Below are 72,089 nucleotides of genomic sequence, written 5' to 3'. Positions count from 1 at the left end.
CACACTGCCCTAAAAATGTTTCCTGAGCAGGTGGCGAGGGCTTGGCCTCTATCAAGGTGAACATATACCACAACTCACACATAGGGTTATAAATGTAAGTGTTCTATCTGTTTCACAGAGAGATGAACAAAGGCACCACTGCCATCACCCAGTGTTCGTCTAATTGGCCACGTAGCCGGAGGGGAGGGGCTGTGAGGTCACGCTTCTCTCTCTGGGTGCCCATTACTCGCTCAGTTAAGCCCGGAGCCGCGTGGCGTGGCCCGGGAAGGCTGCAGATACACTTGTCACTGAGACAGTCTAATTAGAAGCAGCCGTCCAGCGCCTGACCCCCCCCCGACACCACCTGAGAGGCAGAACAGACCCACCTGTTCCCCGAAGACGCCTCGTCGAGAAATAACTGTTCTTACAAGGATTCTCTGTCTCTCACTCCGCCTCATTGATATTCAGTCTGGTGTGAGTCAGGTTGATGTATTCTTACTGATTACTGTCATAGTCGGTGCCACTTGTCAAAAGTCGTCCTTTGTGAAGGCCTTATAAGATATATTTAACTTTATGCTTCACTTTATGGATAAGTTGCATACTTTTTATGAGCTGTTTCATTCATTGTAGTTACTTATCAGGGGATGTGACACCCATGGTCCTTTTGACTTACATATATATATAACTGCACATGCTGATAAAGTGAGTGGGATAAATAAAAGTATTGTTGAAATGGTTAAATAGTTGTATGGAGAATCCATTAGCAACCATTTAGGTGATGGACTTAATCATTTTTCAGCACAAACAACAAGAATTGAGTGAGTTCCAGCTTTTATAAGGTACACATTTGCTGAATTTCTCTGTTTTACATCATTATAAGCTGAATATATTAAGTTTTGGACTGTTGACATCTGAACATGCCTTCTGGATTTTTTTTTTTGACACATTAGATTAATGATCTCTGGCTAAGTCAAGAAAATTGTATTTGCATGCCTTAAAAGGCAATTAGCTTCATAAGTTTCGTCATAAGCTGGTACAGCGTAAATGTTGGTAAAGCTTCAATAATGCATCCTTCCAGTGCCCTAATGAAGAGATCTGCAGTTTAATAGTCTCTCATCAAATAGAAATACTAACAGTATTATTATTAATGCTGGTGCTGAAGTTATAACGTTAATTTAATTTGACATTGAAAGTTTATTCTCTTTAATTTTTGATTTCTTTTTTTTTTTATTTTAACTTTTAGGTCAATTTGAGCATCTATTAGAAGAAAGCAGGCTTCACCTGCTCGACTAGATCATGTGGGATGATTGAAAGCACCAGAAGAACCACTAATAGACCCGATGATGAGATTCTTTTGTCAGTAAAAGATGAAGACAAGAAAAGATTGCTGCTTACTACTAATATATAAAGCAAAATAAATGTTTTAATCATCATTAAAAACAGTAAAATCTTGTTTTCTTATGAAGAGCCTTAGTCAAAGTAGTAGTCTCAGTGTAGAGTAAAATCTTCAGTCTCTCCTGTGAATTTAAGAGCAAAAGACAGTGGAAATAAAATCATCCTGAACATGAAGTCAGACATGATGGTGAGGCAGCAGACTCCGTTCTGCACCCTGGCATTGTTTTCTAGAGAGCCAAGCTGCAGCTAGCTTTGATTCCCTGATGGCAGACGTTACATTATATGGAGCACGGATGGTCAAAGCCGCGCTCTAAGGACGGCCAATTACTGATGCACGAGTAATTTCTAAAGGAGCACTTTGAAATAATGCGAAACACGAAAACTTTCCCCTGCTCAGTGGAGCGCACTCGATACAGAGCCAGCGATGCATGTGGGGGTAAACTCGTCTCTGTTTTTGGATTTGCTGCGTGACACACAGGAAGTTTCGAGGCTGCTGGCTCTGGCACACAGTCGGCTTTGTGTAAACGCTGCAACATGTGCTTACATGTCAGCAGTCAAACATACATTCTCGGTCTAGAAGGAATGCAAACATGAAAACACACTTATTATGCTGATGCGTATGAAGCACTCAAGTGTGAACCTGATGTATAAAAACATGCACTCCCTAAAGACCTGCATGTATTGTTCTGTTACTCCACTTTTCTTACTCCGCCTCCATTCATCACGCTTTTACAATCACAGTCATGGAAAAAAAAATTTAAAAATCGACTCCTCGACTTCATGGGGACATTCAAGGTCTCACCTCCTCCACAGTTCTGTGCATCATCTCCAGCCTCTTTAAAAGAGACGGAGCACAGAAGGCAGACACAAGAGCGGTTTATTTGTGTTTCACCCATGAACAAAGTTCTTCTGAATAGGAGGTCAAAAGGTCGCCTGCACTACACAGAGATATTACAGACAGAACGAGGTAAACACTGGGACAAGCCAAAGACGAAGGGAACTTAATTGCACTGTCATCCTGCCTCTTCCCCTGTGATGCTGCTTTATGTCGAGGTTTACGGGTGAGGGACACGACGCTGGGAGGAGCAGGGGACACTGTCTGCCCCCTTCTGCTCTTTCTCGCTTTCCTTTTACGTCTACTTTCTCCACAGATGCCGCTCTGCTTGATGTGATGTGACATTTATTAAAGTCCAGCCTTCAGGACTTGTGGATGATGGAGGGAAAACTGGTAAGAGGAAGCGGGGGAAGGAGGAAGAGGCAGGGAGAAACGAAGGAAGGCATTTCTGGAAGGGTGAGGTAAAGGAGGAGGAGGAAGAGATGACGAAGGGAAAAGGAGCAGCACTCGGGGTGAATCTGGCACTAAGGAGGAGGACAGAAGCAAAGGAGACGGAAGTAGTGTGGAGGGAGGAGGGGGGAAAAAGACATCAGCATCTAATTCTTAAATATAAAAAGCTCCCGGCTGGAACGGGAGGTGTGTTTAAGCCTCTTTGAGTTATTGATGAGCCTGTCAAGGCCGCTCTTCATCAGGTTGTGGGAAGCAGGAGTGTGTGTGTGGGGAGGGGGACGGAGATGGAGAGATGAAGGGGTGGGATGAGAGGACGGGTTCGACTGGAGGTCTGCTGAGCCTAAAAGCGGTTCCCCTGACAGCGTTGAATAATGAACAGAAAAGAAGAAGAAAAGGGACAGAAGAGTGGAAGCTTGACAGGAAACCAGACTAAAAGACGGAAGGAGAAGATGAGGATTAAAATGAGAAAATAATAATGGAGTTGAGGGATTTGAAAATAACTGAGACACAAACTGATGTGGCAGCTACTGGTCATGCTCTTTAATGTGGTTCGGTATTTTAATGCCCCGAACATCTCAACCGTGTAATGTGTTACAGAATATTCTTCTCTACATGCCGTTTATTTTTATGTCTGTGCTCATATTTGGACCAACCCACAACTCCACAAGCTGAAGCTGAGGAACACGGGCTTCATCCCTTTGATTTTCTGCCGTCTGGGGTTACGTTCTGAGCCAAGATGGAGTGTGCGACGCTTGCCACAGAAAACTGAGTCATCCCTTCAGCCAGTTGGCTCGTCCTCCATAACCGAGGGGGGAACGACAGTCCGGCAATCCGCCTGTCAGATTCAAACATGACCGTGATTATTCCTCCTCAGTGCAATCCAATTTTGTGGCGTGGAACTGGGAAATATGTGACCTATTTTTTTTTTTGTTGTTCTGCTTTACCCCCCCACCCCTCTTCTTTAGCTCGATATTTAGGTCACGAGGGGACAGCGTTCGTTTTCCAGGCAGAGGCCGAGAGCTTACTGTCCACTTGCTCCCCAGCCCCCAATATGTAAATGAAAACATACAAATAGATTAGCTGGAGAGAGTTCAATGCTCGTGGGTCTGCTGCAGCGGCCGGTGGATTCGGACCCTCTAATACCGCAGACGGGGGAGGGAGGGGGAGGCAGAGGGATTTAGGTTCTTGATCAGCTGGAACATGGCAGGAGCAGTATTAAAATTAACATGCGCTCAGAGGAAAACATGCAAACACACAGAGACTGATATACTGCACCTGTTTGCTTGCAGAAAACCATACATTGTCACAAATATAAAATTAGACACAAGCCACTGCCTTACTATTAAAGAGATTTTAAGCTATTTTTATGTTCACACTTGGCCTATCAGTTAGAAAACACTGGGCCACTAAAATCTTTATGGATAGGAAAGTGAAACTGGACAGTCCAAAGGTTATCTAAATTGTCCATCGTAGCCGTCTATTACAGTTTCCAGGACAACTTCCTGGGCCAGTTTACATCTGGCTGTAATGTGGGCTTTAACTGCAAATGGTCCAGTTAATCTAGTCAACAATCTGATGGTCTGACTGCTTTCTTTTGCCCTACAGAAAGCTGCTTTTTCCTTTTCTTGTCAAGATTTCTTGGGATGTCTCCTTGGACATTTTTTCACCATGAAACAAAACTTGACTATCTAAATTCCTTGGACCTTCAGTAGCTGCACTTCTCTTTTAGGTTCCTAAAGACATTTCATTTTTCATCCAATGGGCTTCTTCAACTGTGAACTGTTGAAGAGATGGAGTGTGCGACGCTCGCCACAGAAAACTGATACATCCCTTCAGCCAGTTGGGTCGTCCTCAATGACCGAGGGGGGAACGACAGTCCGGACAGTTCATGACCTGAACAACTGTGAATCTACTAAGACATACTACTCATATTGTCTAGTGATGAAGATGAAAATGCAATCTTTCAGGCTTGATTGATACTCCTTGATTGAATTTACTTTGTAGGTACACTGTTGTTATGCTGTAAATGTAACTACACTTGGAAGTGACACAGATCACAACTGCTTGGTCCACCAGGCAGTAATAGAACATGTTTCTAAAAACAAAATAGGACATGTAATTGGCTGTAATTGTGTTTGTTTCATCATAATGTAAATGCAAGAGCCAGTTTTCTGCTGACATAGCTCCTGCTGGTTTGTTTTTGTTCATCTATTTTTATATCTCTACCAGGTTAAGTGCACATTCACACAGGACAGTCTTTCTTTACCCTCTATTGGAGTTTATATCAGGATTTTCACAAACCACCAAATGATTGTTTTCTTCTTTATCTGTGACATCAACCAACACTCCTCTGATATCGCCAACCTTTTAGCTGTAATCTCTGCTGTCCAACAACACCTACATCTTTCAGCCTCCTTTCTTCTACTATTATTACATTCCTGTCTGAATTAGCTGCAGCCGCTCAGCTCATATAACGAGTCTCAGTACACCATTAAAGATAAATAAAGCTGTAATTAAAGGCTACAGAGTTATACTGTCGATGTCCTCATATGACACAGAGTCACTCCTCAGTCTTCTGTCCTGAGTCATCTGAGGATAAATGCTGAAAGCCCTCAAATCATAAACATCTTCATGAGGAATCTTTCTAAAGCATTAACCTGCAGTGATACATGGTTTATGTAAAATGGTTCATTGAGCATATTTTAAGCATTAATATTAAATGAACAATAATGCTACTTTATTTTTAAACAAACTGTCACCACTGTCAGTGCTAATTTTGCATGACATACTACTGAGCAAATTATGTCCCACGGTTGGATTTATTTGTCTTGCAAATGACATATTGTTTTTTGCCTCTGCATGAACGCAGCCTGAGAGTTTCCCTTCAGCTCTCTATCGACCGACAGCGCTGTTTTCTTAAATTTCAGCAGTTGCTTCTGCAATTGCATTATTAAAACAGAAAGACCCAAACTGCAACGGAACAGAATTATCCTTTAAGAAAAAGGCTGCCAGAAAGGCGGCTGTCGTCTCCTTTTGGCATCTCTCTCTCCCTGATGTTTCTCCAGCGGCGTCTGTCTCGTCCTCGCTGACACTGTGGACACACTCGCAAGGTCAGCCTCGGCTAATGTGTTGCTCAGTGCGCCACAGTTGGCTTGGAGATGGTTGTAAAAGCACTGACAACGTGACCTTCTCCTTGACTGATGATGGTCAAGAGGGCCATTACTATGAGCTACTGGCTAAGCTGTGCGCGGGCGTTCCACTGTGGTTATACGTGGATGCACATGCCTTTTTGGATGTCCTAATTTTGATGGGAGCAATCTATAAAAATGTTCAAAATCAATTGTGCTTCAAGTTGTGTGGCACAAAAAAGAGACAGTTATAGGAATGAAAAATGAGATAAGGTATAGAAGAGGGCGGAAGAAGCAGAGCTGTGGAGAGATGAGAAAGCAGAAGATGAGAGGAAAAAGGGAGTAGAAGAATACAAATGAGAGAAGAGGAGGGGGGAGAAGAGAGAGGAGATGAGGAGAGTGAGATGAGAGACGGAGAAGAGAGGAGAGGAGGAAAGAGGGAAAGGAGAGTTAGCTGAGGAGACAAAGAAGAGAGGAGAGAGAGATTTAGAAAGAGAGACTCAGCGAAGCAGCCGTCTCAGAGACTTGCCAGCGCATCCATGACCTAGATTCTCTGCCTCTCCCTAGATCCCTCTCCCTCATGAATGTTTGATTACGCCTCCAACAATAGCAGTATTTACACCAAACGCTTTTTAAATTACAATTCGGCTGCAGCAGAGGAGAGAAAAAAAATCCAATCCATTTGAGGTGGAGGGAGAACGGCAGAGAAATTGATTTGAGAATTCTCACCTCAGTGGAGAGGCAAGATTTGAGTCTCTTAAGACCAGACAGTGCTGATTGGTGCACTGTGGAACTGTCTCTCACACACACACACACACACACACACACACACACACACACACACACACACACACACACACACAAACACACACACACAAACACAGAGACAGGGATGAGCTCGTCTGACACTTATCCAGTGAAAGACAAAAAAATCTCCCTCCCCTCATGCATGCGTGTCCTCACCACAGTTTTGCAGCAGCCCGGCCACAGACCGGCAGGCTGCTCAATTTGTGGTAAATGAAGAAACGGGGCTTTTGAATTTACAACTTGGATCTCAGATCACGGATTGTCCAACTGTCTTCTTCAACAAGGTGTGGCTGCCCCCGCCGGTCCTTGCTCCCCCAACGCCGCTGCATCCCCAAACCACAGCAAGTCACATCTCAGTGCATTAGCCGTCGCCATGGCCACTGATAAACCTCTGTCAGTGTTGCTATGGTAACCATTCTGGGAAGTTAAGCCTGCCGCTACATGTATGACTGCCATGAGAGAGATAGAGACGAGCCATAGACACCAGCAGACAACAAAATGGCGGCAAGATTAAACAGACGATTCTGGGCTAAGCCACATTTATCAGACCAGACAACAAAGGATGCTGGGAAAGCACAAATACACACACAACTTGTTTCTGTGTCTCCGTTCCACTTGCTCTCCCACTTTTTCACACATGGACATATGTGCATGCATGCACAAACATACACACTTAAGGCACACAAATGCACACACACATACACACACAGCAGCAGTAGCAGCAGCAGTTAATCCCATTCCAGTAACCAGAGAGAACTGGTTCAGAGTCGGTAATCTCCAAAAAGCCCGGTTTTTGGAAGCTGCGTGACATCCGGCTCCAAGTAGAACAAGCCAGACAGCCAGCTCGTCAGCCATTACAGCCCTGTTCTTTTAAAATTGCCTCTTTAAAATGAGAAGAAGAAACAGCGTACCTTCTCCTAACATATAAAACAGTGAGAGTTGATGCTGAAAAATCCATTTTGATTAAGTGAGTTGAAAACTTTTGCAGAAACAATAGACTGTTAATAAAATTTACATTGAAATCCCCATTTTAAAGCTGGTGAGCTTAAAGATATGTATTTAGTAGATGTTGTGAATGTATTCTTACATTTATACCAGTCACAAATCAGTTTTTATTAAGTCTCTCCCCTTGCTGTCTGTTGCCTCCCCCCTCCTCACTCCCTGCTGGAGGCCTCGTCCCCTCATCACCATAGTCTGGCTCGCTCCATAGACCGAATCATTCTGTCTACCCCCTGCACCACAGTTGCCACGGAAACCCTGTATGTGTGTATATGAGTGTGTGCGGTGCTGCTGGGGGATTGGTTGCCGGGGGCTAGATGCTTTCCAATCAAACCTGTTACTGGGGTGTGGGGGGGCCCCCCACCATGAAAAACAGGGAGAGGGAGAAAGAGAGAGTGGAGGGGAGAGGGTGCCGCCTGTTGGGGCAGACAGTGTTATCATGTTATGGTGATGTTTGGACAGCGTGGTGCACAGTGTGAGGCCCGACACAGCCACGTCACATTAACTGGCCTTATATTTAACATTGACATTTTTACTCTGAGATAGCGCCCTTGTGTTTCTGATATCAAAGAAATTTTACATCGAACGTTTTTAGTTTTGTGCAGCACAGCGTGCCGTATCAATCCAGTTCAGACACTGTCTCAATGTGACTCAGTAAAAGACAGATTTCCTGCATTTTCTTAAAGGTGCATCTTATTTTATCAGAGAAGATCAAATGTAAATATATAAACCATGGTGCGTTAACTAAATCTTTCTGTATGCACCACCGGGGCTCAGACACCACAGCATTCCTCATGTTTGATGTCATCATGGCCGCAGCAGACAGGCCACTGGTGTTAATGGTGCTGTGTGGTTCAACAGCCTAACATCATCTTGTCTTCAACTCAGGATGAGGACAATGATGTCGGAGCCAAGCAGTGCTGCAGTGAGCTGGGACGTGGCCAGATGACCAGTTCTCCTGCATGTCCTGGCTGTCAGAGGCACACAGAGCAAACGACAGAGTGATGGGCGCTCCGCAGGATGCCATGCTTCACGGGCCAGCAGGAGAGGAACCGAAGCGAGCTGCTCCAAGCTGTGCAGGTTGAAGTATTGTGGTTGTCTAGCAAGGGTGCAGGTGGAAGAGTGGGGTCCTGCTGCAAAACTAATGCACCTGAACAAACCCAATTACTGCTTTGTGCAGGTTAAATAGTAATGTCATTCCAGACCGCAACCTGATAATTTCACGGCATTTCCATTTTGTTTCACTTCATTACTCAGTCTGACATGCATACCTCCATAACCAACCAGCAGCAACTCATAATAGACACATTTAATATGAGTTTTCATTTCTGTAGACTAAACTGTCAGCTGATTTATGTACTGTGCTGGCAGAGTTCCTAACACATCTACCTATCAAACCTATCAAAATAAAAGAATGCTGTTAGTCAAGATTATCAATGACTAATGAATAAATCCATCATCCCAAATATGCTGGATGTAAATGAAATACAGTAGATTATTATAGCCTGATAACAGCTTGTTAGCCTGAATTTGTTAAGCCATAGTCTCACATAGTCAGACGTATATCCACAACCCTGTGTCTGTGCTGGAGAATAGTTTGGCTGCACACATTACCATTCTGGTATAAGGGAAATATGTTCCGGTTTGTTTTTATTTTGGTAAACCAGTCACAATTGTCTTGGGTGGTAGAATGCAGTGATAGTGTCCCTCATCAAATGAGAATTAGCACTGGAAATGGCAGGCTTTAGCTTTGATTATATCTCCCTTGTGGACACTCACATAGACAATTGCAGACATTCACAGACACATAGTTGTTGTTGTACTATTTTTCTAGTCTGCAGGACTCCATTGCATACATGTGCAGTAGGTCTTACACAGACTCTGGTCCAAAGTGGGGTCCACGTAAACTCTTACAGACTTGTGGAGATTTTAAAATTTATCATGTAGACCCTTGCAAACCTTCACGTACCTGAAGACATGGAAAGTACATCAGCACTATACCAACAGTCTGTATCTGGTGAGTCAGACTAGTTAGCTACATGTCAGTAAGGTGACCCTGGATATGTTTGTCAGTCAACCAACAACATCCTGTACTGCTGTGTTGATCAATCTGTGGTTTGTGCCATATTTGGTTTCAGTATTTTTGTACAAATCATCTTTAACAGAGCTTTTTGCCTGGCTGGATGACTTGCCTGCTCTGATTAGTTGGACAGCTGTCTAAGAGCACAGTACCAGACAAATTAGAGTCACTGAAAAAAAAAACACTGGCCTCCAACCGGACTAAAATAGCTGATCTAATATTAAAGACCTGGTAGGAGCTTAGTGTCTTGTCCTCTCAATATAGCCTCTTGATCCTCGTCACCCTGCTGCCATCAGAGTTTGTTAAATATAGCTGCCTTCCAGTTTATTTTAAGACGTGCACATTTTTAAAGGCAGGCTGATACTGATGATACATGTTATCATCATATGATGTTTGTTTCTCATGGTCGTAATCTTTGATTCCTGTGTGACAATGTGGAGCTTGTGATGTGCTCACCCTGGGCCTAACATCTGGAAGGCCCTCCAAGAGAAACTGTATGATGTTGTCTGATTAACAGAGAGTCTTTAAGACTAAAAGGAATTGAGTGTCTGTGGTCTAACTTTGTCCCTGTGGACCAATAACAAAGACTGTCTGTCTGAATCTATCGATGTCTCTGCCTGTCTCTTTTCGCTCGGTGTCCCTCTTTCTTCTTAATCTGATCCACTTTTGCTTACTATACCAGGAGTTCTGCAGCCATCAATCTCTGCCACTCTCTGTTTCTGTCTTTGTCTTTCAGTCTCTTCTTTTTCTTTGTCTCTCAAGTGCTGTCTCTCTCAGGCCTGCTGCCTTCAGATACCGTATCTTCTCTTAATCTACTCCTGAATTACAGCAAAGCCAGCATCCCAGAGGAGTGCTTCAGATTGCTTGCTGAGGAGAATGGGATAAAGAGAGAGAAATTGAGAGAATGAGTATCAGATAGAGGGAGGAGATGCCATTTGCAACAAAAGATGTCGTAATGAGATGACTTATGTGGTACAGCAGAACACAAAGAACTTTACTGATCCTCAAAGCAGTGAGCAAGGAAAGAGTGCCAAATTATTAAATGGCCCAAGAGAAAAAGAAAAAGAAAGAGAGGTTGTTAAACGCAATGGCAGAACGTGTCGTGTTTCAACTTTCCATTCAAGTGCCTCTTGAGAAAAGCAGCCATTACCAAAGTGATGGATGCATGACACAGAACATACGACTCCGTTTCCCATCCTCGTGGCTGCTCGCTTGTGTGAGATGACGCAGGAGATAATTGCATTGTTTCTAGTCATGTAGTCTGTTCGCTCCGTCATAGTCAGACACCCGGCACCATCTCTCACTCTCCTGACATTCAGGAAAATTCTGTTGCTAGGAGCAACCACAGGAGGACGATGGGAGGGTCGTGTCGTAGTGATGCTCTGACGTCTCTCTGTAGCACCTCAACTTGCTATCCCAAAATGAAACGTGTCTATATTTATAATACTTGCTCTGGCAGGAGTACCCTTCAGTGCATTAGAGAGTGATGATTAAATCAACAAGCACTCAGTGAGTCTTTATAATAAAAAACAGTGGATTGATAGAATCTGAAACAGCAGTCTTAGCTGCAAAGTGAAGCCCACTAGTGCCAGTATTAATGCTCTGACAGCTGAGTTTTCTGCAGGATAAGGAATACAGCATAATGCCCAGAGTGGAGCAGCAAAGACACCACCATGTCACCAGCATTTCCCTCCAGCCCCAGGGTCAGGTGTCAAATGTCTATTCAGTACGTGTGAGTCACAGTGTGTTAAACAGAAACAGGACATGTCATAGCAGGGCGCCTACTCAAACAACTGCAGCTTTGGATAGCCTCAGATTGCTGTGATTTTGTGACATGAGACCAGTGACAAGTACAACAAGTTTGACACAGTGGATGTGGCAGCATTGATAAGTGTCAATCAGAAGTGTCACAGTGTGGCAGGAGAAGTGGCCCAGACGTTCCTCAGAGACATGCAAAGTGTCACTCCTGCTTTTCAAGCTGATATTTTTGAGTCTTTCACTGTTACAGTGTTACTAAACTGATCTGATCCAGTGTTTTAACTGTAGTCATCATTCACTGCTTCACCTCTGGCTCAAAGCTATGTCTTCCAGTGGCCCACAGTGACCAAGCCATGCCATATGGCCCTACACTGTGGGCCAGGGAGTCAAGGAACACCAAATTAATTCCATGCACTGAAGGATTAAATGGCCCGGCTTCTATTACATTAAAGCCAGCAAAAAGTGTGTCGCTTTCTTACAGTTTCCCAGGCACAGACAGCTGTCTCTGCAGATGGGCCCTTCAAAAGCTGTACATATATACAGTAGATATCTGCACATACCATCAAAATGCATAAATGGCTCTCTTAACACAAGGTATTTTTATATAAACACTGAACACATTTTAGGAACAGGAAATATGCAAATTCGATTTCATAATTTGGAACTGCCACTGGAAATAAGTGTAATTGCATTTTTTCGTACTTTGTGCAACTCTTGATTCACATAGAATATAACTCAAACCAAACTGCAAGCTAACAAGGTTAAAATTATTGTCACGTCTAGCTGATTGATGGACCCAACATTGATGTTTTGATCAAGCGCTGGTGAAAGAAAGGGTCTCCAGGCATTCACATGCAAAACCAATGGGGCTGCATGTTTGACAGTTTTTGGTTACAGGTCATGGAGGAGACAAGACAAAAACCTGTTTGTGCACCCTGCAGGTGGCATGACTCACATCACCTAAACAACTTCATCCTCAGGCAGTGAACACACTGACACTGAAACCAAAGGTGTCTGTAAAAAAAAAAGAAGCACTGTATGGACAAGAGGAACTGATCAGTAACGTGCCTGTAGATGTATCATTCCCTCTTCTAAAGGCCTTAAAGGATATATTATAATGACTTATGTACATGATAGCATAGCAGGCTCCTGTCTGTCTGGTCACAGTTTGTCAAAGATACAAATAACAAAATCAGTTCAATTCAGTGTATGTGTATTTTGCACATTCAGCACATGTTGTCTGGCTAACAAATGGTGTTGCACCCCACAAAGAAGCAGAGAAGGCTGGAAACAAAAGGTCATAGAATAAAATTCTAATATCGTTTGATGCTTAAGAAGACTTTATTGTGTTTTTTTCATGTAATTTCAGCAATGCAATTCAAAGCTATACATATTCTACAGATTTAACTAACTTTACTGATCAACCCTGTCTTCTACATTTGACCATAGTTCTCGTCCAACTCACAAATTATGCCCTTACTGGCAATAAAATTGGAAAAACATCATTTTGCATCCTGATCCATCCCTGGCACTCTTCTACAGATACCTCCAGACATCCAGCACTGACTACTCTTAGATATACATCGGTTTGTATAAAAATGTCTGCTAAATGAAAATGTAGAATTGTAGACTGTGTCATAAAGACGTCTGGGACCATGTGGCTGGTGGTCATAAAGGCTCCCCTTCAAGGACTAAACAAATTCCTTAATGGGACTGAGGAACAGAAAGTAAAGTGAACAGAAAAGTGACACTATCCTGGGATGAGCTGCTAACCTCCCTGACATGACTGTTTCATAACCACCTCACAGTTATTGTGTGCAAATATTGGAGAAAATGAGAATTAAAAAGTCAGCACTAGACTCTGACATTTACTTTCTGCCTTATTTTATAGGCTGCACTACTTTCTGTGTATTAAAGATTGCTGTTGGGCACAAATCCAGAGGCGTAAGATCATCCAATATGGATGTAGTTCCTTGGAATAGTGCACTGTCTCATTTGTATCGCAGCCCCATTGATACCAAAGTCAAAGGATGCCAACTTTTTACAATCAAATCAGGTCCAAACAGTTCCAGATTGTATAATTTGATTGGCATAAAAAGGGTGGCTCTGAATGTCTACCATGTGGCTGCTTGGGGCTTTAAAAACAACACGGCTCACGTGAGTCCATCGTTTCACGCTTAGACAGTGATTTGCAGCTTGCGCCCTACATCAGAGCCAGATCACAGGGGAAGCTGTGCAAGGTGCAGATGGTATTTCTTCTCCTCTGGCAGGCAGAACTGGCCAGAAATTTAATAACAAACTCTGAAAGAGTTGGCCCCGGAGCACGCCCACCAGCCAATCAGCGTAATCCAACCCAGCGGACTGCTATAACCAAGTGTTATTTGTTTTTCATTGCATCGCCTAATTACTCCCCGCCTCTCCAAAGAGAGCTGGGCCAAGGCAGCTGTGGATGGGAGGAGAATTCAGATAGATAGATAGATAGATAGATAGATAGATAGATAGATGGGTGTAACAGCTGGTCCAGATGTGCTCTTCATCACTGATATGAGATCTTCTGGGGTTTTGAGGAACAGTCAGTCAGTGTTAAGAGATCAGGGACTAAGGGAGCTGGAGAGAAGGATGAAGGATGGAGGCACTGAAGGTGGGGTTGATCTGCTGCAAGGGAGCCTTCTGGCACACACAGGAGAGGATTTATTATTCACAGCTGATGTAGCTATCCAAGTCACCCTCTGCACTCTCTATCAGCTGCCCCACCTTCATCTCAATCACATTCATCAGTCCACAAGCCCAGAAAGGACCGGGGTGTGGTGGGCCTTTTGAGAATACACTAACACTAACAGTATGAGACAGTTTGGCTCAAGTCTCTCTGATACATTATTTTTCTTTCTGTCTCATCAAAACAGCCAAGAGTAATATCATGTTAAACAAGCGTACTACGTCGGATGTGGGTGGACGTGCGGGGTCATTCTGATCAACTGGTCTGCCAAGCAAAATCATGGATCCATGGTGCTTCAGAGTTTTGAAGATAACTCGAGGACATCACATACACACTCCATCCCGTGTTGCTCTCCAGCGCAGGAAAACAAACTGAAGGTCATCTGAGCTAATCAGTCGCGCCATTCCAGCCACCTCAGTTCAGTAATGAAATCATGGAGATCCCCAGTGAAGAATTCCAGTGGAGGCTCAGATGAGACCGGCTGAATGCTCTCTGTGGGCGAACAATCACTGGTTCAACAAGAAACATGTGGACAGCTGGCTAATGTAACTACAGCTGATGTGACTGGTTGCTTCAGCCAACATGAGGAATTCACTCTTGCTGGGGGGAATCCAGACAGCAGAGATAAGTCCTGGGACGCTCCCCACACCACATAAAACACAGTGAGGACAGTTCATTTCATTCAGCGACAGGGAGCAGGACTGGAGATAAGCGTCCTCTTTTCATCATCCATTTCTCCAAATAGTGTGAAGGGTGAATGATGGAGAGACAAAGACTGAGTAGGGACAGACAGAGGAAGAATAACTCTGCAAAAAAGCCATGAAGAAGGCAAATGCAGACAAATTTCTCAAGTTTGTCATCACAGTGGTCACGGATGAGCACATACCAGGTGGTGAGCAATGAAAGTGGAAACAGGGGAAGACAGAAATTAAGTGGGGGGTTGTAATGCAGAACACATGCGAATCGAGGGATGTGGTCAGAGGGGAACTTTGTCTTTACGATCATTCCATCATTTTTGGTGTGAGTGTGAAAAAAATGCAGCTTTTTTTCCACCGTCCCACATTCGATCCTGTGGCCTCGAGTGGCTCAGATCCCAAAACATTATATATATTTTTTTTGCTGGATGTAAACACTTCCATATGTCTGTAGAGCATGTTAAGGAGTGGACTTTACACACAACCGCAATTCTCCAAAGTGTGGATGTCCAACAAAACATCTGTGATGATTCATAATCCAAGTCTTCATTACGCATTCAGCGCTGTACACATGGGGATGGATAGTTTGTAAGTGAGGAGATAGAGAAAGAGAGGGGTGCAGTAGAGGGGGGAAGTGCTGGAATGAAAAGTGTCTTGTCGACAAAAGTGAAATATCTGAGGCTTGGCGAGGAACCAGAGTTCGGAGTGGGGAAGTTTATTGTGATATTCTGCTTTGGAGCTCTTTACTCTGGACTGTCGAGTGGTCAGGGGTTGTGAGGCCCTGGCAGTGAAAGGGCTGCGAGGCCCGAGGTTTTCACAAAAGACGACTTTGATTTGACTGGGAGTGGTGTGGATGTAGTGTAAAACATGGAATGTGCTGTGACAGTGGGCACAGACGCTTTGATGTTTTGCCTTGCATATTTTGCCTGTGAATTGAAACAGTACTGTGGACCTGAAGATGTGGGATGCAGTTTGATGTGGTGAAGGCGGTTCATGAGGGAGCCGGCAGGTGTAGGCGGTGGCTTTGAGTGACAGGTTTATGACTAGGGCCTGGAATGCTAAAAATTTTGGCCTGGCTTATAACAATTCACCAGCAATATGTTCATATAGGACACAGCACATGTTCAGATAGAGAAATGGTAAAACACAACTTTTAAACATCTGGGATGTCAAAAATGGAAGGTTATCTACCAGGTGCAGAAAGGTATTGAAAAAGTCATCAATATCAAAAACTGTCAACATGTTAAACAGTAACACTGTTTCAAAGTGACCCAACCGTCATGTTGAGAATCATCACTGGTGACAAGAGTTGAGTCTTAGGGCTACTACACACACATCAAACAGCAACTCTTCAGAGGAAGAGCCTGCAGTTTCATAGCAGCTCAACCAAGAGCATGCTTTTCAACTCGAACTGTGATGTGTGCTATCATGCCAGCACGCCTACAGTGTGTCGAAAACTTGCACAGTTTTAGGCCTCACCAACACAGTCATTACTCTAAACTCATGTAACTCATGAGATTTGGCTCCCTGAGAATTATTCTTCTTCCCCAAAATCAAATTCAAGATGAAGGATCATCATTTTGACACAGTGGAGGATCCAACAAACATCACAGATGAACAGGATTTCCAGGGAGTGTTCCAAGTGCAGCAGTAGCATTGGGAGCAGCGTTTCGTTGCACAAGTAGATGATGGGCAAATTCAAATCATGCACAGTTTTTGCTTTTTATATGCAAAGTCTCAGAACCTCTTGAACACACTTTCCACCACACATGTATACTTCTTGGACTAAATGTTTTTTCTTTTCTATGTGTATTGTGTGTGCCATGTCAGAAAAAAGTGTGATTTTGAGAAAAGTTGAGTCTGGCCTAACCATGTCACATCATCATACAGCAATGCGCCTCTTTGGCAAATCTACTAGGAATCTAGGAAGTATCAGAATGGAGAATAAAATGGTTGTTGAGTTTTAAAATCCTACTTCATTGCACAATAAAACTCCTGGGAAGTTTTTCTGCATCTGTTAAACCAACATTATAGATCCATTACTCAAACCGGCCTTGTTGCATCATATTTGTATATAGAACAACATGTGCCCACCAGTGCTGCTCTTCAGTTCTCTTTCTACAACACAATGGTGTGTACACTCTTCATGTTACCCACAAATTTAGATTTTTTTGGAAAGTTTTCTCTAATGTGGATAGTGGACAGAGTCACACTTTATCTTAATTTTGTTGTATTCCGCATAAAGTCTTCACAGTCAAGATGACGAGTTCCTTTTTAGATGGCCTTGTGAGGATGTAACCAGGAAGTAGCCTGCTGTAATATCCAAGAGTGCTGGATGCAAAGGCCCAGAAACTGCATTTATCTATTATCTATGAATTAATTTCCCTGACTCAGATCCCTGACTGCATGCTACAGCAGGACACAGTGCAAAACTTATTAGTCATTTCTTAAAAAGACTGTATCGAATTTGTGTTTGTTATATTCTGCCATATTTGTTCATTATTAAAACCAGAAAACAATAATCTGAGGGGGATAGTATTTCAGCACAGACACTGGGAATCTGCTATTGATGTGCAAGTTTTTTGGAGTCAGCAATCATTAGACGATTTGTTTCTCAGAGGACTCCTCAACTGGCTTCAGTATTGAGCTTGGTGTTCGATTAATGTGAATATAATTAGATTTCACTTGTACCATTTGAATGAACTCGCCAATGAAAGACTCATGAATCCCTGAGGCAGGCTGAAGGACTTCACACTTATAAAATAAGACTGTTGTTATTTGATGATTTGTGCCTTGGTCTGTGTGTTTGTGTGTGAACATGTGTTTGTGTGTGAGTGTCCATGTGGGAGGACTGATTGTCTGTCAGGTGAGTGCGTCATGGCTTGGTATGTGAGGTTCATGTAGGGAGGAGAGTTCGCACGCCCTTTGCTCCTCTCACTCATCGTCTTTTTTCCCCAAATTTATCGGCCAGCTTGAACTCTCACCACCGCATGCAAAGATTCAGCCTCACTGGTGAACTACAGCACAAAAATACAACAGTTAATGTGCACATCTGGAACCCAGGAATGCCTTCAGCCCCCCTTTGTCCAGCCTGCTTATGCAGTACGAGTGTAACACCTAACTTATGACAGCATAGTCCATCTGGGATGTAATGTCGTTTCATATGGAGCAGCCTGTGATTCACAATAAAGAGTACATAATATGCATATTTATGCAGTTCCGGGGGGAATTTGGAAAGACATATGGAAAGACTATGAAGTAGCCAAACTAATATGAAACTAAAATTACTACCTCGGGTTTGATTGCCTCCACCATGCAGTCACGTCCATGTCTGTCCAGATTAGAGTTTTGACCTTTTATATATCAAATGTCATCATTTTATTTTAATAGACATTTGCATGAAATGTTGCATGATTTCTTGAGTTATGGCCAAAAACGTATTTTGTAAAGTTTCAGAGGCTTTGACCTTTGACTACCAGAAATCAGTTCAAGTTCGAGTCCAAATGAATGTTCCTGAGACATTTCATTCTCAAAGCTGGAACAGATGGAAAACCCAAAAAACATCATGCCTCCAGCCTCGACTCCTGCAGGCACAGAAACATAAAAATCAAATTCATAAAATGTATTACATATAAGTTACCAATAACAGCTAAATACTATGTTGCAAGGGTGTGAAAACTAGTCAGAGAGCAGTGAAGTTTAGGCGGACAGTAGTTGATTAGAAGTTTAAATTGATATAAAAAAATTGTTAAATAAAGTTTTGGACAAACAACAGAAATAATTAACTAAACGTAACTGTGTAAGTGGTTGAAATAGTTAAAGTGATTGAATCCAGTAAGTAACAAATACATGCTTAAGATGGCTTGCTAAATTCAATGGAAATTCTTAAATTGTTTAACAACAGAAATGAGAAAATAGCTCAATTAGTCAACAAATTTATTAGCTTTAGCTTAGACTGAAATAATTGAAATAGCTAGCTTAAAGTCAAGGATAAATAGCTTATAGCTTAGAAGCTAACTACTTCAACAATTTATCCATAACTTCACACAATTCTTTTGAAGTTATGTTATTATTAATAATAATACTTATCATTACATTAATAAACAATAACAAATAATGAAAAAACCCTGGAAACAGCTAGCTTAAAAATTACGGCTAGATGGTGGAAGTAGCTAGCTTAAAGTGGTTAGCCTAAAGTTATGGATAAATGGTTAAAATGGTTAGCTAACAGTTGTAGATAAATGGTTGAAATACAAAGATACAGTAGTCAAGATACTCTAAAAGATATATTTCCTGTTTCTACATGGTAGTAGCACAACATTTAAAAAAATACATAGTAAATACTGAGAACCCAACTGTATGAAAAATATATTGTGATAATACTATAATAAAAAATAAATAAAAAATCATATGGATATCATAAACATTTAATATCCACTGTTTCTGCTGTCTCCAGCCTACACAAATATATGCACTCACAACAGATGCCAGTGAACCTTTTGCTTTCTTTAGTGGAATATTTCCAGCAAGCGAAATCAAATCAGACATGCAAGAGTGCTGCAAGAGAGGGGAGGAAAAGAGTAGCAAGAAAATGCAAAAAGAAAGGTCACATTTCACGCTGTCATCCATCATTTTTACAGTTGGAGTTGCAGACTTTGGGTTTTTCAGGTTTAGCAGTGTGGAGTGGGTGGCAAAGGGGCGGTAGAGGTGCCAGGCGAGTGTGTGTGCGTGTGTGCATGTGTGTGTCACAGTGTGCACAAGGGGAGTGTGCAGTTTTAAGATAAACTGGTCTGATGAAAGAGGAGCCCTCGGCCTTGCAGTGGCCCCCATCATCCATCTGGTGATGTCACCTGTGAGTGTGTGTGCTTGTACGAGTGTGTGTGGAAATTCAGTCTATTAAGTGACCCTGCAGTAAGGCCTCTGGGAAGTAAGGGGGGGTGATATGGGTTGTCAGGTGGAAGGATGATGCTTCTCGGCTCTCCTCGGTCCCAAATCCATTCTTTGAGTGCGTGCACGTTTGTACGTGCACATCGTAAGCATGAAAGTAATGTAGTACGAAACGCTTCTGAAGGAGTGACCCCACCCACGCTCAGCAGGAACCTGAACCCTCTCAGAACGTGGCAGGAGGAAAGGAGGGGAAAAGAAGAAAAATAGCGAAGGAGACATTTAGCGGCCCCAAGTGCCAGAGGTATCATTACCTTTCATTTCACTTGATGAAACCCATTTGGCTGGATTAGTTTCACACTCTCAATGGGACCCCGAGGTGAAGGGAGTCTCCTATCAGGATTAGCGAGCTGCAGTGGGCTGCAGACAGCCGGGTGATGAAGAGGAAGAAGAACCTCTGTGTATGGGCTCCGCCTTCCTCCACAACAAAGGGATGCTGCTTGTTTCTGCAAACTAGTGGAGGCGTGGCCTCACGCTTGGCAAGCGACAGACAAGTGTGTGTATATGTGTGTAACGTGAGAAAGTGTATCTGCAGTGAGAGCCAGCCAGGTTGCCAGTCTGAATGAGAATGAAGGACAATGATTGGACTTGCCAAATTGGAGGGGATATTAAATCTAGGAAGCAAAACCACTTGATAATGAGTTTGTGTAGCAGTGTGTGTGAGTGCATGTCTGAATGAGTGTATGAGTGGGTGTTTGTGTTTGTGTGTTTATGTTCACACCTGTGGGCTCTGTCATCTTTGCTCCTAATTATCTGCAGCATAAATCAACAGTGGGTGCGTTGCCATGGCAGCCAGCGGTAGGCCGGGTGCTGGTGATGGTAGTGGGAGAGTGCCAGAGCTATTTCATTAACCTTTAAAGGACTTGGTATTTATTTTAGTAGCAGCACTATGAATATAAATTTGTCATTCTGAAAAGGGAAATGACCAGGTAATAAAAAGTCTGAGGACCTTGCTATAGTCTCTCTCTCTCTGTCTCCTTCTCTCTCTCTCTCTCTCCTTCTTCCTCCTTTTCATTCTCAGTAGTTAGCTGTGTGGCTCCATGAATGGCAATGTCAGGATTTGTGCTTTTAAAACATTGCCATTTTGTCAAACCAAATTAGATAATGACTCTCATACAAGTCTGTTTTCAGCTCACTTCTTGCTTTAAGTTCTCTGAATAGGCTTTGGCAAAGATTTGAGGACGAACACTACCAATCTGCTGAGCGATATCATATGTCTTCCCTGCATACAAAAGGGTTAATGTTCATCTCGTGAGATGTTCTTTCAATGTGGACACCAATTGTTAGTTACATGCTGCTCTCGGAGAGTTGAATAATATCTTTATGGTGGTGGATTCTCTCAGACTGAACATCTGCAGCTGTGGACGGTGGTCTGTCAGCAATCACTACAACCTGTACTGTCAAGAAAAAGGGGAAAAGTCAGAGAAAACAGAGCGGAGAAGCCTTATAAAACACACCTGAGATTCATAAGTGAATGTGCAGAGGTGAAAAAGTATTATCATAAAAAAAAAAATAATAGCAGCAGTAACACATTTTCTGGGCTCTCCACAGAGATCTCCATGTATTTATTAAATTCTCCTGTCTGGGAAGAACATCACCGGGACAAAAAGCCAGCCTTTGCAGTGGTGCCTCTGGGGCAACAAGGGCAAATGAGAAGGAGTCTCTTTGTTTGCTGAGATCATGAATGTTTGGGCTGCGATTGGCTGGTTAAAAAAGGACATTCCCCAGATGCCTCCGCAGTAAGTGAAGCCTCTGTAAGCACTGGTAATTCAATTGTGCCACATGATTTCTTGGTGAGTAATCTACAAATGGGCACTCAGTGAAAACAGCTTGGCATCCAGGCCTAATGAATTCGAGAGAACGAGGGGAGATGAGATAGAGTAAGAATGTGATGTAGAACAAGCTGAAAGTGAAGAAGACAGAGCACAACATATAAAGAACAGATGATCCACATCAGTGCGGGTGCCAGTACACAATTAGTTAAATGAAAGAAAAATTTGCATGATAAACTTTGGCATTGTTTATGTGAGTGTGATGTGATAGATTAGCAATGAAAATGTGAACAGGCGTGAGACATTGTAACTGAGGAAAAGCACACACTCACATTACTTCAACCGCAGCCGTGGAGCTCTGACTGTGAGGGTTATGGTTGTGTGGCTCTGGATTGTTTCAAGCTAAGTGAAGAAAGCCCTTTTTGAGGCAGCCAAGAGATGACACCCCGCCTCCCTCCCTTCATACTCCCTCTCCAGGCACATTCAGAGCCTCACGAGGACTTTCATTCATACAAGGAGGAGAAACACAAAAATGGCTTTTGGAATCCTTTGCAAATGGGTGATGTTGATGGCACTTTGGAATTCTTCAAATTGGCCTTGATCAGCACTGATTCATAAACAGATTTTTTTCCCATCAAAGGACACAAGTGAAGAGAGGGAGTCCTGACATTGACAGAACCTATATAATAACTTTAATGTAACACTAGCAGGATCACAGAGTACATGGGGGTGAGTGCTGCTAATTTGTACTCACTGTTACACAAAAATGTGCAACTCCAGAGGAGAGGAAAGAAAGACACAGTTTCTATAGTAACCATTTTCAGGCTAAGTGTTTGTCTTTGCTCGCTCTCAGTTTTTTTGTTGATTTGCTCTCTTTTTCTCCATTTCTCTCACAGCTTCTTTTTTTCATTCCACCAACGAGTTTAGTAAATAAACAGCACAAAGGTGGACTGTTTTCATTACAATTTATAAAGAGATGGGAGGACGATCAGGTGTGTTGCACTAAAGAATTCACACAAATACACACACAAATAATGAAAAGTCACTGACACACAATACTGAATGACTGAGCCAGACAAATAAAGAAAATTCCAATTCCAGACACACAGCTGGAAAAAAAAAATCTCCTAGTAGCACAAACATGGAGGGGCAACATGGCACAACTAAATCTAGACATGCAGCAGCACAACCATTCCTGCCCTATATTTCATATTTAATCTGCTGTGCTGGAGGATTTCTTGGCCCAGTGCACTGTGTAATCTTGTCGAGGGGCAGATGGCCCTCTCTCAGTGTCAATCGGATCCCCCGGATTGGGACGGTGGAGGAGGAGAGTTCTCCAGGGGCTGCCAGCCACAGCGCCAGGATCAGCAGGTTTGGTGGGCCAGCAGCAGCAGCAGCAGCATGGAAGCAGACTGTCGCTTCACCTTTTTTTTTCCCCAAAACTAAAACCCAGACCTAGAAATGACTTTCAGCACTGAGGCTGACACTGGACACAACAGCAGGATAGGATTAGGATTAGCCGAGGATGCTGTCTAGCAGGCCTGTCTTCCTTCTTCCCAAAACACACACACCTCTTCAGTTCTCTCTGATGTTTGCACTGTTTTGCATACTTGCCTAAGGAAAGATGGAGCCTCCAACCAGCCTTTGATCTAAGGAAGGTGTTTAGGCACAGATATTTGCCCACAGGAAATGTCAGCAGTGTGACAAAGGCATGCGAAAGACATTTTTTTTTTTTGTATATGTTGAAGCACAGGCAGTTGTGATTTTTTTTTTCATTTTTGTGACAATTCTGGCTTTTATATTTGCTGTATTTGCCTCTGTTAGAGGAGATGGCACTCTGATTGTTAAGGGCAAAGTACACTCTAAGTCACAAATCCATGGGGACACACACCCCTTTGCAGATCAAAAGTTATTGGCAACTATGCAACTAGAGCAATAGTGCACATGTTTAGAAGTGGTGTGTATGTCCAGAATATGTAGACATGACCTATTGAGCATATATCCAACGATCTCTTCCCAACAGACTGTCATGGACTAGAAAAGTAGGATAAGGCTGATGCTTGACTTTTGACATGCACAAGGGTCTGTGAGGGTTCATTTGACAATTTAGGGTACATCCGCAACTTATATCCTTGTGGCTACTATAGTACGAGGGCAACAGTGCGCTTGCTACTGTGTCTCCATGCAGATTCCACAAACAAAAACAGTAGTATGGTAGCACCAACAGGTCCATGGGTCTCTGCAGCTGTCACTCTGTACGTTTACACTGAAGTATAACCGAGGCTTAAGGCTCAAAGGCCAAGATAGCCATGCTAGTTTGTGAGACACACAGGCCCAATGTTTATGAAGTTCACTGTCTGAGATTAGCATGCTAGCATGCTAACATCTGCCAATTAGCTCTGAGCACAAAATACAGGTGGCTCATGAACTTTTTATTGGTTTGACAGTATGTGGTCATAAACCAAATTTGTGAACAAGATGAAAGATATTACAATACATCCTGAAGGGTAATTAATGTTTTAACAAAACATCCAGAGGTTCTTCAAAATAATTGATCAAAAATCAGCATATGCATGGTAAAAATTCAGTCAGGGGGTCCACCACAGCTGTATAGATTGTGTTGTGCTATGAAATTGCAAAGCATAACTTCAGCTCTTTCCACATTTATCTGGGCATCAGACAACAAATGTGCAGGACATGCAAAGATTGTTAACTGTGGCTTTTTCTCCTTCTGACTTATATCCCTGTGATGAATTTTCAGTATAAAATTTTCCATTTCATACACACCATACACACCAGACACACCAGACGCTGCCACTTTGATGCATTCTTGTTTTTTTTGTTTGTTTGTTTTTTGCTGGTAAAATTATACAGTTATTGAATAATGTAGTAACACATCTCTTTATTTATTTTTTATGTTAATTCTTTTGGCTTTATTTTAATGGATTTTACAGACTTTTCTTTTGGATGATGCAAGGGGGAATCCAACGGAATAGCCATGCATGTGTCCTAAACATTTATTTTTCTTTAAAATCTTAGCTGATCCCTCTGCAGTCTCACAATGTGGAGAGACTTCAGGCTGTCCTACTCAATTTTGTCACTTTTGGACAGACCAAGAGTTTGTAATTAGCAAAATGTATTTTGTATGTTTAAATCATACAAAACTTGGTGCAAACATGTCAAACCATGATTTTATGGCCCTTTGTTTCTTGAGCAGGACTAGTTATTTGGCAACCCGTCGAGATTTTGAGGAAATTATTGATTGCAGCCAAAGTTTGATTAAACCAATGCAAGGCAATGCTAACCAACATCATCATCTCCAAAGCCAAGCTGCTCTGCCAAAAAAGTAGAGCATTGCAATAAAAACCCAAGAAAAGACTATATTAAACTACTAAACTTAGCCCAACAGAACTCCGCACCGCACACTTTCCCTCATCTCAGGGGAACATTCTGCAGTGGTTTCCCTCATGGATGCTGCAATTTACAAGGCAGATTTATGTAACAGACGAGCTAGTGTCGGCTTTTATTCATAGAATAATGGAGATTACCGTGAAGTTTTGACAGTCTAATTTATATGAATGCAGACAGTCAAATGCGTCTCAGCCTCGACTCTCCTCCACTACCAAAACAATCTCACCTTCAATTACCAGACATCAGATGAGATGAGGGAGTCTGCAGTCCTCTGATTGGACGAGGGAGGGAGGGACGGAGGAAAAGGGAGACAGAGAGAAAGATGAATGAGCCCGTTGGTGTCCCAGAGCTGTGGAGAAGACTGAGAATAAAGGGATGAATGAATGAATGGGACAGTAATGAAAAGGGGAGGAGGCGGAGGGGAGAAGGGACGGAAAGGAACAGGACATTCAGAGTGGTTGTACTGGCTGTTAAAAGAAGTGGAAATGGGAACAAAATGAACACAGCTGAGTCGGAGGCTGAAGCTTGTGTACTACTGTGTCTGTCGGGCTCATCGGACGATAGATGGGTTTTGAAGAATTTTGAAAACTTTTTGAAAAGTCTTACCCGACTGTGAAATGACTCACATATTCCGTAGTATGTAGAGGAATGTGCCAAACAGTTTAAAGCATAATTTGAACCTGAAGATGATATTTCAGCAGTGAAAAGGAAGAAATGTGAAGGCTGCATGTTGAGGGCACTTGATAAAGGAAAACTCTTAAAAGCTGACACCACCTCAAGCTATCAAAGGGAGTTCAAATTAGAGGTGAAAAATCCAATTTGAGTGATAAAATTGTGATCACTCCAGTGACTCAGATACTCAGTTAATGGGGCATGACATTAATGTTATGTGTGAAGTTAAGTTTTCTCATCAAAATGAGTTTTACTGTTTCAGTTTTAGCTTCGAAACTACAAATATCTAATGGTAGCCGTGTGTTGCAAACTACAAATATAGGGTTTGTAAGGTATTGGAATAATCTATACTAGGAACAGAGGGTTTAACAAATGACTATCAAGTCGCATTATAGCATGTTTTTGCATTATGACCCCTAATAGGAGCCAAAAGTCAGGCTCCTAGCACTGCTTTGAGCTTGGCCACTGGTTTCTGAAAGTTCTCCAATCTTAAAGAAATACATTGATTTTGCAAAAGATGTATTTGCTGAACAATGGCACCTTAAAATGTGCCTGCTAGCAACCTGTTAGCATAGCTTAGCATATAGAGGAGAAATGGTGGACCAGAAGTCTGCACTAGCGAGGTAACTTCAGCTTTAACCCTGGGTATTTCGGGGCTATGATGGAGGTTCACTTCTTACCTACACTGCATACCCCACCTGCTCAGATTTTGGTCGAGATAACAGATCAGTGAGTATAACAGTACTACCTACTGACCAATCAGTTCTCTTGGGAAATGGCATCACCATTTGCAGAAGAGCCCATGCGGCTTCATACATGGATAGTAAGAGGATCTCCAAGGAAGGAAAGACTTTTAGGGAGCTTTTTATTATTATTATTTTTGTTGTTATTGACTGCAAGCAATTTTAAAGCCATTTTATTATTCGATAGGCATTAGAATAGTGATATAATCCTGAGACAGAGACCGATTAAAGCACTAAAGCTTTGTACTTGTTGACCTTTATAGATTTGCAGTAAGTCTACATAAAGGTTTTAATGGTGATGTATTTGTTCTTTACTTGCATCAAAGACTATTTAACACCACCAGGGCTGCAGCAGAGAAAATAAGGCTAAAATTGCCAGAAGAACCTTACATTTAGGTAACACATCTACTTGTGCCTCAATGATGGGACAGTGATATTACTAAAACTTTGAACTTACACATTCACAAAGTTGGTTGGCCAGCTTTCTTTCCTGCTTTGACTGCAGCAGCCTTGTGGCTTCTAGTCTGTGTTATATGTTTAAATTCCTCTTATTGATTAAGGATGATAGTTTCTTGTTCTTCAGAGAAATATGTGGTTCATCTGGCACCAATTTGTCCCTTTCATGTGATTGTAGTCATAGCTAGATTCAGAAACTGCTGAATGAGTTATCAAGATGATAGCCAGCCTCATGTGACCTCTTAGCAAGATTGCAGTTATTAGTTTTAGTGAAGCCAGATAAGTAAAGGATATCCTGGATATGTTGAACTTGCTTTGAAGGACAGGCACCTGGTTCTGTCTGATGGTAACAAATCCACCTTCCCTGTCCCTAAAATTCACTTAACATGCCATGAGTTGTGGCTTTAATCTATAGAAAAACAGTGGTGTTTCTTCATGTTAATCTTAACTAGTTGCAATGCAGAATCAAAGGCTGAATGATTCTTCTGTTTCAGTCTTTATGCTACTCTAAGCTAATGAACTGCTGGGTCTAGCTTTATATTTAGCATACAGTCATGAGCATAACATCAGTGTACTCATGAAGCAAAACAGCCTATTTCACCAAATGTCAGAAAACTAATGGAACTGAAAAAGTAAATCACCTTTAAAGGGTAAACGCATTTAAAAGGAAGTGAAACTTTTCAAACCTGCACTACAAGATGATGTACACCAACCTGTACACACTCTGTATTTTTTTAGGATCAGTCTTCATGGTCAGCTCTCTCTTGTAATCATGTTTAAACTTCCTCATCACATATTATTACTGCTGCTGTTCACACAAAGACCAGATTGAAATGTGAACACACCGAGTGCAGTGTAAAAGCTCTACAGGAAAACTTGTGGCTAACTTTCCCATACGATGGCAGAGAGAGACACATATAGAAGAGAAAGACAGAGAAGGATGTAAAGAATAGCTAGGGGTTGTTGGACTAAACATTTGCTTTGGCAGGCCGGGAGTAGAGGGGCGGCGTTCAACTAGTCCCTTGACATGCATCCAGAGGAGCCCCTCTGTCTTCACCATAAATCTGAATGGAGTGGGAGTTATCATACTTTCCCCCCGGCCGTCCCCTCCCGGACTAAACCCGCATTCCTCCCAGACACCGCTTCGTACAAACAAAGTGGCCAGTTCCCACCGCTCAACATTGGGAAAGGCGATGGTTTGTCATGGAAAAATCCAGAGGCATCTCAAGAGTCCTTTAGAAGTCCCCCCGACCTCCGCCTTCACACAAGGCTCTGCGATGCTTCCACTCTTCATCTGATGGCTGCATTTTCTCCCTTTGTGGCAGGGAGGAAACTATGCTGGACATGTAGTTCACCCATAGATGTCAGCTCCTATCTGAGAGCGAGAATAACTAAATGAAGCGTCAGAATGCATCAACTATGGACACACACACACTTTTATATACAACTTATTTTGAATCTATACACACACAGAGTATAATTGAGGCCCCAGAATATGCACCCTCTGCATAAAAGCACAAAGATCCCAGGATGCACACACACACAGACACATGAAATGGGTGTGAATTTGGAAGCCGGTCGTTATAGAAAACCCCGGTAACACATTCCATAGCTGCCTCCTCCCTCAAAGGGAGTCTTTTGTGCTTACTGAAAGGCAGAGGGGTTACAGGGTTTCTCCCTTTAGGGTGTCCAGAATAATACTCGCTCTCAAGACAATGACCTCATCCTGACTCTCTCTGCATTTTTGTGTGTGTGTGTGTGTGTGCGCTTGAGAGGGACTAGAGGTGCATGTGTGTGTGTGACTAGGTTTGCATATATGACGGCACTGGAATAGGAGAGAGTCAAAGAGGCAGAAAGAGGAGCAGGAAGAGTTCGGTCAAGGATGGATTACGAGGGGAAGAGAAAGAGGGGGGTGACTGTCAGGAGGGAAGTATTTCTCTCCCCAGTCTGATCGGCCTCCTCCTCCACCCCCCTCAAAGTCTGTCTATGGTGAAATGATCTGTACATGACATTGGTGAGCGCCGGTGGTAATGCAAAGCACACACACAGGGAGCGGTGGGCTTCAACAGGAAATTCCTTTACAACCTTTCTGCTGACTAAGGCCTCAGAGTGGGAACAGAGTAAGAAAGAATGTAATGTATATGGTGTCTGTGTTATTTGGGGTTCTGTTAGGGCAGCATATGCACAAGACATTATCACTCAGGAGTGAGGGTGCTGGTTTTGGAATATAAGAGCATAATTCTTATTATTATTATTGAACAAATAAGCAGGTAGACATGGGGAAGTCTTTGAGATGATTCTGTCCTTGAAAACTGACTTTGAACAGTTAGCTATTATAGCTACTAAAACACATCTCGAGAGCCGGTGTATTTATGGTCCCTAGAGTTTAGCTGGATCTGATTTGCCTCATCTTTCTTGAGTGTATCCACCAGTATATTCGCAGGAGACTCAGGTTCAAGGTCCTGTTTCTTCATCCTTAAATTGTTGGAATTTAAAAAGGGAGATTGGTGATTTTTTTCCCCCTGTACTGATGCTGCATTAGTCTTGACATTGGTGCAAATAGTGACTGATAGTCATGTCTCCCCTTGTCTGATTTATCACCCAGTCACTCATCAGCAGTGCACACACCACACCCACCGAAAGGGAGAGAAAAATGCAGCCAGATACACACAGGCAGTAGCCATCTTTACAGGCAGCATCCATGTTGCAGAGGCAGTACAGGTGTCGCTCCTCTGTGACCTACATTAGCCCAGCTGATGCCACCAGAAACACCCTCTAAAAATTTCATTGACTCTTCCCCCAAGATCTCCAGCGAGGGCAAATTAAGGGAGATAATGTGCAGAAAATGGAAGCAAATTGCAGAAACAAACATGTTTCACGCGACTGAAAATAAACACTGGTATATGAGAGGAGCATGTGGCAAATCTGTGTCTGTCAGATGGATGCTGCAGCTGAAAGAAAAGGAGTGGCAGGTTTGTGACTGGGGCTGTCTGAGTGTAGCAACAGCGCCATCACTTGGCAGAGATGCTCATCAGAAATACCCACTTTCAATATTTAAATCTGTGTAAATAATTGCCTGAGCTTCAATGAGAATATGATATAGATGCCTTATACGTGACATATTATTGTGAAATTAGAGGATTTTAAAGGAGATAATTTTTTTTAATGAAGTGCTCTCAAAGAAGTTTAAATCCATGCTGTTTCTCCAAACTATAGGTATATACATTACAGTGAACTCAATAAGCTCTACAACTAAAACTGTAAAGTCCCTTATTTGATTTCATGCTTATTTTTGCTCTTAGTGCCAACTGTTCCTCTGTAAAATCCCCACCCACAGACAGCTTTATTTGTCTGTATGCCAGCCCAGATAGCAATAAGCCTCTCCCTAAAGTAAATGTGCATTATATTTGAGGTAATAAAAAAAGAAATGTGTTATGACATTCTTTTTTTAATCTAACACAGCAGCCAAACACCTTAGCGGCTGAGTGCACTTTACGTGACATGAGCAAAGAGTTTTGATATTACCAGTGATTTCCTGTGCACTGCTTGCCCTTTAATGCTCTACATCTTGCTAATAAGTGTTTTTGTAGTGTGTTCTGATCTAAATTGACCTTTGTTTTTCTTCTTTTCCGAGAAAACAGTCGGCCTGGAATATGACATAAAGCCAGACACAAAGCCAACTAGCCATGAACCCTTTAATAACAATGATCATTTGAAAAATATCGCGAAGTACTTTAAACAAAAAAGAGAACTTGACAGCTCTGAAAACAGATGTGTTTGATTAGTTCAACGTGTGAATCAGAAGGGAATACACAGCTGAGAATTATCGACATGCAACACCTCGTCAGAACACAAAAACCTGAAAAACAGCCAATGCCTTTACCAAAACATAACAAAAACATACAACTTAACAGGAACCATCTGCACAATGTTTTGCATAATGTTATTGCACAGACATGCAATCCAAAGCACATAATACAATAATTAAGCATTTACTTTAGTATAAATATTACACCTCTAGACTTTTTCTGTTACATTACAGATGATAGAAAAGGAAATCAGAAAAGCATGGAGTTTGCTCACATAGCTCCTTGGTCTACTCGGCACTCTGCCTGCTGAGCTATTTTGTTCTGAACATGGGCTGACAGGGAAACTGAACACGTTGCAGAATTGTCATTTTCTCCTATACAGGTAAATAACAAGAGATGCTACCCTCAAATTCAGGCTAAAGAAACCGGTATGATGACATGGGAACTGGTTTGGATTCTCTTTATTAAGTCAAATGTGACTTTTCTCCTAATGACAAATAACTAACAAATTCCCTCGATCCAAAAAAGACAAACAGGTGAACAACTTATAGAAATGACACATTTCAAAGTGACATGTAATCTGCAACAAGCTCATATTTTCAAATCAATCATATGATATGACAAAGCGAGGGGAAGGAGAATAGCGACACGACAGCTGGTTGTGTTTCAGATGATGTAACAAAAACATTTGGATAACATTAGCACACTACTGTGTGTTTTACAAGGCCATATATCTAAAGTTGGGAGTGAATCCAAAATGAAAAGTGCTCTGTGAAAGAAGGCCAAAATATTTCTTTTCCCATTTTGAAGATTCACTTGCATAATAAAGATGAGAGAGAAAGCAAGAGAGAAAGGAGGAGGGCACAGGTAAAGTCGATCATCATCATTCAAAAATCATTTCTGAAGTATTTCATCTCAGAAAGGTGACAAGCAGCGTTACAGTTTATGGCTATTTTGCAGCCTGCATTTAAGTCATCAACTTGAAATACACTCGCAACATACATGATGTATTTAATGGCATGAAGAAAATAGGAAATACAGCTCCTCCACTGCTGCTGCTGCGGTGAAACCTTCACATTCTGACTTGTCACTGCGTGTCCTTAAACTTTCATGTCAGAATGATTACAGCCTGTCCAATACTAGTGTCATACGCGCTCTAAGTGAGAAGTTACTCCAAGAAATAGCCAAGACCTGAGCCAATAACCTCGCTAGCGGCCTATCTGCACTTTGCTGACAGCTTACGGAGCAGTCTAATTCTTATTTCCTTGGTCTTCCCGTTGCTTGTTTCAACAGGTTTACCAATATGGTCCAAACCCGCCAGAAAATCCTCTACTGACAATCATGACATGGTGACAGTGTGGACAAAGAGTTAAAACACATTAAGCATGGTTCATCTGCCGAGAACTAGCTTTAATGGTGGGACAGTTTGTTTTGCCGCAGCTCTCAGTCCCAGTTCTCCCAGTCTTCATCCATCTAGTAAGAGACAAGGAGAAAAACAATTAGTAAAATCTCCCCGACTTTGCATATAAACATTTATCCACATAAGAAATACTAACCTCTCCTGAAGCTTCTATTTTAGAGAGTGCCAGTTGGACCTCTTCTTCAGTCATGTCCAGGTCAAAGTCTTTCTCCCAGTCCTCGCTCACATCGGTGCTGGACCCTGGAGCAAAAAAAGACACGATTATTTAGAGGTTTCTGTAACCTCTGCTGGCTCTGCTGCTTCTTCTAAGCCTATTAAGTGGAAAACTCAAAACCTTAAACTTAATCCTGTTTCGATTTTAACTCCCAAACTTTAACAGAAAGAATCTACCTGCCAGCTGAAAAACCACCTCAGGGCACTGTACCTTTCTTGCCATTGTTAGAGGGCGTAGACTTCCCACTGTCAGAGTTCAGCTCAAACACTCTCAGATCCTGTGGTCCTTCTTCCTTTGTATTCTCAGGTTTAGAGGTGGGGGCTCTCACTGACGTCCCATCAACAGTGGCCTCTGACTGGGTTCCAGCTTCCACTCGAGCCTCAGGGGGTAAGTCATTCTTTCCAGGTCTCAGCTCTTCTTGTGGCTTGTTCACAACATCCTCCAAACTAGCTTCCGTCAGTTTCTTAGACAGCTCTGTGGCAACAGGCTCTGGTCGTGCATCCACCTGCGTTGGCAGGCTGACGCTGTCGCTGCTAACTGAGAGGGTGGCCTCACTTGGAGACAGTGCAGGGCTCAGCAGAGTCGCCGCTGTGGGATCCGTCGTGGTGCTGGACAGGTGGGTTGAGCTACTGTCCAACTGTGGCGTGAAGCTGAGTTGAGATGATGACGTGGTGCCGAGGAAATCATCTATCAAGAACAGCAGGAATAACACGAGGCAGCGTAAGTGTCAGGTTTCTAAGTAAAGCTGACTTATAACCATTTAAAATGCTGCTCATACCTTCCTCCTCTTCCTCCCAGCCCAGGGTCTCTGTGTGGGGACTCTGCTCTGCCCTCTGCTTCAGTGCCACTCTCCTCGCCTCCTCCTAGGTGTCACAGTGAAAGAGAGGCATAATTATTCTGAACATCAGTGTGTGAATTCTCACATTAGTTCGTGAGCTTCATGAAGAAATAAATGTGTTACACACATTATAATTATATTCTGCCTTCAGCAAAAAGCAGCTATTTAAAATAGCAACGGCAGGACCACGCTCTAGTTTGGGAACAAACAATTAAATAGAATTTGACATTAGGTAATTAGCCATTAAAAGCATAATTACCATTTCATGCAAGATTCATTATTAGTCATGCACAGATAAAATGCATAAAAACAGTTCTCAGTCAAAGAGACCCATAGTCTGTCAATCAACATGTCTCCTGATAGCTTGTGTCAGTTTAAACAAATAATAGTGACAACATATTGGAAGCATCTTTTAATTAAATCAAGACAATTAAACTGCATCACCATCTACAGCCCGAATATCTTTAAAGTTAAATTAACACCTAATTTCTATGGTTTTAAGATTTACATTGATTTTGCAATTAAAAAAAAAAAAAAAACACATCAAAGTTCATTGGGTGATAGTTAAGGTACCACAACAACTCAATTTAGGGCAGGACAAACCTGTATTATGACCCTATCCTGTGAATTAAAAAGCCCAGGTAAGTTTAAAACTGGCCAGCAGGTGGCACCCAAGACAACATAATGAACTGTTATGAATGGCTGAAAAGATTCTATACTTAACAATACATCACATAAAACAGCATCTTTACCTGCTCCAGCTGGAAGACTTTGTAGAAATATCTCTGCCAGAACTCTGAATGGGCTACAGCTGCTGGAACCTGTGCAGAAAAAAAAACCTGTTCTTATCTGATTTATTAGTTCAAAACAAAACAGAAGCCTCAACAGTGCACGTAGACAGGACAAACAGGCGATAGATACCATTTTGGTGTAAAGGGCTCGTATGGAGGGACTGTTGACCAAAAGCTCTGAGATTTCTCCTTTCTTATCTTCCAGACTGAAGCTGGACAGCCAGCTGTCAAACTGCTCTGGGGGACCTAAGCAAAAATAGTGGCACATATTTAGAAAGCAAGCTATAAACCTACCAGTCTCCACACTTATTACTTGCATGCCTGAGGTACTTTGTTGATTTAAGGAGTGAGTTGCAGCACAAATCCAGCAAATGTGTTGAGCAATAATTGCATTACAATACATAAACCCAGTGATACTCTTGGAATGGGTGAACAAAAATACCTGATGTAACAGCAGTTAGGTGAAATTATATTCATCCCACACATGTAAATAAAGAATACAAAAACACATGCACAGCAACCCAAAAAAAAGTCTACAATAATTAAGTTCTTAAAATTATGAATTACACCATATACCTTTAAAATAATGCAACCACCAGCAATGAAAAATGATGTTTTATTGCAGGTCTTGCGAGCCAACTATATACTTTTACTGTGTCTTACCATCAGGCTCATTGCAGTACGTTGCAGGATCAGCTTGCAAACTGTAGAGACGTGCCTGCAGGAAATACAATTGCTTAGCAGTCATTGTTTTATTTCCATATGCACATCATGTGCTCACTGCCACAGTCCTGCACCCACTCATGAGACAGAACATAATGACTAAATCTGTCCTGAACAAACACACTGTTAAATGTTTTCAAAGATATCAGCTAAAAGTTTTTCCACTCCATTTGTTGATCTCAACAAGAAGATTTTGAGATTTTCGCTCAAAAGCACAAGTAGAGAGCTCTGCTGCATTGGTTTAGCCTTTAGAAACTCATTTTGTGGTGACTGTCTGGCCACATAAACTGTTTACTTTAGAGTCCATATTTCAGCAAAATAATACCCACCTTGGAACTGTCGTAAACCTCTGTGGTACCGGCTGGCGTTGCCACCAATGTGATGACATCACAGTCAATAGTTTTATCAGGAGGTGGAGCAAGTGTATCTGTTATCACCCCTAAAAAACTAGACAGGCTCTTCTTCACCTTCTCCGTTGTTTCGGATGACCCTTCCACCTGGAAAACAGTGCAGTAAGCATTAAATCTAAATATGAACCATGTTCATAAAAGCAATGACATGACTCAAGGCTGAAACTTACAGCAAGTTTGTTTTTGACAGCAGTGGCTGTTGCCACAATTGAGCAGGCTGTGTCATGCTGCACCACAGTGGAAAACTCTGTCAGGTCTCTCTTTAGGAATTCTAAGGCCTCAGAGGACTGTAAGAAAGAGAGTCCAACAAACAGGATCAACATCCAGATTCAACTGCATCATTCCCATTGAGAAAATGTGTTTTCAGACAAGTGATGTGACAAGAACCAATATGGTAGTTCTGAAAAAGTGACAGCATTTGATTCTCTGTGGTACCAAATGTACAGTAGATACTGTAGTTTGACGTACAGTGGCAGCAGCTGCAAGTGCTGCTATAGGTCTGTTGCAATGTGGGGGAAAAAATACATCGAGTCGTGTATGAAGATATGTTGTGCTTGTGCTGTATGATCCTGGACACTACAGGCAACCAAAAATCTGAGAGCAAATGGTGTCAGGTGCAGACATTCTCATCTGTCCACAGTATTCAAAGTGGGAGTTTAAGTAGTTAACTTTATGTTAACAACATGTTGCCAGAATGTTATCTTGAAATGTTCCCTGTTGACAGATATCGTTTGTGAACTGCAACATCTGTACATGTTGTAGCAATGCCCCACATATCATTCACAAAGGCTAACTTAGCTTGTTTAGGCTCATGAAGAGTGCAACTTATAGCATCATTATTAGAGATTTTGGTCCAGAATACTAAGCTTGTGGTGTCTGGGTATCTTTGTTTTAGACAAGTGCATATGTTCATTAAAACATTTCACTAGAGAGAAATTTGAAGAAAATTGGAGAAAAGTGAGGCGTTCTGAGAGCACAGCAGTCTTACAGCAGTGTCATAGTCGTGGCTTTCTATACGGAAGACAGGTTTTTAAACATCTGCTTGTTCCAGTTTACAGAAAGCTGGGCAGTTTCTTGTAAATTTCCTCAATGACACTGTGGAACCGGTTTTTAATCAACAGAGGCAAAGGCTACCATAACATGGCACCACTGAAACACTGAGGAAACAACATTCAGCACTTGGTCATAAAGCTATAAAATAATGTTGTCAGCTGTATTTTGGTTCTGCTTCTTTATGAAATTCATTAAAAAAAAACATTGCAATCATGAGCAGATGTTTGAGATACAATCAGGAGGACTATTTTCACAAATTGGATGCCTTTTACTGTGTTGATTACCTTGTCTTTGACGGCCTGGAAGCTCTGCTGAAGCCAGCCTCCCCACCAGCCTTCTCTGTGGTAACACACATATACAAGCATTAGCTGCTTTGCAAAACCACAACAGCGCAAACACTATCAGCACAAGTGGAACAACACAACTGTACATTCTAAAAATGCTCGAAATGCTTTGTCAGCTTAGCTACCTGACAGTCAGCTGACATTCCCAAGGTTTGTAGCTAGCTAACACACACACACAGCCTAGCGAGACGACGAGCTAGCTATCGTCAGCTAACAGTGCAATACAAGATATGTGGAAACAATCCACGGAAGTGATGTGTAAGGCTGAACATGAACGCCAGATGTAAACAAGACAAATGCATACATTCCGCTGGTTGCTGCTGCGTGATTTAAGCAGCTCTACGGAGAAGCTAACCAGGCTATGCTAACGCTAGCCATGCTATGTTTTGGTAAACAAATACACTTCCTGAAGTGACTCCGGAGGCTGCAAAGAGCAGCGTTCAAACAAACTCACGACACTATATCACCATAGACACACAACGCAGTGACGAACACAACATGTACACGATGTCAGCGGTCTGTGTTAGATTAAACTGTAAAACTTAAACTAATTTGCGACTTCACACTCACCCTTCAGCCATCTTCAGACGATGACATCATCAGTATGCAGTGAACTCTAACCCGCTGCGTGTCTGTGGACAAATCACACGTGATGCAACTTGTCCTTTCGGTTGTGTACAAATATTCGCAGTTGTATACATTTATAGAGAAATAATACTGTTTAATAGTCTACGGTTTAAAACATAAACGGTAAATATTATACCGTCTTTGCATCATCTACGGAAGCAGGCGAGGACCAAACATGTCGACAGTACGAAAAACTGGGCAGTTGTTTGTGATGGACTACAGGTATGGACACAAATATGCGCAACCAACCAGACACCAAACACATTGTTAGGATTTTAAACATTAGGGACTCAGTGGAGCTCAGAAGTCGTAACATTTAGAGTTGATTTTAACTTGATAATTGCACCATTTCGAAGTTATTTCAGAGTCAATACAAAATGTGCGACAATGTGCTCTCTGCTAATGTCAGCCTACTTTGTTTCCGTGTTTTGCCCATGATCCACGTTACTATCACACTGATTCTTTCAATGTGTACCTCGGCAATAGTCTTATTTAGGATGATTTACATCTGTAATCATATCTAGAGGTGTGACTTGTGACAGAAATGCTTTTGAGCCACTGCGCTACACAAGAGTTGCCAGATTTAGTGACCAGCTGGAGTGAAATTGGTGTATCATATCGATTGTTAATACTCTGCAGTCTGGGTGAAATAGTGATAGGGCAGAGATGTAGGTGCTGGTGAGTTGGAACCGTTCACCCATAAAGTCCTATAACACAATAGACAAAAATAAACAACTAATATTTATAAAAGCACATCTGTTGTCTGTATTGCTGATAAACATCAACAACAAAACACATAATTATGTCTAAGTTCAGCCTAATGACAGTTTATGTACAGTAACAGGATCATCTGCACTTTGTAGCCTTCATCCTTTTGATTTTTGATGAAGCTTTCTATCTCCGAAGCTTCGTTCTTGCCTTACTGAATTACTTAACCATTTACCATCAGATACCAGCAATGACAATCCTTTTACCCGGTTCACTCTCTCAAACATGCTCACACAAATTGCACAATTGCAAAGTAGTGTGAAGTAGTAACACACAGGTGACCCAAAACTTAAACAAATTGCATTTTTGATCAGTAATATCTTATTTTCGACCAGTTAAGTGCCTGATCACAAAAATGATGAACAGGTCCAGGGCTTTTTATTTAAAAAATTGGGCTATAACCTCATATGCTCAGGCCTAGTGACACCACTGCCAGAAACTGAATTTGAATCTTTAGTGAATCATCCATTGGATCATAATTTGAATTTAATTAAAGAGCAACACGATTCAGTTTTCTAGTATTAAATACAATTTTATTTCTGGGATTTAATTTGGCAAATATGGCAAATATTTCCACCCATATGCATGAACCTTGCAGTTTTTCTCCAGTGTTTTGATGCATCATTAGAGGGGATGTTTCAGGATCTCTACACTTAAATAGTAAAATACCAAAACGATGTCTAAACGACAACTTCTGCACAGTATCTAAATGTAAACAGACACAGGCATTTACTGTATATGTGCAATAAAATTAGGTAACAACTCCTGCAAGTGATCTAAGGTCAAAAACTTGACATCACAACTCTTGTGACAAGTGAGCATCACTTGGACATGAGGTTTAAGTTTGTACATGTTTCTAATTCCCATTTTTGACTAAGAACAGATAGCCAACTTTTCTTGTGACTTTATGAATTTCAGGGTTTAATTAAATTTGCACTGAGTGTTTGCACTTTTCAAAGAATGTTTCTTTTGTGTGAAGAGAACAGAGAACTGTCAGAAAAGTAAATGCATTTGAAGTAGTTTTATAACACAGAAGGTAGAAGAGCATCAAAGCAAAGGAGGAGAAACTGCATCCCAAAGCTTCCACAAGGGACAACAACAACTGGAGCATATGCAGATAGTTTTCTTTTAATTAAGACTAATTTAACCAATAAGCTGTGTATGAAACCAAACAAATTTATGTACACCAAAGCTCTCCTTCTTCAACCATTATGTTTACTAATAAGCACTTAGCAATTCCAGCCTTCATCAGTCTCCTCCTCTGTACATCTGTGGACGTGCATGTGAGCGTATGTGCATCGTGTATTGCGTATGTGCACCGTGTATTGCGTGTGCGTGTTGACCCCCAGCAGCTGTGCTTTCCCCTCATCAGTATTCTGGGGACAAATGGGGGCTGTAGGCTTTACTGAGCACAAAATGAAAAAGAACAGGCAACAAGCCTCTGGAAGTGTGTTCTCTCTTAATTGAAGTTCCCCTTTATCCAGACGCTACACAATGAGTGCGTATGTCCTCCAATATGTCTCCCCGTCCAGTCCCTCAATCCTCCTAATTGGGTCTTTCAGTCCCCTAATTAACTCTGTCAATGCAGGTTGGGCCGAGCCAAGTTGGGATAAGGACTCCTCTATTGATCTGTATCTGAAGCAGTTAACTTATCCATCTGTCTACATGGGCATGGACATTAATGCACAAAAGGGAGATGTGTAATATCACAGCATCTTTTGTGTGGTTAAAGATGTTTCTGGCTTTGCCTTTTGCTGTTCTTGCATGTCACTTGCACAGATGAGCAGTGGAGTAAATTTAATCAGCCTGAGGTGCAGTGAAGAAAACGTAGTTCTATGTTGATGTGAGCCATCACTCTCCTCCATACTGAGACCCATCATTTATGGTTATTAAGGAATACTAAAATCCAGTTACAGAAAGTGCATTTACTTAAATACTGTAATTAAACAATTTTTAAGTACTTAAGTAAGTCTATTTTATGGAGCTTTATATGTACACCCCACAAAATTTATCAGACTGCTGTGGTTAATACCTTTAAAGATGATTTTACATAAAAATACATTAAAATGGCTAATTATACTTGATGTAAAAAAAATATCCTTATTATGTCACTGAAGTTTAGAATGGAGTCTTTAAAGTATCAGTTTATAATGAAAAATATAAACTAAATTTTGCCACTGTGGTAGAAGTATTTCACTGAACTTCAAGAATTTTCCACAATAACAATATAAAGATGCTCTTTTCATTTACTTAGTTTTTTAAAATTGATTTTAACTGTCCGAATCCAGAACCCCATGGGTAGGTTTGAAATACATGGTTTTTTTGTTCTTGTTTTTTTTTTTTTTTTTTTTAATCTCCATATTGACATCCATTATCTGCAAGAAACTGTAAAACCAGAAATAATCCAAAACCAAATCTAGGCTTGAAATTGAAGTGTTTTGTCAGAATCAATATATTCAACATATCTCATTCAAAATTTGCCAAAATGTGTTCGCCGTAACCTGTTGAAAAAAATAAAAATAAAAAATTCTGCGCTTCTCTATACAACCACGAAGCCATTAGTGACTCAGCTGTGACCAAGACAAAACATAGCAAAAATGGGGGCCTTTGTAGCTCAACTGCAGGTTGTGTTTACACAAGGCAGAGAAGAGGAAAATCTGAACACGAGTTAAAAATGCAAGCAGTAAAATATCTACAGAATATGTTTCCCCCATTTTATCTTCAGTATTGATAACACTTGTGAGCACTTGGAATATGTTGTACATGTTGATTCCAAGTTTTTCAATTCATAAAAAGAAATGGAACTTTTATTTTAATTTTTTAATGATTTATGGTATTATGACAATGTTATACCACAAAAAAGACATTTCTGAGTTCTCTCTGCTTCTAGTCGTGGTTGTGCTGTTTCCATAGAGGTGCAGGTTATATATGTTATATATAAAATTAACCAAAAAATGGCAGAAACTGCTCAAGGTTCAGATGATTAAGTCAAAAACAAGTTAAAATGTCTCACCGGGATGCAGATAACAGTTTAAGAGCTCAATTATACACAAAAATATGTTTACAGAATTGAATGTTTGGATAGGAACACATATAAAGTTGTTAGATGGTCCAGCTATACTGAACATATACTAGTCTTAGATTCTGCGATATCCGACACGATGACAGGAGCCTTTTTGCAAAACAAGTACTTTTGTTTAAGCAAGATTTTGGATGCTGCACCTGTACTTGTAATAACACTGTAGAATTTCTACTTTTACAAATAATCCATCTTGGCTAGAATGCATCACTGTCTTTAAATTTCAGAGTTAATTGTGCACAACATCGTGACTAAAAGCAGCGCTGCCACTGCTGGTTAGCGTATGCTAAAGAGCACAGTGATGGCAGCAGCGGCTGACCATAATGGTACACAGAGGACATGCCCATATTGTATGATTTAAGAATCATATCCATTACACAGCGCCGTCATCACATCCACACACACACTCTCTCCAGACTGCTGATGCCACAATGTGGGTTAACACCATCTGGTGCCGATCAGGAAACACCAGCTTTGCACAAGTCAGTGTCTCTAATTATCTACCTAGTGCAAAGGAGGCAGATCCCCACTAATCTCCACAATGTGTTCTGCTTCCCATTCCCACCTGTGCCCCAATAAAGGGGGGCCATGTGGGAGGACCAGGGTCTCTGTGTCAAGGGACCAGGGACCAGGTGACGCTGCAGCTCCGGTCCCCACGACAGAAGCTCCACCGCTTGGTTTGGCTGGCAGCTGCCTCCCCCCACTGAGACATCCCACAGCTGACAATCCCCCAGAACTGACAGGGGCTCTTTACAGTGTCAATAGCCTCATATATTAGAGCTAACCGCCTTTGTGGTGAGTGAGGGTGTCAGGCCTTTTGGCCCGACAGCGCTTGTTACCATGATGAAATGTAGATTGAATGGAGGGGGTCTGTGTCCCAGGCACGAGAGCTTGGACTCCCCCAGCCTTTGTGTCCCACGCATGGCTATTGTTCCAACCTATTCAGTGCTCTCAGGAGGAGGAGGAGGGGGTGAAGAGGGAGGTAGGTGAGAATGAGTTACATCTCTTCATTTCTCCCCTGATCTCCAACTCATCTGTCAGCCGTGGGAGGATAAGCATGTATTTTACACGCTTGATTTGTTGCTAAGTGAAGGCCAGCCATTGTTTAGTTGTTTGACTAAATCATGTTCATGGTAATCAGTGTGTGTATAGTGTACATATAGTTGTGGTTATGCTTTATTTGACTAATGAAGCATTTGGAATTTGACTTCTAACACTAATGCAACCAAGTTTGATAAGGAATTTTTAGTATTTATTTATTTATTTAGTATGTGGAAATATTCATTAAGAGTGAAAACAGGATCCTGTAAGGATTAAAGTAACTTTATTAGACCGACCGCATTATGTCCTCTGCTTTAAATTTGCCCTTTGTGTGCCTATATTTGTGTTCTTATGAGACAATGACAAATGACTGACCTAGAGCTGAGGACATGGCTATGTCCCTCGACTGCGTCAGACAAAAGTGACGTGCCTTCCTGGCGCCTGTGTCGTCCTTTCATCTCCTACACCCTGTTGAGGTGAAGATGGATGGTCCCCTGGCTCAAGAACGCCACATTCAGCTTCTGTGGCGACGTATTGTCTCACCCTTCTGTCCCTCTTTAGCTCTGTAGAGGCTAGTCTGTCCAGAACTGGTCAGCAACGAATGACACCCTTTCCTAAATATCCATTTTTGCTCTGTTTCCTTCTCCGTTCAAAGCCCCAATAAAAGTCTTTGTATTTATAGTTAAAGCAGATGTTCCTGAATTGTTCTGATAGTTTGTATCTAGAAGCCTTTTAAAAAGAAATATTACCTGACAGACATAGTAGGGTTTTCAAAAATCTAACTTGCCCTGATGAAATAACCACAAATTAAAAATACCTGTAATCAGAAAAAAAATACTTTCACATTAATGAAAAGATGACGACAAACTAGAGTTATTATTAAAAATGAATTTTAATTTAGGAAAATAGAAATTCTGCACAATAGGACACACCAGTTCCATTTTAACAGTTTCATCACCACAGATATCAGATAAATTACAGACTTTGCTTCTCTGATAAAATCCCTGGTCCATTTAGAATATTTCTGTATAAACAGTGCAGAAAAGACAATTGATAAAAATAGCAGCAGCTTGTATCGCACAAAATATATACAGTATGTACAAAGTCTGGCACCAGCCATCACTTTATCAGTCTTTCATCAATCTGCTGTGAGCTGTTTGATTCATCACACCGATCCAAACAGCAGTAGATAGCTTTCAGAGAGTCCTGCTCATTTGTTCATAGACAGACTGTGTAATGTGGAAGTGGTGGTGGGCAGAGGCTGACAGAGGGAGCAGGGGCAGGGCATGCCAGGGAAGTGCCTGTAGGAGCTGGCCAGGTGGAGGGGGTCCTTTAGAAGGCCCTGGACCGGAGCGTGAAAACCCAGGAAGCTGGCTGATGGAGGGGAGTGTGGAGCTGGGGCTGAGGAAGGAGAAGATGAGTGATGCTGGAGAGATGAAGGTGTGCTGCCCACCAGAGAGTGCAGGGACTGGGCCAGAGGATGCAGTGGGAGGTGGGCAGCTGTGGCTGCTGGAGGAATCGTGGGATGGGGAGCGGTTCGGCTCTGGACAGCAGCACTGCCTCCATAAACATCCCCAACAAGTTTCTTCATCTCTTCCAAAGAGCTGGACAGCATGAGGATGTAGTTTCGAGCCAACAGCAAAGTGGAGATCTTTGACAGCTTGCGGACTGAAGGTCCGTGAGCATACGGCATCACCTCCCTCAGGCCGTCCATCGCCTGGTTCAGATCGTGCATCCTTTTCCTCTCCCGACTGTTAACTTTCAGCCTCAGGTCTTGCATCTCTTCTTTGCTGAGCTCAGACCTGGTTTTGGTCTTTCCTCCCCCGCTGCAGCGCTCCGTCCCGTCTTGGCCGGCCTCCCTGTCTCTTCTGCTCTCCTGGCAGTATCTCTGGAACATCTTGTTGGAGAAGAAGCTCCCAGCGGAGTCGTCCACTACCAGATCTGGGGATGAAGAGCGGCTGCAGGTGGAGCCAGCGTCAGAATCCATTTTAGTTGAAGCAAGAGAAAAATCAGGAATTACTACAAAGTGATCCAAAAACACTTGAATTCTACAGATGCCTCCTTGTCTTTGAAGCTTTTCCAGTAAGCTGTAGTTTGGCTGCAGTCAGACTTTTCTCAGTGTTCGTTCAGTCTGATGATCAGTCTGTCCACAGGAGTGAATGTGTCTAAACTGTCACTCTCTGGGCCCGCTGGGGTGTATTTATACCGCCGACACAACAAAGGAACAATAAGCCGCATAATGAGACACTAAGGGCCACAGCCAATTGCAGAAGGGACACGCTTTCACCCCCCTCTCCTCCCTGTAGCCCCCACTTCACCTTCCCACAGCCACATTTAACTCCCCCAGCGCTGATGAACCCCCTACACATTAACCAAAACAGGTTCACATGTCGTGTTAAGCTGCGCACCAGCAGTTAACCAGGACTGTGTTAAAACTTGCTTCAAACTACACGTGTATATGCGTTTACCATACATTTTTTTCATCGCGTACTGACATTGAAAATGAAAATGAAAGTGAGAGTGTTAACCATCAATCAGATAAAGAGTTCTTCAGGCCACAGTTTTTATTGCACTCCTCCAACACAGCAGATAGATGATGCCTCCAAGGCCTTATTTACATATGGTATCCATGAGACATTTTGGAGATAAGTGTGAGGCACCATATGAGGTGCTTAAACATGTAAAGAGCAGCGTTAATGGCAGACTAGGTACAATTCAACCAGGCGATCAAGACAAAAGAGGTCAGATAAATTTGACTTGGCTCTCTAAACTGTCTGTGAAATCTCATCACTCTCACTGGAAGGGGGACCTCCAGTTGGGGAGAAGGTAGTTAAAGAAATACTAAATGAGTGGGCATGGCATTGTTTTCCTCTAATTCAACCGTAAAGCTACTAGCACTTTCTCATTTATGGAAACTTTTAAGAAGTTGATTTTGACAGCTGCCATGGAACGGAACATTTGAAAGACACTACTCTGTAGCAACTTTCTCATTTCAGATGGAGAAGTTTATGACATAAATTACTTCAAAGTCTGATGTTCCACACATATCTGCTGATCTAATCTTGTGGCGCATATATCAGCCGACTTCTCAGCCTCTTTTTTTGCAGTGTTTAGAGGCTGGATTTCACCACTCAGCTCAGGAATTTCCTGCCTTCTTCCTGCCAAGCAAAGCCTCCAGTGAGGCAGCGCTAGAGGGCCAGTAGTTTGAGAATATAATAACAGTCTTTTCAAGTGTTGCACTCTCAAGAGTAGCAGAGGAGATTTGCAAAAACATCAGTTTTGTGAACCTTGGATTGATGCAATGCATTGATTCTTGCCAGGAGCACAACAGCTGCAGAGTCATCATCCAAGGTTTTATGCGGGTGAAATGGAGGAAACATTTTAGAGGCATCATGGCTGGAATGTGTTGTGTTGATCTGGCAGCTCATCTAATAAGCTGTTTGCTTTCCTCTGTGTGGTACACAGTAGGACACCCTGGTTTATATTTACCCAACACTATTAGACGTTGTCCTCCAGCCGTGGGCGTCTTTGTGCAGCCTCATGATTGCTCTAAAACACTGGTTTTCTTCTTCTTTAATCCGTCACATTAACCAAAATCAATAGGTAAACAAAATGAATATTATTTTTTTAATATAAAGAAACAATTTCCCTACTCTCACAAACTCATTTTTAAAACAATGTTTATTCAAACTTCTTCCATAATTTTATATTCATGAATACCCTAACTAACTAAACCAAACTTATTTCAAAGTGCAACACATCCATCCATCCATGAGCTAAACTTCTTGCTGCTTTCAAATAGTTATTCTTTGTTTATTTGAGATCAATTATGTATAATTCAGTAGAGCACAAAAAAATAGTTACTTTGCATTTCATCCCATCAAACACAGAGTACTCAGTTTAGAAATCCAGAATGTCTCTTTCTTAAGAGCCCATTTCTGCCAAATGTCCCACTTTCTTTGACAGCTCCCATATATATCTATAAGAGAATAAGAGAAGAGATGGGATGTTTTATTTCCAGCAGGTGGGCTGCAACAAGATCAGTCTCCTTTATTTCATCTTATGGCACTTTTATGTTCTGATAGTCTTTATTTGAATTCTCTTGTTTCTCCTGCATGTTAATTCTCCACAAGGGCATGTGAAGGAAATACTGACAGCCTTCGTGTTGTATGAAATTGCTCCGCTTATGTAAGAATGTTTATATACAGGATTGCATCTTGTAGTTTGGTGACTGGTCTGTATGTCGCTGTGTGTGTGATCTCAAAGTCCTTCTCAATCCCTTACACACACACACACACACACACACACACACACACACACACACACACACACACACACACACACACACACACACACACACACACACACACACACACACACACATGTTCCTGCACAAAGTTAGAAGTAGGAATCAAGAGGGCCTTCAGGACCCCCCACCACAGCTCCATCAGGAGCCCCGCAGGGTGCTTTGGCTCAGCCAGTATTCAGTGATATTATAATTGGGAAAACCTCGAGAGCCAACATGGGCCATTTATTTGGAGCATATGGATTTTCCCATCGTTAGGCTCCGAGCCAACATGGCTGCTGGACTCTCTTCTGCTAATTGGGTCAGGTCCTAATTAACTATGTCGGACACAATGGTCCGGATTCCTTTCTTTTCCAGTCTTTCAGGCCTTTTAATGGCTAGTTGGTGCCACAGTTTTCATTGTTTTTTACACAGGCCAAAGAGAAGAAGATGATCCAAAATGTGCCTTTAATAGTCTTAATAAATTATCAATGAATTGAGGAAAGTGTGCCAAGCTGCTTATTAACTGTACATGAAGTTAGATTAGGGAGATTGTCACTCATCTAAACTGAATGGGGATTTTTAACACATCCATGGACAACAGCTGAGAGCAGTGGCTGTGTATTACTGCATGTTTCACTTGTGATTATAATCACTAAGAATATATGTTGAGATGATTATTGGGGACTCTAGCTGAATAATGGAGTGTAATCAGTGCTTCTTTTACTCCATTATTGTATGCATGAGCCAGATAAATCCTTTTCTACTCCTCATTCTTGTTGTTATTCATGTGTTTACAGAGGCAACGGGCCACACAGAGAGACGCAAGGATCTCTGGGCTTTGCATTTTACAAATGAAAGCGTAGCCACCCTCCATGTTTCCACATAATCCTTCAATTTTTAACCCTGCATTAGAGTGTTTGACTTTCTTCTCTGGATGCCACCTTTCAGGACCCTTCATCCAATTCGGAGCCCTGTGACAGACTTTTTTAGGCTTTAGAGACCCCCTCTCTGCTGCCTCACGGGGTGCACTCCAATGAAAGTGCTCAGGTGACCAGAAAATGAGGGCATTATCACAGGCATATGCTTGTAGTGACAGAGGATCAGGCAAGATTAGGGCCTATCATGGCTCAATAAAGCGCTAAGCTGAAGCGCAAACCTGTGCTGTGTACCGTAGGGCTTCCTTCACCGTCTGCTGGTCATTGTTTAACAGGATCAGTGGCTACATCTTCTGTACACACACACTGAGTGTTAATCTGGGCATGTGGTGGAGAGCAGAGCCTGTAGAGGACACACAGCAGCTTTTGGTTACCACCATTTTTCTCTGTCGCCTGTATATCAAGGTACCGAGATCATAGCAGGACAAGTGTTCAGCAGCAGCTGATATATGGAATTGGTTCGGTTTGCTTTATCCATGGATCTAAACGTTTCCCTCTGAGTACCAATGTCTGGGGAGAGAGATATAAAATTGTTTCACAAAGTGTCTGAGCGGGCCGACAAGTGTTTCTGAGAACAGGGAGTGCTGCCCTTTGTTATCTCTCACCGCTGGGACAAACTGCTCGGTGATTTATTCATTTACACTGCCTGAAACAATTGCATTATCTCGGCCACAACACAAAGACACAAAAGCACTATGAAAACCCCAGGTTGTTTATGAGTCACTAAAGAGTCCAATAACTTTCCCCTTCATCTTTAAGCGACCATGGAGGATTGCATGCTGTGGAGGGCTGCAGGGCGAGGGGAGTCAGGAGGGGCATCCAGGCCCAAGGAGAGATGCTGATTATAGGCAGGATAAAAGGAGTCCAGGCCCTATCCTCTGGAGCTGAATGGGGCTCGGTCAGCAGGCTGTCCCATACACTGGCCTGCTTCATGCTGCTAGAACTTCATAAATTACCCCACAATTACCCCGAGGGGACACCGAGGGAGGACAGACAGGCGAGAGGGGGAGAGAGTGAAAGGGTAAAGAGCAGAACCGGTCGCCAAACAGACCGTCATCAGGAGGTGTAGGGACTATGTCCAGATGTTGGCCTTCAGGTTGCTAGGAACCAAATGATGACACCTCCTGAGGACTGTCACCTCTAAAGCAGAAAGATTCACATCTTAAAGCAAGAATATGTCATTTTTGGACAAGGAAATAGCCAATTCTTCTTATAAATGAAAAATTGAATTCACATGCAATAAAAATGCACCTTTTCTCAATTCATTACAGTCAGGAGCTGTTAGCCTAAATTTAGCAAAATTCAGGTAGATATTGTTATACAGTTTGACATACATGAGTCTTACTTTTACTATTGCACTTGTGCTATAACATTACATCAGGATATTTAACTTGAATACACAATCACTTGTGTATAGCAAAGCTCACTTTAGGCTCTCTGTAATCATGAGCTCACTTTCAGAGCAGATTCTAAGATAAGTAAAGCTCCAGCTAGAGTCTAAAATCACTCAAATGTGACCATCCGTTACATGCGGACACTTAATAGTATGCATTCAATAGTGAGCAGTAAGCTTAACTTGTTGATATCATTGTGCATCATACTTCCATTTGTAGAGTTTTGCAACTGTAATTGTAAATCTATAAAAGTGGTGCAGAATGTAGTCAACATGACATGGGTGTGACTTTTGTTAGTCCGGTGTGGAGGGTTTTGGCACCATACAATGGATAAATTTATACACTTCAGATACATGCTTTGATTCTGGACACTTAAAAAATACTACTACATTTTAGAAGCCAAACAGTTATTTTATAAAATGCATCTGCTATGTCCTCATCTAACCTATAGGACACAAATAGTCTGTTGATTGTGAATTTCAAGCCTTTTACTCTACATTTAGCATCAAGGGCCTGCTGCTTTCAAGGATTTCTCCCCCCATATTCCTTCCACCTATGTACATTTTGATTATTTTTGCATAATTTTGATCCTATCTCTGACATTACTGCATCCACATGGATACAGTAAAGATAAATGGAATGTCATTTGTGGTGCTCATGGCTTTCAAAAATGATCAGCTGCATGTGTGTAAAGAAACAGCCACTCAACAATTTTTGGTAGAACTCTTTTCAATAACATTGGCAATATTTACAATGAAATATGACCTGCTGCTAGATTTTTCAGTGTTATATATTTATGCTAGAAGAAACTTGGGATGGAGATAGAGAGTTGGATATCCCTGATTCTGGGCCATTTTAGCTAGAACTGTCTGCACTGCTAGATAACACCTACAATAAAGTGTTTGTCTCTAATGTGAAGAGGACCTTATAAGCCTGCAGCAATCTTGCCCATGAATCAAATGGACATTAACATGGATTAAAGTAAATTAGCAAGAAAAAAAAACAGGAGGATAAATTATTGTACGATTAGATTAAAACAGTTACTTGGCAAATTCCAAACAGTCAAAAACACACATGCCTACAGGCCTCCACAGATGCACACAGTAAGACACAAAGTGTATCTGTCTGGCATTGTGTTGGTCACACTTTTGAACAGTTGGCCGCTCACTGGTGCATGGGGGCGGCTTTGTGTCGGCGATCTGCAGACTTCTGTCCCCCCCTCTGTCTCCTCCATCCCCCTCGTCTCCGCGCTATCCACTCTGATAAAACAGGAGACCTGCTCGCCCAATAATCTCCCTCCCTGAAGCCTAGGCACGACTCCTGCCTTTCATCAGCACCATTGTTTCAGTGTGTTACCTCCGCTTGTGCTCCTTCACCACGGCAACGCGCTCACTCCCCCCTTCGCCGCCGTCCCATCTGTGGACTGGTCTGCCATGTGTCTATTCATAAGGGTGCCGGAGGCGACGCCACTGTATGTGGAAAGTACATGAAGCCGTCCTTTTGTGCGGGGCTCAGTCTTTGGCTACTTACCGCTGACCCCGGGGTCACCGCACACAATAACCTGAGTGTTGGTGGCCAGTGGCTATCCTCATTGGCTGGTGATTGACGAGCTGATCAATGGTGTGTGTGAGTGTGTGTGCGCCCACGTGTGTTCGGTTTCTATACAGCCACTGCAGGCCCACTGAGTCAAGCGTGTCTGTCTTCTAAGTATTGGTCTTTTGAAGGCATCAGACTAGTTAGTGACGAACAATTGACTTCTTTGGCTTTTGCTTGATGTAGTGAAATGAATAACTGCAATTTAGTTCAATGGGCACACGCCTGGTCTGGACAGTAGTAGCCCCAATGGAGCCATACTGTTATGCTGTTAAATGCTAATATTGTTGTATCTCATGCCTTTTTGTATTTTTTTGCACTTGGCAGGGTTTGTGCTTATGTGCAAAAACTGTATTTCAGATCATTCACTTAAAATTCTACTCTATGCCTTCAGACTGTCATTTTGATCCCATCATTTCTTTTTTTCTCTCTCACTCCTTTGCTCGCTTTATCCCCTGGCTCTTCCTTTTTATCGTGTCGCTACGCACACACACACACACACACACACACACACACACACACACACACACACACACACACACACACACACACTCTCACGCAGTCTGTCCACGAGCCACCCAAGGGGCTCAGGTGGGCGATTACAGGCACACATTAAACCTTAATTCACATATGGCTGGATCTGAATACTGATGAGGAGATCTGCTCCTGTGGCACATTATCATCCAGTGTCATGGCTGAAACATGGACAGTTTCTACTGCAGAGGCTGATGTGTAACTGTGTGCTGTAGGAGTGACGAATGAAGAAAAAAATCACACACACAGAGTGACTCCTAAAATACTAAATATGAAGCACAAACACAGTGTTGTTCTTGTCTGCTTTGCTGACAGAAATCAGACCATGACCCTGTGCTTTATAGACCTCCTGTTGTTTAACTAGTAGAAGGATGAAGGGGGAGGATGTTCCTGACTTGTCTCTGTGATCTGAGAATCAAATAGATACTTGCAAGCGACAGGTACATTGTGTTTTAGAACATTCATTAAAAAAAAATTACTTTACCTCAAAGAAAATCTGTTTTAGAATAATGCTCTCCAGCCAATATGTGCACTGAAAAAGTGATTGTTTGCTTTTAGTGTTCCTCCTTTCCATGCTGACAGTGAAGGGATTCCTTTGAATGTTTCTTTGTGCTTTAAAAAAGTACAATTTAAAATATAGTCAAAGTTATTTGCACCAAGAAGAAACTATTCAGGGCAAGTTTACTTTGTTTGATTAAATAAGCCTGTAAGAAGTCCAATATTACATTTGAGTGGAATAAATAGCAAATTTTTTATACAGAATTAAGACTGTAAATTTTGCTGTTCATCACTTACATTTAGATGGGGTTTTTTCGCTGCCAGGATGTACAGAAAAAATGATTACAGGACCCAAAAACTGCTTCAAGGTATATATTGACATGTGAGTGTTGCTTTAAATACAGTTATATTGTTTTTGCTCCATTTAGTATCTTTTGGTATCTGTATTTTGATATTCAAGACTGATTTCAGAGCATTTTTGTAATATTATTCCCATCATTACCTTTATCCTTGATTTAATTTTTAAGTGCTGAGCTGTGATGGGGTGATTCCTACGTTAGACATTAATGTTAAATGTTGTGCAATCATAAATGCAAATTTATTAGGTATTTAGTTCATATCAGCATGAATGAGCGCCCGGACATGACTAAGCACTTACAGCAGGATGAGCCCATTTAATAGCACATTACACAGGCAACTTAAAGTGCTTCACATGAGGGGAAGAAATGCATGAGAAGAACATATGCAGATGCAATAAAAAGGGAAATAAAATCAATTTAAATGCAGTGCAGTAATGAGTTGCCCCAGTGAACACGCATTATATCTTCATGATTAATAAACATATGGTTTTATTTCATTGCTCTGAATAAGTCATGGACCACAACAATTCTCAATACATGTTATCTGTGTGTACATACACTGAACAACCACACCATTAAAACCACTGACAGGCAAACTAAATAACGTTGATTATCTTGTTGCAATAGCACCTGTCAAGGGATGAGATATATTAGGCAGCATGTAAACAGTTAGTTCTTGAAGTTGATGCACTGGAGGCAGGAATAAGGGATCTGAGTGACTTTGACAAGGTCCGGATTATGCTGGCTAGACCACTGGGTCAGAGCATCTCTAAAACAGAAAGTCTTGTGGGGTACTTCCAGTGTGCAGTGGTTAGTACCTACCAAAGTGGTCCAAGGAAGAACAACCAGTCAACCAGTGATAGGATCATGGGTGTCCAAGACTCACTGATGTGCAAGTAAATACTGGTCCATGTGATCTGACCCCACAGAAGAGTTACTGTAGCACAAATCACTAAAAACCCTTAATGCCGCTATGATAGGAAGGTTTTGAAACACACACGTGCTGTGTAGCGGCAGACTGACCCCTGTCCACTGCCAAAAGCACCTACAAGGAGGCACATGAGCAGCATCAGAACTGCACTGTTGAGCAATGGAAGCAGGCTGTTTCTTCTGATGGGTCAAGATCAAGGTGTTGAGTTGCCTCCAAATTCCCCAGATCTCAGTTTATTTGGGCTGTCACATCCGTGAAGGCCCCATCTCACAGCCTACAGGACTTGGTGTCTGATACCAGAGGACACCATCTGAGGTCTTGTGGAGTTCATGCCACCTACAGAATATCAGACAGGTGCTTTTAATGCTGTGGCTGATCGTTGCACGTCACTAGTTCTTCCTAAAAAAAAACACACCTTGCACCTTTATGACAACACATGTTTTGTGAATGGGAAAGTACACTCAGAGTAAACTGAGATTTTTCCCCTCACAGCTCAGAACAACAGTTCTGTTTCTCAGCTGCCTCACCAACTTGCTATCATATGGCCGTGTGGCCTCTCAGTGGCGTATGGCCTGAATGTAGGCTTACAGCACCTTTGTTATTGATATCGTTCTTTGTCTCACTTTTCCTGTCTTGGAAAGAAACAGGCCTCTAAGTTTGGTCCAAAAGACTCTGCCCTGCTGAGTGCAGCATTAAATATCAATACATGTTTACGAGGACCCGTAAATACTCGATACAGAGAAGAAGCAGTTAAAGAGAGAACCAAGAGGCACATTTCTTCCATGTGCATGAAGATGGAAACTAGGGCGGAGGAGGAAAGAACAGGGAACGGAAAAGAGACATAAATGTAAAGGAATATGAAAAGAGCACCGCAGGGTATCAGATAACTACCCACCTGTTGCAGTTGTTGTTTGTTGTGTTGCTGTATTTTTACAACATAAACCATGCCAGGTTTCACAGTCTATCATGCAGCACATCCTTAATTTTCAGCAGCCATTAATTAATGATCTTATTTGTATTTACCCAGCAGAAGCACTGAGGAGTGTTAAGTATCCTTTAGGTTTTCACTCTGCTTCATTTTCCAAGCAATCAATTATTCATGATGGCCTAATTCTTTGAGAGATTTAAGGATTACAGAGTGATGAAACACTGTAGATTTAAAGGCAGAGTACACAGCACTTAAACAAAAGGTCCCATAAAAGTACAGCTCTAGTGACTGTGTGGCAGTATATTTGGGGGACAGTGGGCAGGAGGAGGAGCGCCCCAGCCCCGGCCTTTAAAAGATTAACCCTGAGCCCACAAAGGCACAGGGGGCTGTGGGGCCAGGCAGGGGCGTGAGTGGGCCGCTCGCTGGTTAAATATTGGCTGTCTTGGATCTCCTGTCATTGTCTAGTTAGCTGCTCTACCCAGGCCCCCGTTAGCATTGCAGACACAGATCTTGGCAGCCGGAGTGAGCCGATACAAAGGCCGTCGGTGCCCGAAAGGCAGAGATGGAGATGTATGGGTCCAGGGTGGGGTACTCGCCACGTGGGGCCCGTGGTCGTAAAGCCCAAAGCAGGACAGATTGGACAGCAGAGCTCCCCCCTGTCCTCCTCTTTCTGTGTGTTTCTGTGATGTGACAGTGATAAACGGGACATACAGCCTTCCAGAACAACAAACAGACACTGCCTCATTTCCCCAATGTGGGCGAGGGCAGGCATAAAGGAGGTGCCATCCCATTAGACACTGGGCTCAATGCTGCTGAGGCCGACAGGGAGGGGAGGGGGCATTTTACTGGAGCACAGGGCCACTCGACCACAGGCCCCCAACCAGGAGAGGACAGCTCTGCTGTTTTGTTTTCTCAAAATAGTGTCATAAAAAACTCTCTTTAATTGGTGCTCCATAAAATTAGCATCACCAAGCTGATTAGATTTCCTCTCTCCTCAGTTACTATTGTGCCTCTCAGTGACCCCATCACTGCCATTCACTTTTAGGCCTTTCACAATTTTATTGGGCATCAGAGAAAGAGGATACTCTTGTAAGATTCTGCCCTTTGCCCTCCACTTCTCCTCCCCCCATTTGAGTTAACCAAGCCCCTTTAGAAACAGCTGCCTTCTGCTCGGCCTCTGAAAAGTAAACTCAGAATGATAAGTTGAATGTTGTTATGTTAATCTTGCCAGAAGGAATGCCTTCAGTGTCTGTGATAACAGTGTGACTGAAATCTAATGTGTTTTTGTTTATTTTTGGTCCAAGCCACATGCCTTTTTGTTTTTCCCTAAATGTAACTTCAGCTCAACTATCTGAATTCCCGTGGGGGCCAGACTGAGCAATTGAAAATGCCTCTAAATAGATTAACCACACATCCTGAATGTACCTCCATTGTGTCTTGCAAAATCTAGGCTGCAAAAAAAGTTTTCCCCTCAGCAAAACTGTGTTTATAGACATGTCAGAGCAGCACAGACTGAAATATAATCCCATTAACTTTGAATGGCAAGTCTATTACTCTGATGCATAATGTGTCTCGCTCGGCATGGATAATCGGCATCTCAGTGGAAATGGCGGTGAGATAAAGGGATTTGGGATGCCTTGACGTCTTTATGGATTGAGTAATATGGTTGGTAGGACCAGCGGCTCCCACAGAAAAGTTTGGGCCGTCTTCTTCTCCAATCTGATATGTCATCTAGCCTGAGTGATGCTTGACAGAATAAAACTAAATGACTTCGTTGTGACTCGTAATCTCTTTACGTCATTTCATAGGGTGACTAGCTGTGGTTCACTTTTTTGGTACTGAGACAAAGAAGGTTTTGGGAAGGAAAACTTCGAATTAAGGATCATCAAGCGAGGTTTTTGTCATTGTGGAATTAAAAAAACATTGTATGGGCAATGTTTACATTCCAGAATAAAAGTGTAATGTAATAGACTTGTAACTTCAGAAAGGTTAGGATGGATTACTGAGTGTGGATTTCTGACATTTGTCCTGTTTTAACAGAGTAAAATTGCTGGCATTTGCTGTTTTCATGGTCAGATTTTCAAGACAAAAAATTACGCGAGTCAGTGTGATCTGAGTGTCAAGCAGCAGTGAGAGGGACATACGAGGTGGCTAATGTCAGAGGGGTTACATTGATATACGCATATTGCAGGGAAAGTGAGGGTTAAAGAGTGGAAACGTATCCAGACATTGTGATGCAAAGGCCACGGGAGGGTTAAACCAGGTTCTACTCGGCCCCTTGACCTGAGAGCTCTTTGATGCCGGAGCCTCCAGGACGTGGGCCCCTGAGGGGCCTCAGTGTGGCGTGGCCCTGGGACCGGACCACTGCCATGGAGTCAGCGGGACTCTGGGACTCGCTTTTGTCCCCAAAGAAAATGTACGTGGCTTTGGGTGGGACTGGGGGAAAGGTCACATACAGGGAGCATGGGGAGAGAGGGCCAAGATCAAAACAAACAGAGCGAGGAAACTCATCAGATCACTTTGGCCACGTTTACATGGAGTTTTTTAATTCGGAATTATTAATTCGGAATCAACTCATTCGGAATTAAAGTTTTGTGCTTCGCGTTTACATGGAACTATTAATTCCGAATTAAGGTTTCCTTGGACCGTACGTTTATCCCCTTCCTTAATTCCGCTTTAAAGCTTGGGCGTTGGAAAGGATTCTGATTGGACAGGGAGTGGACGTGACGTATCCCTGTTTACCAGAAGAAAACAAACTGCCTTTGCCGTGGCATTTCTTTTCCCCAACAACATGGAGGAACAACTAATAAGCACGCTTTTCGCTTTGCTTTTTATTGTCGTTTTGAAACAGCAACTCGACAATGGCGTACTACTTCTGTTGCGTCACTTGAGAAGGAGAAGAGAGATAGAATACCAGAGAAGAGAGGCAGAAGACCAAGCTGTGTACGTCGCTACGTCATCGCTACGTGAGGAGCAAAGCATGACTTGGACCAGAGACAGTCTACAGAGAATACTTAGATAAGACACTTCATACCTAAACCCCATAAAGACCTCACTTAATTTGTCTCCACAGAATCATATATATTGATCTTAAACTTGGCGTAACACGTTGTTCAAGAAGGCTGAAGTCATTTTATAGTCACATGTTTCAAACATGTCTACTATCTATGTCTCACAACACAAACATTTAACACTGAATATATTAGAGAAATAATTCATATTTTGCTGTATTTGTTTGCTAAGGGCATTCTACAACAATCTATTTGTCTGCTATAGCTACTGTTTTTATAAGACTTTACATAAAACTGTAGTTTGTAAAATAGATTAGATACATTTAGAGCCTCACCATTTTGTCAATTATGTCACTTTTTTACATAACACTAGAGAGCATTTTCCATTTTCTCCTGTCCTCATTTGGTGAGTTTTGTTTGAACAAGACAGTTGAAGTTGTCACTTTGGCCTATGGATGGCTCTCAAGGGGATTTATCATTTTTTTTTTGTCAAGTTTTACAAATAAACCAGTCAGTTGAGTAAAATGATCAGTAATAAAAAACTATCATTATCTGCAATTTCCTGAAAAATAGTTTGAAATTCAGCCAGCTGTAAATGATGTCTACACAATGATGCATGAGTGATAATAACCTGATGATATTATAGACAGGAAATGTGCAACGGTTAAAGGAGCCATTTTTTTCCTAAATATTTATGGCACATTTTCCTGATTATACTTACGTCTTTTACTTCAGTATGATTTTTAATGCAGGACTTTTCATTGTAATTAGGTGTTTTTACAGTTTTGTGTTAATGTTGCATATCCTGGTCATTGGGTTGTTTAATCTATTTTTGTATTTTGAAGCTGAAATATGTAATTGAAATAAGTAACTGCATAATTTATTTAAGCATGTATTAACTACGTTTTGGGACTCTCTAGCTTAAATGGACATTTTCAGAAAATAAGCAAAACCATTCAGTCTAGAATGAAAAACCCTGCTTAGCTCTGCATTCTTTTTGCTACACTGTTGCCTGCTGTCAGAAATTAACATTTACTTGTTCAATTGAACGTTTAAATGCGTTAAAATGTCAAATCCTTGACATGAATGGTCTCATCTGTGTTTTTAACTCAGTGCAGTTCATTTTTATTAAATAGTACCAATTTACAACAAAAGTCATCACAAGGCAGTGTAAATATAAGGTCAAGAACTTGCGATATTGTATTATAGACGGAAACCAAAGAAATCCAAGTGATTTCAACTGAGCAGCTCTTAGGCAACAGTGAGATGAGAAAACTATTTTTTACCAGGAAGAAAGCTCAGAACCAGGCTTAGAGAGGGCAGTCAGGTTGAGGGTAAAGGGGAGAGAAAATGATAGCAGAGAGAAACAATAAAACAATATATAAAGGAACAATAAACTCTGAGCAGGCTGGTGTCAGAAATATGCAGCTCCAGAGCCAGTTGCAGAGAGGACAGAACACAAACTACAGCAGAGAGAAGATACAGGGCTAGTGACATGCAATAATGGCAAATAAATGCCCAGAGAGTAAAGAAGAGGAGAGCAGAGGAGAGGTGCTCAGTGCATCATGGGAAGTCTGCCAGCAGTCTGGGTCTATAGCAGCTTAACTAAGGGATGGTTCAGGCTCACCTGAGCAGCTCTAACTATAAGCTTTAACAAAAAGGAAACCTTGAAGCCTAATCTTTAAAGTAGAGAGAGTGCCTGCCTCCTGAGCCCAAACTGGGAGCTGATTTCACAGCAGAGGACCTGATAACTGAACACTCTGACTCGTACTCTGCTCTTGAAAAATCTAAGAACCACAAGTAAGGCTGCACCCTGAGAGCAAACTGCACTAGTATCCTGCATGTTTAATACCAGCCTGAAAACTCTCTAGTTTCTAGGAAACACACTTCATTAATTGAAAGAAACTGTGCTATTTCTTGGCAGATGCTGTAACACGTTGAGTGAATATTTCATCTTGCTTACAGGAAAAAAGTGTCAGGACGTTATTAGCTTTAATGATGGCTCAGTATGCATCAGGAGAGAAATCAAGTGACAGATGAAAATTAAAAAGCTGTAGAAAATGATAGGCTGGAGATCATTTAGTCAGTCATGATGATTTGACAATAAAAAAAACCGAACAAATCTTCCAGTAATTCATACTCTGCTTTGGATGGTTTTGCTCCATCATCACTGTAAATCTGTGTACTTTTTTCAAAGGTCAAGGGAAAAAAAAAGAAAAAGTTGCTACTTTTTATTGGTTTATAGTTTTCCATTGGCTAAAACAAATGCATTTGTACTGTATGATTTTGCACCTGTTTTAGGACATGAATTTCAGAGGCAGTCAAAGTCAGTAGCTCCACAGAGGAGGTTGTAAGGGCAGATTTTAAGCATTAATGTGCCCTCTAGTGGCTGCACTCGAACAAATCATCATTTGCTCACCAGAGCAGGAGGCATCGGTCCCTTTGGTGCTTTACTACAAGTCATCAGTGTTCTAATAATAGAGAAACAAAATATTCACCAAGGAGTAAGAAGCTGAAAACATAATTTATCTGACATTTATTGCTCTCAGAGGAGTTCAAATAATGTCACCTTGCCTTTTTACATATGCCATTTTTATCTTAATGCAATTAATTCATAATGCATGACCGTAACACACAGTTGTTGTTTTTCTTTTATCAGATGTAGTGAACCGTGTTCCCTTTTCGATTTCCCAATCTGATCTCACACACACGCACACGCACACGCGCACGCGCACGCACACACACACACACACACACACACACACACACACACACACACACACACACACACACACACACACACAGCAGCTCAGACCTCTGTGTTCCGCCAAAGGCTAAGACGTTCATTTAAGATAGATGGAGTGTATTCGAGTCTATTCGAGTCACTCATTTCCACTCTCTCCATGAATAATGCAGCGAAGACAGCTGATGAGGCACATTCGGTTAAGTTGAGAGGCAGGCACACGGTTACATAAGAGCTCTGTGGATGAGGATGTCTGACAAGTCTGCCTTTGAAACCTTTGAAGAAAGTACCTCCACCAGTACCGCCACAGTAAGGTTAAGGTTCTGTGTTGTCAGTAGTCCTGAATATCTGCTGAGTTTCTGAAATTAAACTGGAGAAAACAGTAAATCTGCTCTCTAATGGTTAACATTGTTTAATGACTGATTCACGTTAATAATAGTTAGCATCCAGTGAATATTAGCTTTAATGTGAATTAGCGATGCTAACCGAGCTAGCTGACCAGTCCTGATTAGCAGCTAAATGTAACATCAAGCTAACAATGTTTGTGTTGTTTCCTGTCAGCAGTTGAAGTGTGTTGTGTTCCTGTAATGTGGTACATTAAGTTCATAAAACTGTGGCTGGTTGACGTTAATGTAACGTTCAGGAAACTTAAATGTGATTAGAACAGTAACGTTAATGTTCTAGTTGTCAGTAATCAGCTTTAATTTGACACTAAAACAGACATAGTGTTAAATGACATCAGTTTCATTAATTTGTTGAAAATTGTCTCATTTTTTGTTGTGATGTTGCTGCTGATTCATTAAAAGCGGATGATCCGGGTTGAAGATACGTTTAGTTCTAGTATCAGAAGTACAAGGAGGAAAATGGAGGTTTAGTTCTGCTACGTCAAAGATTTCAGGATTAAAATAACTAAATGAGACTTTATGCCTCAAACTTTATTTTTACAATAAAGAAATAATGAAATAATCACAGATAATAAAAATATAAATAGCAGAGAAAACCTGAGAGAATAATTTCCTGAAAAGTGTATGAAGGAAAAGCAGCATATTTATCCTGAAAGATCAGAATCACCTCCAACATCTGCATCTGACAGCATCAAGTCAACCAGAAAGAAAAGAAAAAAGAAAATTACTTCTTTCTGATCACATCTGTTCCGCTGCTCACAGTCTGCTGCTGCTCACATTCTTCACATTTATAGTCCACTTTTAAAAGTTCAGCAGACAGGTGCTCTGCTTTGGAGTGTGACGATGTTGTCGGTGATGTGGAGAGTGAAGTTTCCGTTTCACCCACAGCGTGCTTTAGGGCAGCCGGGTCGGACTTGATGTTTGAAATACTGACCAACAGCTCAGATTTAACTGTCTGTAGTTCTGTTTTGATGGGTGTTAAACTTTCACTCAAAGCCGCCAGGAGCTGGGTCTTTAAAATAACCGCTGTCTTACAGAGTGAAAGTAGCAGTTCCTCCTTAAGGTCAGAGATGGCAGCATCTGAGGGCCTCTTCAAAAGAAGACGTAGTTGATGAAGGCGTTCTGGAGCAGGACCAGAAAGACCATGACCGAGCAGCCTTGAGATCTTAGGCAGCGTCTCCCTGAGGTGGGTGTCAACGGTGTTCACAGTCAGGTCTGTGGTAATCCTGTCAAAAAACAAAACAGAAAAAAATCTAGATTATAAATCAACATGTAACCAAAGCACTCTGTATATAACGCCATAGTATAGGATGTAGTTCAGAAAATGTCAAAGTATAGTATACTTTTCAAGAATAACATAGTATGGCCTGTAGTTCATAGTACAGCATGTTGGCAAAAAAAAACCCATAGAGTATTATGTGGTTCAAAAAGCAAAAAATGATAGGATGTTGCCTAAAATTGTCATGTATGATATGTGGTTCAAAAAATGTCATAGTGCAGTATATTGTCAAAATAGTATGTTATTCAAGAAAACATCAAAGTATAATATGTTGTCTAAAAAATGCCATCGAATAATACTTCATTGCATAAGTAAAAGTATAGTAATTTTTAAAACTGTTAAAATTCTTATGTTGCTATGTCATAGTATAGCATGTCGCTCTAAAAACGTCATAGTATAGCCTTTGGTCCACAAAACGTTGTTTTGTCCTGGCTGTCTGAAGTAGGTGAGGAGCAACACAAAAACAGTCCAAACGCTGGTTTCCAGAGGGTTAGACGAGTGTTTATTTGAAAGAGTAAGTTTACAACAACACATGTGAGGGAGTTAAAAACAAATGGGTGTTAGTAAAATAAAAATAAATAAACAGAACTAAAAGTGAACTTCATGTTGACATTGATGGGCATTCCAACGAGGAACAAAGTAAAAGATAATCAATACAAAAAAAAAAAACCCTCTTCCTGTTCACCTCTTAAAACCCAAAAACACACCGCAGTAGCACCCTAAACTAAAACTACCAATGGGTTTCCCGTTTTCCTTTCTGAACAATTCAAAGGTCCCTCTCTATCTCCCCAGACATCCACCAACCACTGGAACACATCTCCAAAGTTCTGCCGGGCCAGCTCAGCTTCCCCTCAGAAGAAGTGCTGCCACCTGCCAGATGAAGGAGCCTTTTGAGAGGCAGCTGGCATCGTGATTGGACTGTACTTTGGTCTGTTCCAGTCCAGCTTCAGCTCCAGAGACGGCAGGCGGGACGAGTCAACGGAGGCCTGGTGGACGAAGGCATGCAGCTGAGTACAATCCAGAAAACAACAGAGGAGGAGTGCAGCGGCCCAGAGCCAGAACAAACAGAGTAGCATCGTATGTCTCTTAGAAAACATCATAGTTTAGCCTTTGGTATGAAAAAACGCCATCATATACATCGTATATTGTACAAATAACAAGTCAAAGCAAAGAGACATACATTGTAGAATTGTAGTAATTGTGGGCTGAGTGATTTACTGATTATCAGTATTTTATTTTTTACTGATTTACGGTAATAAATACATTTAAAAATGGTGCTACTTTGGCTCTGAACCTTTATCTACCTGTGGTCGCTCTGTCTTCTGGAGTGATTTGATTGGTTATACGTAACAAATAAAACTCCTTTAACTTAACATCTCTAAACAAAACAAAAACGTATCAACAAAGTTTACTGTTAGAGTTTGTGTTCTTCTAAGTTTAACTCAAGATTTTAAATACTTTCATTTACTGTAAATGATTATCTACTCCAAATGTCTCAGTAATAATCATTATCAGCCTTAAAAACCCTCAAAACACCCCTTTATACTCGACCACACTTAGTACAATCCGGTTCCCCCTTCTATAAATCTGCTTGGAATCGTCCTACTTCCTGTTTGTCAAAGTGGCCTTCTACCTGGACAGGTTTTGTTGGAGCTCATGCAGCAAACATTTTGGGTAACTGCACTTTAATATGGATGGATGACACTGAATTAGAGTCTGTTTTAATGAGACTGAGTTAAGATGTGTAGCTCTGTCATTAAATAGTAAGTTATTTCTCTGAATTCACAGAGAAAAGTCTGAAATGTTTGCTAGGTTAGCATCCCACATGTTCTTTGGCTCAGCTAAAGCTAACTCTCTCCAACTTCTGGATCTCTTGAGTTGCTTGTTGTTAAAATAACTTGCTAGAGGTGCTGAAGCTCAGAAAGTCTGAGATGTTTGTTCAAAATAAGCTCATTCTCAAGTCTTCTCTGAACTGTCCTCTTTTGTTTGAACTTTCCCTAAACTTAGGAGTTAATGACAGAGCAGCACATCCAGACTCAGTCTCATTTATGTAGAGATTAAACTTCAGTGTCATTCATTGATGTTAAAGTGCAGTTTTTCAAATGTTTGTTGCACATGCTCCCGACCAAACCAGTCCAGGTGGAAGACGATGTGAAGAGAAAGCTCCAGAGGATGAATATCACACATTTACGTTGGAAATAAATGTCCTTCAATTAGACATTGTCGTGCAAAAGTTGGATTTCCCTTTAATGATGTTCAAATCTTTGTTGAGTGTTTTGTTGATGTTTGTTTCTAAATGTTTTTTGACACTCGGCCCCAAAGATTAAAACCTTCTACGGCTCACAAGCTGCAACAATTCACACATTATCAACTGTCTTTCTGACTAAACTAAGATAAAAAGTGAAAAAACTGCCTGATTCCTGCATCATGAATGTAAATCTTTTTGGTTTTTATGACAGTAAACTGAATATATTTGTGTTTGACAGTTTATAAACCAAAACAAGAAATGAATTAGTGGAGAAAACAATCAACAGATTAATGGAAAAAGAAAATGTGTTTTCCAACAAATATGGCTGAATTACTCCAACATTACAAGATACATACAATTTTAATTCAATTTTATTTATATAACGCCAATTACAGGTCAAATTGTCTCAAGACGCTTATTTTTATATATTTTGTCATTTAAAATATGACAAAGTAAGAAATTTAAACCTCTTGACTAATGCAATTTATTATTTCATTGTTAAGAGATTAATCGACAATTAAAAGAACTTTCTCCACTAAAACTAATAAACATGAGGTCAAATAGAAGGAAGAGTTTTAAATACTGCAGTCCCACAATGACAACAATAAAGTTTCTCAACAAAAACTAAATCTGCTGGTGGATTCCATTAAAGTCCTAATAAATGATAATAAAGTGTGATACTAAAGGTTTGTGGTGCTAAAAATGTCAAAGTAAAGATATCAAGTTGAACATGTGGATGGAGATTGATAAAAGTTGACCCTTCATTTCTCTGGAGCCGACTCCATGGATTTTATGGATGGTGGTTAAAGACCTGCTCTTCTCGTCGTCTTCTTCTAGTCGCTGTAAAAAGTCAGTCCATCCTGGCTGACTTCAACACCTCTTCATGACAGCTTGTTCTGCCTCCGACCTGGTGGAAACTCAAGAAACTCGGGAAAACCCGTCGAGACTCGAAGAACTCGTGGAGACTCGAGGAACTCGTCGGGCGGGGGAAGGTGTGGTGGGTGGTGGGGGAAGGTGGGGGAGTAGAGGGGGGAGGCCGCCACCCACCTCCCCACCTACTCTCCGCCCTGACTCCGCCCTGACTCCACCTTGGCTCCACCCATGTGGCACTTCAGGAACTACGATGCCAAAGGGACGACGAATTTATTTCTTTTTGTCTGATCTGTAGCTCAGTGAGTTAAGGATTTGCCTATGGAGCTGCAGGTCGCCGGTTCAAAACCAGACCCTTCTTAACTTTTATCAAAATCCTGACAAAGACAAAGAAAGAAAAGGGCCAGTGGCGGGTCTTGAACCTGCGACCTTCCACTTGGTAGTCTGTCTCTTATCCTCCTGAGCTATTCGCTCAGATACTAATTCTTCTTTTTTTTGCGCATTTATCATCTATTTTTTGTCGTTTTCGAGTTTTTTTTTTAACTCGAGTCTCGACTCGACCGTTTTTCTCAGGAGGTTGGACTTCGGCCTTTGTGCTGGAGGGTGGAACCCTCAGTTCCAAGACTTTCCAAAGCCTCCACACCTCCCGAGTCCTCAGGACCTGAGCTTTCACACAGTCTGAGGGCTGAAATTTTCTAAGTCCCACAGTAGTTCTCTGTTAGTTTGAACCTTCAGACAGTCTGAGGGCTGAAATTTTCTCAGTCCCACAGTAGTTCTCTGTTAGATTTAACTTTCAGACAGTCCAAGGACTGAAATCCTCTAAGTTCCTGAGTAGTTCTCTGTTAGTTTGAACCTTTAGACAGTCCAAGGACTGAAATCTTAAAACTTTCTCAGTACTTCTCTGTTAGTTTGAACCTTCAGACAGTCTGAGGACTGAAAACCTAAAAGTTCTTGAGTAGTTCTCTGTTAGTTTGAACCTTCAGACAGCCTGAGGACTGAAATTTTAAAAGTTTCTCACTACTTCTCTGTTAGTTTGAACTTTCTGGTTAACAAAAGCCTTAAAACTTGTGACCATGAGTCTTGATTTCACATTTAGACCATCCATCTGAGTTCTTCTCAGACCTTCACCTGTGGGTTTTTTAGAAATCCTCAACAAACTTTGATTCTCTTCACTGAACAGTAAAGTTTGTGGAGATCAGAAGGTAACATTAGTTTGATAAATGCCTTCAACTACTAGTAGACTTTATCTGGAAAGCAGTTTTCTTAAATGAGTTCTTAGTAAATCTGTCCACAATAAAACCAAGAACATAGAACGAGGAAATGTTTGAAGAAACAACTTGATGTTTTCATTTCAGACTAGAAAATGCTTTCAGACCTTTATCTGTTTTTGCTCTTTTTGATTGTTTTGTCGCTTCTGTTTAATTTGATCTTCTAAAGTCTAACTGGTGTCTTTTCAAATGTTTTGTCTTTAGTTTGATTCTTCTTCAAAGTTTAGTTTTGCTCTTTTCTCTATTCTTTTCTAATGTCTGATTTGATTTTGAAATGTTTTGTCTTTTTAATGTTTAATGGTTGTTTTTTCAAATGTTTGATCAGGTTGTTTGAAAAATTTCCTCTTCTTTCCCAATGTTTAATTTTTCAATTAAATATTTAAGGTTTTCCTTTTTAAATGTTTTACCGCCTTTTAATCTTTAATTTTCTTTTTAAATGCATAATTGTATTTTCTGTTTAATTCCTATTTAAAGTTTTATGGTCTTTAAGATTTAATTTTCTAATTAAACATTTAATTTTTTAATTAAATGTTTTGTCTTTTTAAAGGTTTAATAATCTAATTAAATGTTTTGTATTTTTTAAAATGTTTAATATTCTTCTTGTTTAATTGTATTTTTTAAATGTTTAATTATCTAAAATATTTCATCTTTAATGTTTAATATTTTTGTTTAAAAAATTGTTTAATTTCATAATTACAGGTTTTATATCTTCTGTTTAATTATCCAATTAAATATTTTGTCTGTTTAATATCATTTAATTGTATTTAGTGTTTAATTTTTAAAAGTTTTATGGTATTAAATCTTTTTTCTTTAATTGCTTTTTTAATGTAGTTTATGACTTTAATCTTTTTTTTTTCCTGTCAAGATTTTAACCCCAACCTTAAAAATGAAACAAACCCTTAAATCACAATGAAAATACTTCTGTCACAATCATGAGTTAGTCCATTATTCACTTTATCATTCAACTTTATTTGTTTAGCACCTTTCACACAGATGACAAAACTAAACAAGCAAAGAGAAAAAAAGCTATGCTAAAACAATGATTAAAACTCAAAAACATATTTAAAAAAAAAATGATTTCACATGGTAATAAAATATGTTGTGTCCAGGGGATGGAGGGAGTTTATTGAAATCTTCTGGGGCTCACATGGTAAATCATTTAAAATATAAACTTGATATTCAGTCTAAGGAAACTGGAAACTGCAGAGCAACAGAAGAACCAACAATATCTCCTGTTTTCTCCTTTAATGAGTCGACTCTTCTTGTGCTTTCAGACCAAAGAACTACAGACTCTTCACAACCTGCTCAAACTCTTGGTACAGGACCTCACCACACGGGTCAAGAAGGTTTCCTTCTCATTGCTGCTCTGAAGCTCACCTTCTCCTGCTCAAACTGCTGACAAATGTTTCTGCTGCTCTAAAGTCTGGTCTCCAGAACTTCCTAAAAACTCTCAAAGTCTCTTCTGCTGCAGGTTGCTATGTAGAACTGTTCCAGAAAACCTCACTAAACCACATGGAGGGGCCTCAAGATAGTCGTCCAAATGAAACAGTACAAAAACCAAACTAGCACAACCCAAACGCTAAAGTCTCCTGCAGCCTACCAGAGAACCTCTGAGAACAGAGAATCAGGACAGGAACTCTTACCTTCTGGACAACCAACGGTGGTTCTCAAACAAGAATACAGAATGTGTCTGACCAAAAACCTCTAAAGACTCACTACAGCCAAGATAAAGACACAACTCAGCTGTACCAAATCCACTAATCACTGCACACATTAGTACCATGTGCTAACTGTGTCTAAAGAACCACATTTACCAAGACAACTATCCAGTACAAAGTCCTAAAACACACCAAGAAACACATTAAAGACGATTTTACTGCTGGAAGCTGCAAGCCAACACCTAAAGAACAAACTCAAGCAATGGAGCCAAACCCGGTTCAGTGGTGAAGTGAAGCAGAGGAAATGTGTTGTCTGCAGCTAAATAAAGCAGGAAGACACTGAGCTGCTCAGGTGTTCCTGATAACACCAAGCAGCCACCTGGACAGCCAATAGGAACACAGCTTACTGGAAGTCCAGAGGGCTGGGTTAGTGAAGGAAATTTAGTTTAAAGTTGAGGCAGAAAGTTAACAAAGAAAGTTGAAAACCACCTTCTGATACCTGAAATCTCTGAGTTTTCACACAAAGAACACCTGAACATGTCAAACTGGTTTCATAGTAGAACCATCATTGTAAAAACGTCACAGTATGGTGTGTTGCTCAAAAAACATTAGGACCCGGCTGTCTAGGGTCGCTGAGAAGCAACACAAAAACAGGACAAACGCTGGTTTCCAGGGGGTTAGACGGCTATTTATTTGAAAGAGTAAGTTTACAACAACACAACATGTGAGCGGAAAAATCACAAAGTCTTTAGTTCAGCTGACAATATTAGTTTTTGTCTTTTTTATTGACCAAACTTTTCAGGAAGTAGATGAAGAATAATTAAAGCTCTCATGTAGAAGTCCAACTTATTTTGGATCCTTGTGGAGAGTTTAATCTTAGAGTTTGTAAAGCTGTTGAGTTTTTAGAGTCACATGGATTGTTTTGACATTTAGTAACCGAGTCCTGAAATAAAATTACAGTGGATTTCTGTCATTTAGTCTGGACTAAACAAATAACAGCAGCATAAATCTCAAACGTCATTATGAGGAGTCTGGATTGAGGTTTCTCACTTGATAATGATCAAAACATGAAATTTAGGTTGGTTTAAAGGAATATTTCACCTTAAATCTTTGAATGTTGACCTAAAAGGTTGGTTTCAGGAAGTATTCCACCTGCAAGGTCCTCAAACATCCACCTTAAAGGAACATTCACAAAAAATCCTTGGACATGCACCTAAAATGTTGGTTTAACTGAGTATTCCATCCAAAATCCTAGACCAAAAAATCTTGGCGTAAAGGAGTATTCCACCTTAAATGTAGACCTAAAGGATGGTTTGGAGTAATATTCTACTCTAAAATCTTCCAATGTAGACCTAAAAGGTTTATCTGATGGTATATTCTACCCAACATCCTGGAACATTTACCTAAAAGGTTGGTTTAATGGTATATTACCAGAAGAACCCTTGAACATTGGGCTTAATGGTATATTCCACTCAAAATATCAAGAAGTCAGTGTAAAGGAAATGTAGACCTGAAAGGATTGTTTAAAGGAACATTTAAATGATTATTTTCATTATTTAATAATCTGTTATCAGTCAGAACCCTGGCAAACTTATTTTCATCAGTTTTTTGAGTGGAAGTCACAAATAAAGTAGCTGTTTTCATTTTGTTTCTTTCTTCGTCATTGTCAGTCCATTTTGTGGTCATTTTACCTCTTTTGTGGTCATTTTGTGCATTTTTGTGGCTGTGTTCAGTCTGTTTGTGATACTTTTAGATGTTTTTGTGGTTATTTTTGCAATTTCTTAAAATTATATATTGACCCACCTCTTGGCACCGAACCCTTACTTTTTCCAGAACAGTAGTAAATCTGAATGTTTCTTCCACCACTGCTTAAAATATAATAAAACCCAGTCAGTAGAGATTGTTGTAATTCTGCCTGTAAAAAAAACCAAAAAGGCCACATTAGTCTTGGTTAAACTTTATTCAAAATGCTGATAAACTTGATACTCTTGATCAATCAAGCATGAAACAACCAATACTGTAATGATAACGAACACCGCTCACTGACACAGATGGACTCCAAGCTAAAATCTGACACATTCAGCGTTCCACAAGTGTTCAGTTCTGTTTTTTGTTTTTTTTAAAGGACTTAACAGAAAGTTCTTGTCATTTGATCAGAAGGTTTCGGGTTTTTCAGCCTCTGAGGTTTCTTTGTGACGTTTTTTCGAATGGTGTCGCTTTCTTTGTAACAACTCCTCACTAGCAGCTAGTTCATTTAGTGGTTTTGGTCCTGAAGACAAAGAGGCCTTTAGTGCCGGTCGAGTTGAATTTGGTCCCGCCGCCAGAAAGCCTTAATGAGCCGTACTGGTAACCGGTTTGCACAAATATTATTGCTGCAGTTGGTCAGAAAGCAGTGGAATGTTTGTTTGGGAATGTTGATTCAAGTTAACCAGCAGCCGAGGGAACTGTGAGTGTGGAAAAGGGACTGCAGGTTATTGAGGGGAACGTACAACACCAGATACCCTCGATTCATAATAAAAACGTAAACGGCACCGTGATTAGTAAGGCCTTTACAGTGTTGGACCTGGTTTGAAAGTCAGTGGTCAGAAAAGACAGAACATGGGAAAGTTCACATTCTAAATCATCACAAAATGCCACAGTGATATACACAGCGGGAATCACAGTTATATTTACACCATTTGGAAACTCAGATCTGTCAGTAAAGTCCTCCCAAAGCAGGTTTTCTAGTGAAGACAGCGATGATGAAGAGTTGGGGGAAAGAAATCAAACATTTATAGATCAATAATCAATTAATTTTTTAATTTAGAGCCCCGGAGTGAAGCTGGAGCTACGTCCAGTAGATCGGCTGCATGATGTCAGGTTCAGAGAGAAAAAAACTGTTTATGAATCAGGATACTGAGCCCTTTGAGAATCCTGAGGAAACCGTTCAAGTAGCTGGAAGTTTACAGTATAATGATGAAAAGCAAACTGACTCCGTTTAGACAAATTTTGTCCTCGACCTTCGTGAACTCAATAAAAGGCCAATTCATGGGTTCTGCTAAAATAGGGTTGTATTCGTACGACAACACATAGCAACACAGATATTACTGCTCCGGTCAAACAGAAAACCTCCTTGTAGATGCTTCTAAAAGGCTGAAACTTTGTACTTTCTACAGGATGTAGCAGTAAGTTGGAGACTGGGGTGCAGCGCTGTGTCAACATGATTATTGCCAAGGTGTGGATAGTACAAAAAAAAGTGGACTGATAAATTCACAGCCTTTTATTATGCAACGAGCCGCAGCCGTCAGCCTTATTTTGAACACAAATTCACCTTTCTGTCCTTCACTCCTTTCTTCAGGAAACTCCGTCAGAGCTTGTCTCCATTCCAGCTGCTTCTAAGTTTAGACGCATCCTTTGCAAGACAGCAACAGCGTGGAACCATTTTCTTTCATCTTTATGTGAATTTTCAGACTTTTCGGCATCATCTTTGTCATGTCAACAAACTGCTTCTTACATAAACATTTCTTGTGCCACTGGAATGGTGAAAAAAAAATTAAAGCCTGTAACATTAAAAATATGCCTTCAAAATAAAAGCATGGAGGGAACGGTTATTTTAACAGTATCAAAACAAAGGTTTGCCAAAAGTGATGAAGTGATCAAACAACCTTTATATGAGTGATTTACATGCAATTCGGTATTCATACATAACATGCACATGCATAACACATGCCTCTGCTCAGCACAAGGTAATTTTTAGTTAAATATTTCATCCGTCGGAAATGGTACGTCAACTGAGCAGCCTTGGCAGAGTACTGCACTCTCTGAGTGCTTTTCTAGTAGTTTAGTATGTCGTCAAAAATCTCACAAAAATGTCATAGTTTAGTATGTCATCCAAAATGGGAAAAAAACGTCATAGTTTAGTATGTCGTCCAAAATGTGACAAAAACGTCATAGTTTAGTATGTCGTCCAAAATTTCACTAAAACGTCATAGTTTAGTATGTCGTCTAAAATGTGAAAAAAAAACGCCATAGTTTAGGATGTCATACAAAATTTCATTAAAACGTCATAGTTTAGTATGTCGTCTAAAATATGACAAAAACGTCATAGTTTAGTATGTCGTCTAAAATATGACAAAAATGTCATAGTTTAGTATGTCGTCCAAAATGTGACAAAAACGTCATAGTTTAGTATGTCGTCAAAATTATCACAAAAACGTCATAGTTTAGTATGTCGTCCAAAATTTCACTAAAACGTCATAGTTTAGTATGTCATACAAAATTTCATTAAAACGTCATAGGATAGTATGTCGTCAAAAATATGACAAAAACGTCACAGTTTAGTATGTCGTCCAAAATTTCACTAAAACATCATAGTTTAGTATGTCGTCCAAAATGTGACAAAAACGTCATAGTTTCGGATGTCGTCAAAAGTCTCACAAAAATGTCATAGTTTAGCATGTCGTCCAAAATATGGAAAAAAAGTCACAGTTTAGTATGTCGTCTAAAATGTGGAAAAAAATTCATAGTTTAGTATGTCATCTAAAATGTGGAAAAAATGTCATACTTTAGTATGTTGTCAAAAATATCACAAAAACGTCATAGTTTAGTATGTCGTCCAAAATTTCATCAAAACGTCATAGTTTATTATGTCGTCAAAAATCTCACAAAACGTCATAGTTTAGTATGTTGTCCAAAATGTGGAAAAAAAGTCATAGTTTAGTATGTCGTCCAAAATGTGACAAAAAAGTCATAGTTTAGTATGTCGTCCAAAATGTGGAAAAAACGTCATAGTTTAGTATGTCGTCAAAAATATCACAAAAACGTCATAGTTTAGTATGTCGTCCAAAATTTCATCAAAACGTCATAGTTTATTATGTCGTCAAAAATCTCACAAAAACGTCATAGTTTAGTATGTCGTCTAAGATGTGGGAAAAAAAGTCATAGTTTAGTATGTCGTCTAAGATGTGGTAAAAAAAGTCATAGTTTAGTATGTCGTCTAAGATGTGGTAAAAAAAGTCATAGTTTAGTATGTCGTCAAAAATATGACAAAAACGTCACAGTTTAGTATGTCGTCCAAAATTTCACTAAAACATCATAGTTTAGTATGTCGTCCAAAATGTGACAAAAACGTCATAGTTTCGGATGTCGTCAAAAGTCTCACAAAAATGTCATAGTTTAGCATGTCGTCCAAAATATGGAAAAAAAGTCACAG

At 41.0% G+C, this 72,089-nt stretch overlaps 2 protein-coding genes and 1 long non-coding RNA gene across 5 annotated transcripts; 1 reads left to right on the top strand and 2 right to left on the bottom strand.

Annotated features, from left to right (window-relative positions):
• Positions 1-30,521: 30,521 nt before the first annotated feature.
• bsdc1 (BSD domain containing 1) lies at positions 30,522-37,095 on the bottom strand. 2 transcript variants are annotated; one of them, XM_023289993.3, is made up of 12 exons: positions 37,013-37,095; positions 36,383-36,437; positions 35,216-35,332; positions 34,965-35,132; positions 34,576-34,630; positions 34,043-34,158; positions 33,874-33,942; positions 33,725-33,742; positions 33,062-33,146; positions 32,494-32,970; positions 32,206-32,309; positions 30,522-32,122 (listed from the first exon to the last, which is right to left on the bottom strand). In XM_023289993.3, exons 1-12 carry the CDS (start codon positions 37,021-37,023, stop codon positions 32,093-32,095), a joined length of 1,305 nt encoding a protein of 434 aa, XP_023145761.1. In that variant the 5' UTR covers positions 37,024-37,095; the 3' UTR covers positions 30,522-32,092. The 2 variants fall into 2 exon arrangements, with proteins under 2 accessions (XP_023145761.1, XP_023145762.1); XM_023289994.3 differs by lacking the exon at positions 33,725-33,742 and having other exon boundaries at positions 37,013-37,092.
• Positions 37,070-68,545, top strand: LOC129347787 (uncharacterized). 2 transcript variants are annotated; one of them, XR_008600046.1, is made up of 4 exons: positions 37,071-37,291; positions 60,613-60,761; positions 61,647-61,931; positions 66,515-68,545. It is a non-coding gene; the product is annotated as an uncharacterized LOC129347787 (long non-coding RNA). The 2 variants fall into 2 exon arrangements; XR_008600045.1 differs by lacking the exon at positions 66,515-68,545 and having other exon boundaries at positions 37,070-37,291; positions 61,647-62,129.
• olig4 (oligodendrocyte transcription factor 4) lies at positions 42,837-44,142 on the bottom strand. The gene has a single exon (XM_023289995.3). The coding sequence runs from the start codon at positions 43,942-43,944 to the stop codon at positions 43,168-43,170; it is 777 nt and encodes a 258-aa protein (XP_023145763.1). The 5' UTR covers positions 43,945-44,142; the 3' UTR covers positions 42,837-43,167.
• Positions 68,546-72,089: the final 3,544 nt, after the last annotated feature.

Source organism: Amphiprion ocellaris, chromosome 20 (assembly GCF_022539595.1).
Source record: "Amphiprion ocellaris isolate individual 3 ecotype Okinawa chromosome 20, ASM2253959v1, whole genome shotgun sequence".
Classification (NCBI taxonomy): Eukaryota; Metazoa; Chordata; class Actinopteri; family Pomacentridae; genus Amphiprion; species Amphiprion ocellaris.
The sequence above is the reverse complement of the archived record's forward strand: the minus strand, read 5'-3'. Positions and strand labels throughout refer to the sequence as shown.

Bases quoted from the DNA above. Each gene is read 5' to 3' on its own strand.
- bsdc1 (XM_023289993.3), bottom strand. The intron at 35,333-36,382 runs GTAATCAACACA...TCTTTCTTACAG, and splicing joins TCCAGGCCGTCAAAGACAAG to TCCTCTGAGGCCTTAGAATT. The intron at 35,133-35,215 runs GTAAGTTTCAGC...ACTGTTTTCCAG, and splicing joins CTGTCAAAAACAAACTTGCT to GTGGAAGGGTCATCCGAAAC.
- olig4 (XM_023289995.3), bottom strand. From the start codon at position 43,944: ATGGATTCTGACGCTGGCTCCACCTGCAGCCGCTCTTCATCCCCAGAT.